General features: G+C 42.3%; 2 long non-coding RNA genes across 3 annotated transcripts; one reads left to right on the top strand and one right to left on the bottom strand.

The window, feature by feature from the left end:
• The first annotated feature begins 19,674 nt into the window (after positions 1 to 19,674).
• LOC309366408 lies at positions 19,675 to 20,667 on the top strand. Its single transcript, XR_014166698.1, has 3 exons — positions 19,675 to 19,807; positions 20,494 to 20,511; positions 20,553 to 20,667. It is a non-coding gene; the product is annotated as an uncharacterized lncRNA (long non-coding RNA).
• Positions 20,668 to 52,073: 31,406 nt separating this feature from the next.
• LOC309366728 lies at positions 52,074 to 71,178 on the bottom strand. 2 transcript variants are annotated; one of them, XR_014166860.1, is made up of 4 exons: positions 71,137 to 71,178; positions 61,245 to 61,344; positions 58,356 to 58,427; positions 52,074 to 52,486 (listed from the first exon to the last, which is right to left on the bottom strand). It is a non-coding gene; the product is annotated as an uncharacterized lncRNA (long non-coding RNA). The 2 variants fall into 2 exon arrangements; XR_014166861.1 differs by lacking the exon at positions 71,137 to 71,178 and adding an exon at positions 68,194 to 69,593.
• Between the last annotated feature and the right edge of the window lie 911 nt (positions 71,179 to 72,089).

Genomic DNA, 72,089 nt, shown 5'->3' with positions numbered 1-72,089 from the left:
TCCACTGGACTTGGTGAGGTTGCTATCATAAAAATCCTCATGACAATTCATCATTATTTTAGTGCACATTCCCCCTAATATACACATCTTTGCAAGCAATTTCCCCATATACAATGCATTTTGATGCCTTTTAAAAGCGAAACTATTCATTTTCTGCATGCAGAGCATTGGATACATCCCATGGTCTTGTAAAATGCAAAATATCGTATCTAAATACAAAGCCAACTAAATTTCTCCCTCATCCCTGCCATTGACACACAAGAAAGCTGTCTGCTATTTTTGTCACAGAGAATTGCAACCTGGATGTGCACAAAGTATTAGCTGAGTATTCAAAACCAGCCCCTGCATGCATGTTCAAAGTTGTGAATGTAATTTCAACAGATACAGAGAGACCAGCTTGAGAATGCTCCTGCAGTGCTCATTGGATCGTACTTGAAAACCTTCCAGAAAGATACAGCATTCTACTGACGTTGTAACTGACTTGGGCTGATGCTTAAGGATGGAGGAAAGATGCATCTGGTCCACATTTTAAAAGGGAACCAATCTAATTTATGGTTCTGGACTTGCATGCAGATCAGAAGGCAATCAGATTATGCTATTCTTCAAATGCTGTGATGCAGTTTCTTTTAAAAAACAAAAATTGAAATATCACGAGTGAAGGCACAAACAAAACCCATATTTCGGGGGAAACGCAATGGGAAGGATCCAATTTTTATTTTTATTTTTGGAGAGAGGGTAGGTTACATATAACATGCATACAAAGTGTACACAAATTAGATACACTTTAAATGTGAAGTTTTCATTCTTATTTTTAAAAACCCACAAAAAATAGGAAGGGACCAACCTATGTTTGTTTGTGTGTGCAAAACTAGGCTAATCCATCAACCTCTATTGATGATTTAACATACTATTGGGGGGTGTTGCTTGGCTTGGACCTCTATCCACCACTGTGCTCCCTTCCTTGTACCTCCACTGATCTCCCTCAGTTTTGCATCTGTCTTAGTGGTGCGCACTTGCTGGTCAAATATGTCTGTGCTCAATAGAGTTTTCCCTAGTGTTTCCTGCTGCAACTACTTACTGATGTTAAAACAATACATTCTTGTGGTTTCAGTTGCATTTTTGCACTTGGTGTATGTTTGTTAGATGTAACATGAAGTCAATCAAAAACAAACGTTGGCAAATGATGAGTCCAAAATACACAAAGAAAAACGGTTATGAAGGGGCAGGATCATCTGATATTCGTTGTTTTCCAAAACACTCAACGATATGGCACTTCAAAAGCAGCTGCTGTAATGGGGCCTCATTCAAACGCTTGCTTACAGAAGAGAGGATTATGGTTGGTCACAGCTCAAATATGCATGCTCAATAAATTGTCCTGCCTATGGAACTCTTCTAGACATTTCACACCGCAAGAATTGTTGCAGATGTATAGAGGCACCAACAATCCTTATTCATCTCTACTTTTCATTCTTGTATAGCTCCCAGGAGAGTCACTGCATAGGAAATGAAGGGCAGGAATTGGGAGGAGGGAGCACTCAAAAGGCTAAACGCTTACATACAACATATTCTACCAGGACATATTCTACATATCATAACAGGCCTTGCCTACCTGAAAGCACCCATCCAATTTTCTGGAAAAAGAAGTCATCTGAAGGTTCTCAGCAATCAGCAACAAACTGCAGTTTATGTCTTTATTGCTTCTTATAGAGTGCAGAGGAGTGGATGAACTGGTGATCTCTGGGCCATGGAAGACTTCGCCATTTTGTCTGGTTCCGAGGAAGCACCATCTTAATTCTATATTGGGAAAGCAAATTCTTCCTTGTACAGCAACAGCTTATATATCCAGCCCAGATCCTTAGCTTCCATGCTACTCCCTCTTCGAGGGATGGGGAAACTATGGTCCTTCCACATGGTTTTGACTCCAGTTCCAATCAGCATAATCCAGCATGGGACCCGTGCCCTAGATTCTTAGATGTATGGTTCCAGGCTTCCTGAGTGTCACAGCAGTAGATTTTTAGGGAAGACTGTGTGCATATACTGGCCTCTGAGTAACTGGTGCTGAAGTTCATCATCCCCTAAAATGAAAAACAAATACAGTGACTGGAACAATTCCATACAATCCAGCAACTCTGCACATGCCAAAGTTATTTCCAGGTGTCCAATAAATTAACTTTTCAGCTGCTTTGCATCACCAAACTGTGAAACTCATCCTGTACATCAATTAATTTTATCAGCGATCCCTGGAAATGTTAAGTAGTGTAGCATACTAAGTGTGCTGAGTGATTGGCAGTCGAGAGCACTATGGGAACATCTGTGTTCACCATTGACATCAGATTACCTGAGAACATGAAGTTTATTTGGAGGTAGATGTGGTGTTGTCAGCATAAGAATATATAACGGAAGTGGCAAAGAAAACAGATGATTTTCATTGTCATCAGCATCATCATAATTTTTCTACTTGGAAGTATCATTAGCTAATTGGGTGTTGATGACCTTGTTATAACTGAAAGTTCAAAAAGAATAACTGACCGCTTTAGACTATGGCTGCAAAAAACAGCAATGCAAAAAATGACACCTTAAAATTATGAGCTCATTTATTATCAGAATGGCCTATAGGGGGTGGGAATCATGCCTTTTGACATGGTCATTGAAAAAATAATATTGTACCTTTATTTTAACCCAACTGAAAGGTTGCCACTGTTATTACAATAGTTATTATTCTCTCTTATGTTTCCTACAGACCTCACCCTTTCCATATTTTTGCTTTGTTCTTCCTCTTTTGTGTTTATTTATTCTACCAGTGGGAGGAAATAGGTGGTAAGAGACTCTCCTACTTTAGGCTAGAAAACTTGCTTCCAAGTTGGCATGATACTATAATTGCCTCTACCTTGATGAACACCACAGCAGTTGGCGCTTCGGGAAATATATCAACATCTACAGTCAAGGGAAACCAACTCAGTCAGGGTGGTAAGATAAGGCTTAGACCTCAGGGACATCGGAGAAAATCAGATGATTCATAGTTATCCAACCAAACAGAACTAAAAGATAAAACTTAGCTGCTCTCTCACTAGTACTTATGATGGAGAATATTAATTTAAAGTAGCTTAGTTTAGCAGCTAGGTAGCTTCTGCAGCTCTGAAAAAGAGTGAGTCTCGTTTTCATGAACAGCAACAAAGGACTGAGTTGGATCTCATAGGTCTCCCCAAAGCCGAGTCCTATGTAACCTTATATCCGATTCCTCTTCCAGAGTGCTTTAACAATCAATTCCTGTCCCCAGGGAACTTTGGGAACTGTTGCTCTGGGAGGGGAATAGAAGTCTTCTAGGAACTTGCAGCACCCTAAACAAACTAGTCCAAAATCTATCTATCCATCTATCCATCATTTATTTTAAATCCCACCCTTCCTCCAAAATGTTCAGCCCTGACTATAAGGAGTATAAAATGACAGCGGTGGAGGAAGCAGCTTGGGCACCTGGGGTGGCACGCATGCGGGGCCTGCCTACTCCCACTCAGCCACCCTACAGTTGGGGGGGAGGCAGGGGGGGAGGCAGCAGGTGGACACTTTGGGCAGTACGGAGCCTGCATGCACCCAAGCCACTGCGTCTCTCCCAGGAGAGGTGCGTGGCTCGGGCGTGCTGCAGGCCCCGTGGTGAGTGCCGCCTGGCATTTTGTCACCCCCTCAGTGGTGACACCCGGGGTGGCCCACACTCACCACACCTCCTTTGGCCAAGGCACAGTCTGACCCCCTCCTTTGGTAATCCTCATAGAACTCTAGCCCAATGGTTGCCATTAATTTGATTCTGAATTGATTTTAGAATGAATTGATTTTAGAATGTATTTCTATTAATTGATTGTGATTTTATGTAAACTGTGTTACTTTTACTGTTGTTTGCCACTCTGAGCCCCAGCTTCAGCTGGGGAGGGTGGGATATAAATAAATAAATTTATTATTATTATTATTATTATTATTATTATTATTATTATTATTATCCCCCTTTTGCTGCCCCTGTAAAATGAGAATACACCGTAAACTCAGTGGGTTAGCACAAGTAGTACTGTATATAGGAGGCACCAAAGTTAGCCTGCCTGGCACTGAGATGCAGTCTGAAGTTGAGGTGGCACTTAAAGTGTCCTCAGCACTTGTATAAAAAGTCCAAAAACTGTAATTAGGTGGGGAAAATACAAATGTGCATGAATACCAAATAATCATAGCAGTGGTTTTCCCCTAAGTGTCCCCAGACTTCAGCAAATCCATCCTCCATCCCCCCATTTCTCTCTCTCTCTCTTACACACAAACTTCCTGAAAGCCTGGTGTGCTTAAAGATAAAGACTTGTGGTTTTCCACAAGCTATTTCCACTCTGCTGTAAGTTCTGTTAACAGTACATCTGTGGTTTTTATATCACAGCAATTACATAGGCCCTTTAGCTGTAGATCAGGGTTCCATCAAAACATTAATTAGTGTAGCAATGAAGAGTCCAGCTCATGTTAACCTACTTGCTGTCTAAGTAGCTGACATCATTCTTTGGTTTACCTATGTTGACCTAACAACCCCCAACTGCCCCCAATTAAATTGGGACATCCTGTTTTTGGGGTGCCATGCTCTCCACATGTGACTCATGTGGGAACATGGCCAGGAAGCCCACACTTCTCTCTCCAGAGTTGGAAGCTGAATTACATACTCTGGGATGCCTCATGTCCCACTTGTTGGTTTCCCATAGGCATCTGGTTGGCCACTATGGGAAATATGATGCTGGACTAACAAGGCCTTTGGGCAGATCCACACCATACATGGAACACTCATTTAAAGCGTGAGATGTCCCTGAAAGAATCCTGGGAGCTGTAGTTTCCCCCTTCACAGAACTCCAATTCCCAGTACCCTCAACAAACTGCAGTTCCAGGATTCTCTGGGGGAAGTCCTATGTTTTAGCTGGAGCAACCCAATAAAATCATCATCGCCATCATCATCTGTGTGTTTGATGTGCTTGAAATGTATGGTGTGGATTTGCCTTGTCTGATCCAGTGTGACTCTGATGTTCCTTCATCACTGCATGAAACATGATCCTCTTGGGAGAACAACAATAGGGCATCCTCTTATTCTCAAAATGTGTGTTTGAAGAGACCTTAGATCTGTGGTGCAGGACATCCACTGCATGGAGAAGCTCCCAGGCTCAATCCCTAGTTAAAAAGATCAAGTAGAAGATAATGAGAGAAACACTCTGTCTGTTGATACCCAGTCAGAACAGGCTGGGATACTTAGACAAATAGTCTAGCCTGGTTCTTAACTGTGCTGAATGCTACTTCACAGGGCTGTTGTGAGAATGTTGAAAGGAATAGAGCTATGCATGCCACTTTGAGCTCCTTAACTACACCTGCACATACGCATATGCCTTGAGTGCCTTGGCAGAAAGGTAGTATAGAAATGCAAGCAATATACCGACAAAAGAAGAATGGTGGATGAAATGGATGGACTATGCAGAATTGGATAAATTAACAGGAAGGATTCGAAACCTGTGGGACCAGAGATTCTTAGAATACCCGAGTAAATATACAAACTATTTGAAAAGTAATTGTAATGAACAGGTTATGCTAGTAGGACTGCAAGAAGTTTTATAAGGAGGACTATTTGAAATATTGCAAGAAAGACTATGAGGAGAGTTATTACAGATAGGTAGCCGTGTTGGTCTGCCATAGTCAAAACAAAACAAAAAATTCCTTCCAGTAGCACCTTAAAGACCAACTAAGTTAGTTCTTTTTTTTTATATATATATAAATTTTTATTAGGTTTTCAGCTTTTTTATACACATAAAAAACAAACACAAACACAAACACAAAACAAAGCATAGCCTTACTTTCATAATCTTCTTTCCGTGACCTCCCCACACTCCCCTACCCACCTTCCACTTTCATTAAATATCTCAGCAAATTATTTGTTCATATCTCTTAAATGTTATTCATATCTTTTCTTAAAACTTATCATTTTTCCATTTTTACTTATCATAATTTTACATGTCCCATTTTACACATTAAATCCTTCCTCTAAGGTCGGCCTAATTTCTCTCCCACAAATTCTTCCCTCATTATATTAAATCAATGATCATAATATTTCAGTTCTAAATCCCAGATTTTTACCACCCTATACTCCCCTCCCCCCCTGTCCCGGTTTTTGCCCCTTCCCAAATCAGTGTCCTCAAAAAAGAAAAAACAAATTTAACCCGGATTTCTTACATCAGAGGCTCTTAGGCCCCAGTTAGTCTCTCTCCACCAGTTTTGTTTGTAGTCCTTTTTGTTGGTCTTCTCTTCTCGAAGGAGTTCTATCACCAGCTCATCATATTTTCCTCCTTCCACATCAAGCAAAAACAGTTTCTGTCCAGGATCCACAAATCTCCCATGCTCCAACTTGAAGAAAGAGTCCCCATCGTACTTGTTCATTCTTTTGTAGCTCAATATTCTAGTTATTCCAGGGACTACCATCTTTCTCTCCTTTTGCAGATTTGTAATCCATTGGTTGTCTTCTTTATTTCTTTTGTGCCCAACAGTTGCAGGCTTTTGATTACTCTTTTCCACCTGAACTTCCTCTTCTCCTTCTTTTTCCCCCAATTCTAAAGTTATCTCTTCTTCTACAGCTGCTGATTTTTTTCCACCTGCTTAATTCCATCAACAGAGTTACTTAGTTTGAGATTGAAGGTCACCAGTTGTTTACTCATGACCTGGCTCTGTTCTTGTAAAGTTCCCACAAGAGAAAACATTTTTTCTATCTCTGCCAGTAATTTTCCTTCAGCAGCCATTGCAATGTCTTTAGTTCCCTCTAGGGGGGTTTCCATCATGGTTCTTTTCCCACAATCTGTTACTTTGTTGTTCAGAATTAGTTTGTTTCCAATCAGTTCAATTTTTAAAGTAGCACTTTTAATCCAGAAAGATGTTTGTAACACAATTCCAAGTTTTGGCTACCCGTTTGACAGCTCTTTTGACAGCTGTCAAACTCCTTGTTCTTTTTCTCGGGCTCACACACAGGGCGCTTCCCAGGTCCGGGGGGGGGGGGGTCAGCCAAGAAAGAAAAACCTCTGAGATTCCTCTCTCTTCCTCTCCAGCACAAATAACTTCTTAATCCAATTTATGAAAGTTATCAATTTAAACACCAGAGTCTTTTCCGACCTAGTGCTCCTCTCTTTGCTTTAAGTCTTTAGGTGGGGGGGGGGGAGTGTGGACTTCCTTTTTAACACATCCCCCGTTCGTACTTAAATTCAGGGATAAAAACTTTTAGTGCCGAAATTTCCTTCTACTCACGGGTTGCTTTTTTCAGTCCAATTTCAGGAAGAAAGACAGCGCTCTCCGGTCATGGCTCGCGGCTTCGCTCCGCCGAGGTAGCGATGGACTCTCAGCACCGCGCCGCTCCCCAGTCCACTCCGCAGCCTTTAAAAAGGCTCTTCGCGGGTCGGGGAGGGCGTTTAAGGTGCCCACCGAGTCACCAGGTCCGCAGGCTTCCGCGCCTGCGGTTCTTAAGGGTCCCCGTGTCGCCGGCACGGCAAGACCCGTCCTCAACGGAGCCGATTCCCTCCGGAGCTCGGAGGGAATCCGCCATTACCCGTTCGCGCTATCCCGGAAGTCTCTCAACTAAGTTAGTTCTTGGTATGAGCTTTCGTGTGCATGCACACTTCTTCAGATACGAGAGGTATTAGTTAATGGTAATTAAGAGTAATAGAGAAATGCAGAAATGCAGAATAAGTGATAAAGAACAAAAAATCATCAGAGGTGTTGATGGAAGTCTAAAACATTGTATAAGATAAGAAGTTATGTTATATGATTGTTGGAAATGATATGTTAAAAAAAACCCAATAAAATGTGTGTGTGTATATATATATATATACAGAGAGAGAGAGATAGAGAGAGAAATTCAAGCAATAAATATATAAATCTGCTGAGGACGATACTCTGTACATCTGAAAAAAAATGGGTTTAGGGTCGTGTACACACTCGTTTGTTCTGCACCCAGTGCACTGCACAGAGAAGTGATATTAGCACTCCATATCTACTCTGTAGTTTCTTATGATAAATGCATCAAAATGCAGTATTTCCCCAAACTAGCATCAATCTGGATTGAGAAAAAGAATGACCTAGCTACACTTTAAGCCAGTATTGCGTATCCAACCCTAGTTCACAAGCTTATGCTGCAATAAATTTATTTGTTTTTAAGATACCATAAGACTCCTTGCTGATCTTGTTAAGAGTGAATTTAAAGGCTAGTTATGGATTTGCAGAAAAAAATATTTCCCCCCATACTCCACCCCCACCCCCCATGCCTTCATAACTATTTGACTGAATGCCTCTATGGGGGAGAATCAATATGAGGAGGAGAAAAAGCAATTTAAAGTTAGTAAATAAAAAAGTATGAAAAGCTTACTTTAAAAGATTGGATTTGAAGTTTAGTGCAGCACATCTACCTCTCCCCAGGATATCCTGAAAAGCAATTTGTGGCAACTGTGCACAGCTGTTTAAGGCTAAAGGGTCTACCCAGAAGAGTTTCAGCTGGTGAGGTATTTGAAGGCTAAAAGGACAAAATGGAGCCGAGTGTATTCTCCCCACAAATATAATACCAGCTATTGCTAGGGTGCTGAACATTTCAAATGTGAGCGATGCTAGAATCTGGTCCTAGAAAACTTTGATACACAATTGTTTGACTTTTCTAGTTACTTAATCTCTTGGAGTTTCTGATATTTCACCCACCAGGAAAACGGAATCCATATTGCATTGACCTTGTGGCTATAAGCCTCTGACACTGATTGGCTGAGCAGGTGGGGTGGCTCAGAAAGTTCTGTTTCTCAAGGAAGGAAGCAATTTGCCATCCAGCTTCTTTGAGGGAGTGTAAGGTTGTTCATTTTGCTGGGATTAAAGCTTCACAGAGTTGGTCCAAAGGGAACTGGAAAGTTGGGGAGTCGTGAGAATTTTAGCAGAGGTGATTTAACACTCGCAAGTAGAATTGAGGACAGTACCGGCTATCATGATTGCCCGCTTGCCTGCTTCAATTTTGCTCAACCCCCCCCCCCCCCAATTATGTCTGCTAACCTACAGTTAGTAAAGAACTAATTCCCTCAGACTGGGTCTCTCCTTCCCATGACTGACTCTTGGAAAATAAGCTGGCAGTTCCATCACTACATTTGGCAGTGTGCTCCGTTTACAATGAGTTTGGGAAAGGAAGCAGGCCCCTTCCATCTTTAATGCCACTTCCTCTACCGCCTGCTTCTTTGCCCCGTCTCCTAGTGAGTCTCCCCACCCCTTGGAGGTGGAGATAGGGATGGGACAGAGGCATCAGATGCTCCTGCCCTGGATTTCTGAGCATTCCGATGGCACACTGAGGGCCTGATTCCTTTTGTGGGTGAGCCCAAAATCAAAAGAGGTGGATAAGCTAAACAACACAAATATCAAAGGCAGGGAGACTGAAGGTACTGTGCAGGGGAGGCAATGGCCAGTGAAAGAACAATAAGAACGACGGTTAATAAAGAATGTGGTTTGATATAAAGGACCTGAGATGGGCCAGGAACTAATCAGAGAGCAGTCTTTGAAGGAATTGTTCAAAACTTGGGGGCTTTGCATGTGATAAGTGGCTCCACATGTTTTGTTTTTGGTGTAGAGCAGGGTTTCCCAAACATGGGTCTCCAACTGGTTAGGGACTACAACTCCCATCATCCCTAGCTAGCAGGTCAGTGGTCAGGGATGATGGGAATTGTAGAAACCCCAGTGAGTCATCAGGTAAAAGATGGGTAAGGTAATATATGTGGGTAGCCCTAAGGCAGCTGTAGGAAGACAGGAGCTGAAGATTCAAATCTTTACAATGCCACAACAATTCATCTGTTTAATGTAAGTGATCCTACAAGGTGGCCTGCTGGATGTTATATTCTTTTGCCATTTTCTTCCTTGGTTCCATAAACCTATCTTAGAGGTGTGAAGAGGGAAACTTCATATTGCAAGCAAGCCTTCGAAATATTTTGCTGGGCTGCATGAGCAGATGCCACAGGCAGCCTGTAAATCATGCTGATTTTGATGCAAGGTCTTATAATGGCAAAATCCTGCTTCACTAAATGCCCACTCTAATGTTGAATCACCACTATGTCAATATTTATCATATTATTTGGCTACAGTTAGGACTTTTCATTTGCCAAGTGTGCTAGCAAGATTGTGACTTCACACACACTGCTTGCAGGCAGGGAGAGCAAGCAGACAGAATCAAGGTGCATGACTGATGTTCAGCTGTAATCCCAGCAGGATCCCACACCCTATTCTCCTATTTCATCAGCCGCCAACTGAGAGCAAGCAGAAAAGTCACTGAACAGGAGACGGGAGATGGAGAATAGCTGTGTTCAAATTTTCTTCAATATTGAAATGTAATCACTGCTCTTTACAGTCTGCTTCTTTCATACCACTTATTGGCTGCAAGGTAGAGATTGGAGTTTTATGGCATTTCTCTGCAGAGGGAGTCACTTTTGCATCAAGAAAGTAAGAGCAAAGGCCCATAAATTCAATGTTCAAACACTGTCTTCAACCCAAGTGATGCTCATAACAGGTACGGCAGTAGGATAAATGGAACAACATAAGACCTGGCTGGATCACAACAAAGGCCTATATTGTCCAGCATTCTCTTCTCACAGTGGCCAACCAGATGCCTGTGGGAAGCCCACAATGAGGACCTAAACACAGCAACACTCATCCATCTACAGTGGAGTACAGTATTCAGAGGTTTGCTGCCTGTGGCAGATAGCCTTCATAGAGAGAACAAATGCCCTCAGATGTAGCTTGGAAGCCCCAGGAAAAGAGAACGAATATTTCCACTGAGAAAGACATACACGAAAATTGCTCCCAAGTGCCTTGAAATGTCTGTGGTGGTGAGGAGGAGGAAATTTCGCCCTCAAATATATTGCGAGGACAAGAGATCAGCAATGGAACACATATTTGCATACATGAAGTGCCTTTCCGTCACCAGAGAAGTCCCATAGCTCAGAGCTGCACCACATTCATTGAATGTGAAAGGTCCTAGACTTGGTTCTTGACTATCTCTAGGTAAGGCTGTGAGAGACTCCTGTCTGAAACACTGAGAATTGCTGCCAGTCCATGTAGGTGTTACTGAACTAGATGGGCCTGGCTTAGTGTAAGGCAGCTTCTTAGGCTCCACCTCTGAGAAGTCACAGCCACCCACCACGTACCAGAAATTAGGGGGCAATCAGACTAGACAGAGGGCAGCATTCTGAGGTGAGCCAGGAACCAGAAGCTGCAGGACAAGCCAGTCGTCAGGACCAAAGGAGGCCCTCTTAGATGTCTTGTGTCCAGGAATATCCGATAGCTAGCCTGGGGTGGTAGAGTACAAGAAGGGCATAAAGATTCAAAGAGACAGGGAAGGGCCATAGCAAAGTGGTATAGCAACTGCATTGCATGTAGACATCCCTCAATCTGTGGTATCTCCAGATAGTGCTTTCAGAAACCTATGTCTGAAAGCCTAGAGAGCCACTGCTAGCAGACAATATAGCCAACACTGAGCTCGATGGACAAATGGACTGACTCCTGTGTTATTAAAACTGGCTCTGTGGAGAGCTGCAACATGATGTGGCTCATGATCACAAGGGGCAGTGGGTCAGGGCTTCTGAGCTTCATGGTTTTCAAGGAACAGTGTTTAATTATCCCACGGTAAAAGGAGGCAAGATCATGAGAAATGGTTTTGGTTTGCGCTGAAACCATTTCCCAGTATAGCAACCAAGAGGGATGTTGTGGCTGTGTGTTAATGCTTACAGCGACTGTGTGTTTCCTTTTAAAAAAGAGGGACGTCTTTTCCGATTATGCAGTTCATCTTCCTGCCAATGCCCCATTGTTCACTTTAATGGAATTTCTGTTGTTCTGTCTGATGTAACTTCAACTGCTCCAAGGAATGAAGCATCCCTTCTTCCCCCTTGAGATATTAGTTTACATTTTAATGGATCTTCCTGTCAGATCATGTTTTCCCTGATATTTAGCCTGAGTTTTCCATTTCATCTTTTCAACACGTTAACTAGGTCCTTTATACATACCACTCTATAGCAACCTAAAATAAGCCTTTGTCTCTCCAGCAACTTGGTAAAAGCCCACCGGATTTTGTTATTTCATTTTTAATGCTGTATTTACTCCTGTCTCAGCTCATAGTACACATTTTATCTGTCTCTGGATAGTTACCAGTTCTGTCAATATCATCATTGTGATGGTTGATGTGCAGCAAGGGACATAGGACTGAACTGCAGTAAGTTGTTTGGAACTTTGATTCAAGACATCTTGCTCTGTCCGTGTCACTGATTAGTAGTCATTTTCTATTTAATGATTTTTCTTGTTAAGAGGCAGGGGTGGGGAACATCAGGCCCAAGGTCCAAATAGAATCAAAGAATCATAGAATCATAGAGTTGGAAGGGATCCTGAAGATCATCTGCTGCGAGATCATATTCATCCAGTACTATACAAGCTGCACTGGCTCCCGGTGGAGTACAGGATCAGGTTCAAGGTGCTGGTTTTAACCTTTAAAGCCCTATACGGCCTAGGACCCTCGTACCTACGGGACCGCCTCTCCTGGTATGTCCCACAGAGAAATTTACGGTCTGCAAATAAAAACATCCTGAAGGTCCCAGGCCACAGAGAGGTTAGGCTGGCCTCAACTAGAACCAGGGCTTTCTCGGCCGCGGCTCCAATCTGGTGGAAGGCTCTGTCACAAGAGACTAGGGCTCTGCGGGACCTGACATCTTTCCGCAGGGCCTGCAAGACAGAGCTGTTCCACCAGGCCTTTGGTCAGGGCGCAGCCTGACCCCCTCCTCTGGCAACCTGCACAGAATTTTGCTTGATGGTTGCCATTAATTTGATTTTAATTTTATAATGAATGTTTTTAGAATGTTGAACTATTTTGACGGTTGTTAGCCGCCCTGAGCCCAGCTTCGGCTGGGGAGGGCGGGATATAAATAGAATTTATTATTATTATTATTATTATTATTATTATTATTATTATTATTATTTAGTCCAACCCCCTGCAATGGCCCTTCACATTGCACCTCCGCCCCAGGCTCTGCCCCATAGCAGCCCTGCTTTGCACCACTCAGGAGTGGTTTTTATTTTTTGACTGGCGGCAATGCGTCTTTGAACTCTGATAATGTCACTTGCTGGTGGGGATGGAGGATAGAGAACAGTGTGGGTAGAAACTAACCTCCTGTACAGAAGCGACCTCTGCATTTGGGGCCCTGCCCACCGCTGACATGTGACCCCTGGAAAGGAATGTGGGTCTTGTGCTGAGAAAGTCTTCCCACCCCCCAATTAAAAGCATTTATAATCCACCCTTCACCCAAACATCCCAGGGCAGAAAATAATGCACATGGAAACAAAAATTAACAGTATAAAACTGAAACAGAATACAACAAAAAATGTATAATTTGCAGTAAAATCCACCCGCCCTGTGGAACGCCCTCCCACCAGATGTCAGAGAGAACAACTACCAGACTTTTAGAAGACATCTGAAGGCAGCCCACCTCACTCCTTTCCGTAAATATCTGGAGAAGGTGGTGTGTTGGGGTGGAGGGAAGCTAAAGCATAGGCGCCGACTCCTAGGGGCCAAGGCACTTTCAGCCCCCCGATATATATATATTAGGGGGCCAGGCCCCTTCAATTTTCAGAGGGTGTTGGGCTCCACCCCCTGACTACTTGTGACATCATGGGATATCAGAAGGTTGTGCGACGTTGCATATGGCCCACTCAATCATCTGGAGAAGTTAGTGCCTCTGAGCTAGAGACTTAGCCCCAATTCTTGCATTTTACATGGTGTGACTGAACAAGAAATGTGTGAAGTGTGGGAAGGGAAGGTGTGGAGTCTGCCTCTTTGGATGTGCACACTGAATCTGAGGGAGTGGACCCCGAGGCCCAAAATCTCTAGGCTTTAGAGCAGAGGCAGTCAATGGGGTGCCCTCCAGATGTTGTGGAGCACAACTCCCATCACTTCTGACTAGTCACCACGCTGGCTGGGCCTGATGGGAGCTGGAATCTAAACAGCTGAAGGGCACCATGTTGGTTGTCCCTGATTTGGATTGTTCAGAAGACGCCGCAGAAGCCCGAGTTTCCCTCACATATCTTCCTGTGCAGAGATCATGAAGGAGAATGACAGGTTCCAGTGACCAAGTTAGGGCATTTCTCTTTGGTAACTCTTGAGGCAATGCAGAAAGAATAAAAGAATACAGGCCGATCCCTTCTCAGACTGAGTTTGGTTGCGTTCCGTTGTAAGGAGAAATAGGTTTCCATGGTCGTTAACCAGAAAATTCATTTTATAATGGCTAGCCCAGGTTTAAAACAAAAGCTCTCTGGATCATTTTCAAATGTCGTTGCTGGGTCATTCATGTGGAAAAGTGCTTATTATCTTCTGAAATTTCAGAGTGGTTGTGGCGGAGAAAATGGATATGCTTCCCCTTTAAAGAACACAAATGGTGCTGCTTCAGGATTACATCTGCCACCAATAATAATAATAATAATAATAATAATAATAATAATAAACCTTTACTGTTATTTCTGCCTCGTTTTTAATCCATTCCCTGGTTTATGGACCTAGTGGCCTTCAGGGAGTGTCACAAATCCACACGATGTTCCTGCATGCTCCGTCTTGCATTTGGAGCTCTGATTTAGATGACAGATGTGTACAATCATGTGTAACAGCCAGACAACTCCCCATTGACTCCCCATTTGAGGAGGCTCAAGAGGGCAAGTTATTCCAGCTAAGGTCAGCATTAACTTAAGCTCAGAAATATTCCAACCACATCCACCTGTTCCAAAAAGAAGTGGGAGAAGGAGGGGTGAAGGGCTTGTTTGTGCCTTTGGCTAATCCCCCTCCCCACTTCTCCCTTTCACATCCCCTTTTGGAGTTCCTCCCATCGCAGATGTAAGTTTCAATTCAGCACAGGATCTGTTTACAGCTATTAAAAGGAAGGCTGCAGCTCTTAACACATGCTAGAAAGTTATTATTAAACACACAAAACAGAGCCTGGGATAAAGGCAGACGTGTCAGTGGCTTTACCATCTATTACAAACGGCATTTGGACCAAGCCAATGCACAGGACAAGAAATAAACAAACAAACAGAGCCCGCGTCCTCTTGTGAAATTTTCTCCAAAGAACTGAAACTCTCGGCTCATAAACCTCGAGTCATGCTTTTCACATCATTCTTTAAAAGGCGACGGGACGGCAACCGCTGTCGATGAATCAGCCTTGTGCTGGAAAGGCTGTAATGCTGTCTTGTCCAAACAGGGTTGCCAACTCTGCTTTTCTGGCACACGTTTTGCTTTTTTAACAGCTGCACGTAAAGCACTCTCTCAGCAGTCACAGCTTTTCTCTCTCCCCCGATACAGAGAGATGCAGCGATGGGAAACAGTTCACGTGCCGAGTGTCTTTCTTCCAGAAAGAAGCTGACAGCCCCTTGTCGAAATGGCCTGCCACCATCTTCATATCTAGTCAGATGTGATTATAGAGTTTATGCATGTGATGCACTTAGAACATTTTGAAAGTATTATTATTGGCTTGGTTGCAAGAAGGACAGTGGTACCTCGGGTTAAGAACTTAATTCGTTCCAGAGGTCCGTTCTTAACCTGAAACTATTCTTAACCTGAAGCACCACTTTAGCTAATGGGGCCTCCTGCTGCTACCGCGGCGCCGGAGCACGATTTCTGTTCTCATCCTGAAGCAAAGTTCTTAACCTGAGGTACTATTTCTGGGTTAGCGGAGTCTGTAACCTGAAGCGTATGTAACCCGAGGTACCACTGTAATTGTGCCTCTTAATTCAGCTTTGGTCGGAGCTCACCTGGAGTACTGGGTCAAGTTATTATTTAGATCATTTCCATCCAAGTGCTCTCTCCAGGGTGGTTCTCCTGCTCCTTGTTTAGTCCCCACAACAACCCTGTGAAGTAGATTAGGATGAGAAGCAGTGATTCACCCAAGGTCACCCAGTGAGCTTATGAATGGGTGGGGACTTGGACCTGCGTCTCTCGAGTCCTAGTCCAACACTATAACTACCACACCACATTGATTCTCTGGGTGCTGCAGTTAAAGAAGAATATCAACAAACTGGAACATGTCAAAAGGACGGTGGCAATGATGGCGAGGGGCCTGGAGACCAAGTCCTAGGAGGAAAGGTTGAAGGAGCTGGGTGTTTTTAGCAAGAGTATGCACAAGCCACAAGATTCAGCTGGTATCTGTGGAATCAGTCCAATCCGTTTCAGAACTGCTTGTTATTCAGGACCAAAATAGATCTGCTAAAAATGAAGTGGCCCCTTTCCCCTTTTACTATAACACTGTGCTGTTAAGTCTTGATGTTTTTAAGTCGAGACGAGAGGGTCACTATAGTTATGAACAGCAAGTTTCTATCTGTAACTACCAAGTTTCCTGTGCACCCAGCTGAGGGCCAGACATTTATTTATTCGTTTAGATTATGCCACCTTTTGCACAAGCCATGGGATGGTTTACAACAGAGTCAAATGAGATAAAAGAAATACATAAAAACTGCAACAGGGTCCATTAACCCATTAATCTGATCAGGGCTCTCCTCCAAATGCCCACTGAAAAAGTTGCTCTAGTCTTAACCAATAGGTTGGGAGTTTCACATGCAGGGCGCCACCACTGAAAAGCCCCTTCTCCAGGCCATGTATTTTGTTCTGCATCAAGGCCACTAAGAGGGCCTCAGCTGATGAGGGACATCATCACACTCAACTCTCCTTCTACCCCCACTTGTCCTGAGTATTTAAATGCAACGAAAGCTAAATCAAGATAAATAACAATAAATAAAACAGTGTTTCCCTCACAGCAGGAAAATACTCCTTGTGATATATGCTCACCATTGTGACAATAAAAGCACGAGCCCAATTAGGAAGCTAGCAAATTAGCCGCACTGGCAGGAAGCCCATGTCAGGATTCTCTGCGTAAACTTCTTTGTGAGTTTTGTAAATGGCAGATCTTTGCACCTACTTGGCGGAACTGTAAATTGACTGCCTGTGGCTTTCAGCTGAACCTGACGCACCATAGATGCTGCCTGGCTTCCTGACAGTGATGTGATGATACCAAGTGCCCTAGGAAATGGCAATTTAAAACAAAAAGAGGAAGACACAAACATATGAGTGAGATCAGGTAGACAAGCACAAAGGTTAACCTGGAGAGACGCATATGGTGAATCCCTGCCACAGTGGTAGCCAGCCCTTGAGGAACAGGAGCCTCTGTTTTTGACATTTTAATTCTAAGGCTCACGACTACCACTTCGTACAATCGGCTATGATAGTTTTCAAGAGACAGAGAGGCCAGGCATTGCCATGCACTACATCTCATACGTGTATGAGAGCTGCTTCTATGGGTGGACCTGTGGGAGCAGTTTCATACCCCCCAAACCATCATGTGATGCTTGCAGCTACCACATGCTAACCCTGAGCATAGGAGTTGTCCCTCAGTTCACATTTTTACAGGCAGCTTATCAAATCCCAGCTTAGACAACCATGTTCCAGCAGGTGCAAAGGTTGACATGCCAAGTAATGATCACTGATGTAAATGTGACAATGGATCATGTGGAAAGTTTCAAGGAGAAGTTACAAGGTCATAGCTCAGCGGCAGAGCACATGCTTTGCCCGCTGAAGGTCCCAGGTTCAATACCTGCTACCTCCAGTTGGGGGAAAATTGTTGTGGGAGATGGTGGGATGGCTTTGGGAAATGTGGGTGCACAGTGAAGATGGGCGAGCCACAAATTCTCCACCCACTTGGATTTTGATCTGTTTACAGTGGTTTGATACTGCTTTAAATGCACAGTGCAGAGGAGGCCGTAGTCTCTATAACCCTTTGGCTATACATTACAGTTCCTTGCAACAAATGTTGGAGGCCTATTTCTCTTGATATGATTTTTCATTTCTGGAGCACAATTTGTCCTTGGTTCACAAGTGTTTGGAACTATTACATACACATGAATCCCTAGTTCATACAGAGCAGCTAGAAACTTTGGCTGGTTGTGGCCTGAGTGGCAAGTTGGACATGCACCAAAGCAGCAACCAACTTGGGAGGTACCCCAAGGGATGTACCCCAAGTCTTCTCTGCCAGTATTTTTAACTCATCTGGTCACATGACTGGAGCCTGTATAGAAATCCCCATGTATGTGTCAAAAGCATAGTAAAGCAACCTCTTGGCCATGAATGGGGAACCCATGAACCTCCAGGGGTTGCTTGACTATGATTCCCATTATCCTGACTGTTGGCCAATTTTGGCTGAGGCAGATGCCATTGCCCAGAACAAGTTTCCAGATGTGACTATGGTGACACAGCACATATAGCTAGGCTGGGCTGGGCTGAATAACATCTATATCATGGTTGGTGTCTCCAGAAGGAGAGTGCCCCCAGATAATTAGGGGTAAAACCACCCAGAAAAATGGCAGGGGGAGATGCTATTAAGTTAAAAACAAAAGGTTCAAAGAGTGCTAAATTGTGCCAAGCCTGGAAGATGTAGCAGAGAGCTTGCACTTGAGGTTGCTAGGCAAAGGTGTGAAATTAGTAAAAAAAGGAAAAAGCATCCCCCACAGGACCCAAGCAATAAAACCACAACAGTGGGAAGTAGATTTGATACCTGTTATATATAATTATGTCAGAGTCTCTTGTGGTGATACCATTACATTTGTGCCATCAGTGCTAAACACATATGCTCACACAATACGATTTCTAGACAGGGCGTGTGTGTATGTGCGCACACAGACAGGGCATAAAAGGCTTAATAGAAACCTGCTTTTCCTCTTTGGATTTTTACTAAAGACCTTAGATTGTGGGGGAAACCTCCCATGGGTTTTGAGTGGAGTGCTATATTCTGCACCTGCAATAAGATAATCAGTCCCACACCATATGTGTGTGTGGAGGGGGCATGTAATCTCATGGGTATAGCTGTGTTTGCCATTATTCTTGAATGTTTCCTGAAAGTTTCCCCCATCTAGTCCATTTCAACAAATTATTTAAATACCAAGGCTTGTCAGTAGAGGCACCGAGTAAACTGACTGCTAGTGTCTGGGTGCTTCCACATGGAGTGTGCACATCTATGGGGTATATTTTTAAGTGTAAAAGATCCACATTAAAAAAATCCACATACCCATACAAATTGGTTCAAACATGGAAAGGGATAGGAGACAGATTAAAGCTTATCATCTGGAATGGTCAACTTCAACGCAACATTTGCAAATGGAACAGTTGTGCTTGAAGGGGAGTGGGAGCAGTTGTGTGTTCCCAGAGACTCAAAATTGCATTGGGACTGTTATGAAAATGCAACATTCATGGCTCCATTGCATAACCTGCTATAGTGTCATCGGGATTCTTTCCAGCAACTCTGCTAACCACTCTACTCCTTGTTGCCTGGATTGCAGAAAGGTCTGCTGGGCTGGGTCTTGCCCTGCTTTTATTTTCTGTTGAATCTTGCTTAAGATTATGTGTACAATTTATTTTCAAAAATCAAGGCAAAAGAGAATCTGAGTTAGAAAAACAGCTTCCCATTCCTACCAGTCTTTTTGTGTATTTTATCTGGACTTTGCCAATAGTGCACTTGTTGTGGAAGAAAAGAGGAAGTGTCTTTGTATATTGTCCTTGGCATTTCCTACTGGTACATAAATAATAGTCTCCGGTTTCACATAATGTACTGACCCAGAGGAAGTTGGGAGTCTCTTCTTTCCATCTTGGCAGAATAAAAGTTGAAATGACTGCAGCACAAAACTCAGCTTTCAATATGCTATGCTGGAGTTTAACTTTTCTACTGGTGGTGAAAGAGACTTCTCAGCAAGAGTGGGTGAATCTGTCAATTTCAGTTTTCCAGATTTTATTTCATTTTTGTACATTTCTGCATTGCTTTCTAATTTTTTTTTTAAAGCAAGAAACCCACACACATTTTCCCCAATATATTACAGAATATTAGATTTAGTTAGCTGTTAGGGGGGTTGTATCCCATTCTGCAATTTAAGACTTGTATTTTTAAAGTTTTAAGTTTGATTCATGTTTGCCTTAGTTGCTCAAGTTAAGTACATATTTTTAAATTGTGATTGATTAATTTGGATGGGTTTTCATTATATTGTACTCTGCCTTGAGATTGGATATGGGTTAGAAATATTCTCAATATTAAAAAAGCATTGCTGTAAGCAATTTTGCCTAACAGACATGTTTTTGCCAGCAATGTCCCCATATAGTGTGCATTTTGTGCATACTTTCCAATACTATGCATTTTGTGCATGGGTTGCGGGGGCAGGGGTTGGGTTGGAAAATTGTGTTGTTAAATTCAAATAAGTGTGAACTGCATATGTTGGTCCATATATATGCAGTTATTGGTCCAGGAAGTGCAAACTAAGTAGGTACACATTTAAATGTAAACCAAATTGTTTCTTCCCCGTTCCTATTTTGCAAGAATGGATCACAATGATCCTTGCAACATTATTAACAAATGTATTGTTGCCTATGGATTTGTGTGATTAATTTAGCTTCATCAGATACATGACGTGGTCATATAAATGGGTAGATATACAAACCATAATAACAGATGGGAGTCCCAGAGGCCAAACAATGCAAGGGATACCAGTAAGTGTTCCATATTATTATGCAGAACAGAAGTTAATACAATATCCAATTAAGTGAAAATAATTAAATCAGGATTTATTGACCTTCGTCGTTCTTACATGTTCATCAGTCAGGATCAACATTTCACTTTTTATTGGATTTTTGAAACCTGGGAAGCTCCAGCAGCTTACTCTTCTGAAATTAGCATCTTTTACCTAGTCTTTGTTGACATAGGTTAAGTGGAAACTATAGGAAAAGGTGAAAATGCCCCATGACATATTTTGCATAAGGCAATGGGGCTGATTCCACTGATGAAAGAAAATCTACTACAGAACAATAGGCCTTTTGACAAAGAAGCCCAAAGATTCATGCACCAAGATTAATTCATGGTGAACAGCCGTAAGAATTTCCGCATTTTTCGCTCCATAAGATGCTCTTTTTTCCTCCTAAAAAGTAAGAGGTAGTTTGCACATGGCTGTCCTTAGTAAGATACCCTGAGATAATGAGTTGGCTCTTGTCTTTATCATTTTGGCTCTGAAATCCCAATGACATCACTGCGGCGAGTAGATAGTAGATAGATCTATCCCAACAGTTAAAGCTCATTTGTTACTATGTTGCTTTTGGCTTTTCATGGAAGGTGAATACGGTGCAGCAAGTTAATAACTATGCATATGACAAGTTGTTACTAAGTGATACATCATAGGATGGCTATTGTATCACCAGATAACAAGGCAGTATCAATCACAATTCTGAGCTTTCAGAGAGCAGAAGAGAAATATTCCTCTCCTTCTCTGTCAATGCCCCTCTCCAATCTCACAGTAATGATTGTCTGGAACAGGAATAGGCAAACTCGGCCCTCCAGATGTTTTGGGACTACAACTCCCATCATCCCTGACCACTGGTCCTGTCAGCTAGGGATGATGGGAGTTGTAGTCCCAAAACATCTGGATGGCTGAGTTTGCCTATGCCTGGTGTGGAACTTACATGTTTATATGTATACTTATCTATGCACATGCTATCATATACTCACGTTGAAGAGCAGGTGCTCTTTAAGTCCATTTTACCTGGACCTTTTTGTTTCTATTGCTGTCTATAATTATATGTCACTGAGCAGCAAAGGAGGGGGGGAAAAAAGAAACATATTGGAGGGGGAGAGTCAACTTTTAAATTTGTTTTACATTTGTATTACTTGGTTGTTAGTCATTTTTTTTTTGAAAATCAATAAAAATTAATAAGCAACCCCTCCCCCCAAAAAACTATATTGCTAGTTGATCTCTTACACAGCTGGATTTGTGTGGAAGTGAGGAATAAGTTAGTGCAGCCTTTTCCTCCTATGTCTTAGAGGTATATAATCATTTTATTGTATTTTGCCTGTATTTTATTGTAATGTTTTAATTTTAAAATATATTACTGATGTACACCACCCTGGAGCCTTAGAAGTGAAGGGCAGTATATGGCATCTTCTCTCTTCCCCCACTCTCTTCCCCCCACTGATACTCACTCACACATGTATTCACAGAAAGATAGAGAAAAACCCTATCAGACATCCTCTCATGTGTAAACGTTACATGAAAGCAGGGGCAAGTACACTAAGCTTGCCTTTGCTGTGCCTGCCATGACTTGCGGGGGGGGGGGCAATTCTCAAGCAGGGAGCCTCCTCTGCTTATAGAGGCTTCTTGCATGATTTAGGACCCCAAGTCTAAAACATGCAGGAAGCCTCCATGAGTACAGAAAGCTCACCACTTCAAAATCTACTGGGCACTAAATCATGCAAGAAGCCTCCAGGAGTATAAGAGGCTTTCTGCTTCAAACTTCACAGTGAATGGAGGGCAATGGGGATGCTGTTATAAGGGAGGAGTTCAGCAAACCTATCCTTGCTTGCCCTGCCTATGTATAGCAATCAGACATGAGCAGCAGACAGAACAGGGATATATATAATTTTTTTTTTTTTACTATTGATGGTGTACAAAAATGCCCCAAAATTCAGGGATTATTGAGAACATTAAGGTGAAATGGGAAGCTGCAGGCAGAAGTTCCTCCTACAAAAATAACTCCTTTGTTCTTAATGGGATTGTGGACTTTTAACTTTCACCACATTTCTCTTATGAAGATGTCCTGGACCTGGATTTTAAAAGCTGTGCACAGCTGTTCCAGATTCATTTACAGTATTTGGAGCTGCTGGCTGAAACCTTGGAAGCAGATTTTTCATTTAGAAAGTTGGCCCCACTCTAGCCTATTTGAAGACTAAGAAGAAGAAGAAGTAGTTGTTATGGGGCCTCATTCACATCTTGTTACCCTGAAGACATTCAAGAGTTAAGCAAACTTCCACATAAATCTAAAAGACAGGAGAATCCTTTAAAACAACAACTAGAACCCTACATGCATTGGAGGAATTTTGGAATTGCAGACATCCCACCAAGGGCCTAATTTACCCACTGTTGTTTTATCACTTGAAGAGCCGAATGCTACAATTTTATATTCATACATATGATTGTATGTGTAAAAGAAGGCAAATATCTCTGATTCCTTTATAAATGTGCACTTTAAGAGAGAACAAACTATATTCTGGTACTCTGTTGAGACTAACATTAGCATAGCTGTCAACATTTCCCATTTTTAAGGGGAAATTCCCCTATTCTGAATAGGATTCCTCGCAAGAAAAGGGAAAAGTTGACAGCTATGAATGTTAGTGGACTGGTGAATCTGCCTGAGCTGTGCTGTGATGCCACACTGAAATGAATACCAACTTGAGAGTGTTCATATGGAGATTTTTATACTTTGCTCACTTAACATGTTCAGCTTCCATATATCTGTTGTACGTTGCATAGCCAATATACTACTCCCCAAATGTGGAATACATGCATTGGCTGACTAATGTACACACTACCTTATTTACAGAGTTTACACATTTCTCCAACATCATTTTGAGACTAGGCATGTCAATTGGGCAATGTGCAAATTCTCCTGTTCATGTTTTCATTTGCGCATATTTTATTTATTTACTTATTCAATTCATATCTCACCCTTCCTCCTGAAGCATCCCAGGATTGCAATATTTGCATAAAGGTGTGTTGAATGCACAATCACTGTTGTTTATGTGCAATGAACACATCTCTCTCTCTCTCTCTCTCTCTCTCTTTCTCTCTCTCCCCCCCCCACACCAGCTTTCCAGAACATGTTACTTTAAAAAACGAAATAAAAATTTGATAATATTCTGAGAGACTCATCTTCCCCACAACTTTCTAAATGCACTTGCCTCCTGTCACCATCCTATGGGCTGGAATATATTGATTGCTTAGGCCTCGTTGTGGTCTTGCATCTGTTTTAATCTCGTAATGAGTAAGAACCAGAGATGCCAATATGCACATGCCCAAGCGTATAAATTATTATGACATTTGACCAGATAGGAAACTGGGATAACAGGTTTTCTTATGGAAGCCTGAACTGAAATACGTAGCAGAATTAGTATTGAAGTTCAGCAACTGAATGAAAAACAAATGAATACAATGTTGTGTTTTTATAAAGATGGAGGGCACAAGGAGAAGGGGACGACAGAGGATAAGATGGTTGGACAGTGTTCTCAAAGCTACCAACATGAGTTTGACCAAACTGCGGGAGGCAGTGGAAGACAGGAGTGCCCAGCGTGCTCTGGTCCATGGGGGTCACGAAGAGTCGGACACGACTAAATGACTAAACAACAACCAGTTATTAATTGAAACTTTGTTTCCTTAAGATTTTTGTATTGACCAAAAACTGTCAGGAGGACAATGAGAATCATAGACTTGTCGAGTTGGAAGGGACTGTAAGGGTCATCTAGTCCAACCCCCTGCAATACAGGAATCATTTGCTCAATATGGGGCTTGAATCCATGACCCTGAATTAAAGGTCTTCTGAAAAGGTGCCTGGTAACTTTAATAACAGGCAGAAAATCAGATTATTTCCTTGTTTAGAGATGCTGCGATTGGCAAAGCTGAACCTATTGCATTCTGGCTTGCCGGCCAGGTTTTCAAAGCCTCTATATGTAGCCTCTGTCAGAAAACCAAATCAAATATCCCCATTATTGCTCATTAAGCTTTCTTTCAACATGCACTGTGGTCTAGCATTTGCCAAGGATCTCATAAATTCCTTTTAAGGAATATTGTTAGGTACAGCTGGGCAGCGCACAGCATGAACAAGTCTTGCATAAAAAAATAAAACCAGAACTATGCTGTATTAGTAGCTATGAAAAGCAGTGAGCATAATGGTAAGGCTCATTGATCCAATTATTCACATTCTACTCAATGTCTTCTGGCTTTATATTGATCATCTTTGCATATAATAGCCAACAGTCCACATTTCCAGCTCTGAAGGCAGTAACATGAGTAAGGAAAGATCAAGGAGGAAAGAAGAGTTACTCATGTCCCAAATTAGGAGAATGAAAAGGGACACAAACAGCAAGAACAAAAATAATATGGAGAGCACACTGCTAAAAACCATTAGTATATTTAGCTATGTATTTTATTAATGTGCTCTCCCCTTCTGAAGGTCTCAAGCAGAGGCTGGTTAGCCATCTGCTAGGATGCTCTAGCTCTGGGTTTCTGGCATCAAGCAGTAGGTTGGATGAGGTGGCCTACAAAGCACATGCAGGCCCAAGAAGCGGCTAATGGAACTGGCTGTGCAACCCCTTCTGTGGAAGGAGTGGAAGAGGGAAGCAGCTCTCTTGCTTGGTTTTGTTTATACTTCTGTTTAATATATTTTATGTACCCCTTTCTGCCAGTATCCCCAAGGTGGTTGCCAACATAAATTAAAATAATGGCATTAAAATCTACTAGGCACAGTGAAAGAGTTGACACAGTATTTACTGATGGCTCTGTTTAAATTAAATGAAATAGCCAGTATTCCAGCTTCATAAATCTTTGGAGCCACCACATTTGGAATACTGTGAGCCGTTCTGGTGGCCTTATCTTCAAGGGAATAGCATGGAAAAGAGCATTCATTCTATCTGGACAGGGTGGTAAGTAGCAAGGCAGGAATATGAGGCAAGGTGGTTGCATACATTCTGGCTGGGAGTGGTAAAAAAACAGATCATGGTACGTAATTTTAGGAATCCTTGCCATTTCCCACAGTGTCAGACTAACAACAACCCTCAAACTAAGTGTGATGCTAAATGCATTATTAGGAACTTCATCAGATTTCTTAAAAGAAAAAGCATGGTATGCCATGATTTGCATTGGGACCACAAAGTATGAGGAGGGGAGATTTAACCCTTCCATCCCCAGATGATATGCCAGTGAAAATAACACATGCACACATCTGTAAGGCTTGGTGTGTAGGGTGGGGGAAGAGTTTCTATTGGTGCCTAAGCTACAGGGGAAATTTTCATCAAGATCACAGAGAGGAGTTAAGCCTCCCTAATCTCACACTTTGCAGTCCCATACCTGTCATTAAATAACCCAAAACTCCTAATTCCTTAGTGTTGTGTATAGTTTGACCCTCAATTTTGCAAAGGGCTTAACCATTAGGTTCAGGATAAGTCATGCAAACTATATAGCTCTTACTTGGCTACAAGTGATCGCCAAGAAGAGCAGCAGTAGCAGCTTTGTGCAACAAAATCATTAATGCTTATTTATTTATCTGGAATCGCAAGGTCTTGGAACAAAATTGATATTTTATAGCAAAGAATTTGACATGAGGTATAAGCATCATTGCCTATAGCAAAGAAGAGTAGGGTTGTTTGCAATGGTAATATTCCCGATAGCCAGAATTCTAGGTTGCTTATGGGTGTAGATGTTTCAGTGATTCGAGATGAGGAGACATTGCCCAACCATAATGAGATTGATTGCCAGAAATGTTCCCTCAGCTTTGTAACATCTTGCTGCTGCTGAAAGATTAATTTCCTATGTCAGATTTCTATTTACTGAGCACAGAACAGATGTGTCTCTAGTCAAAACTGTGTCCAAGTCTGGGAACAGTTTACAGGTGTTGTTGTGCTTGTGTTCCACAGGATGATTAGAAAGCTGCTGATTACTCCAAAAACATGGGCAGTGGATGAAGCAACAGTGGATTTCCCCATCTTTGATGGAGCCAGATGTAAATGATTCATCCCTGAAATAATTGAGTGGGATGGAAAAATTGATATCAGTGGTGACCCGTTCATCAGGTCAACAGACTTAAAGGTCTGGTGTCATTTTTAAGGAGTGGTGTGAGTCAGGAGTGGAGATATGAAGAGACCAGAGCCAAAAGGTTGAGCCAAAAGGGAGACATTTATATGGGGTAGGCAGTCCCCCTTCCATCATTTAGAAGTAAAACTCCTCCTTTTCTCAGTCTACTGCTAGACCCATAATGTCTAACCTATAGTAACTAAGTATTCAGTTTTTGAAATCAGATTTCTAATTACATTTGGTTTCTTGTCATTTACAGTAACCAGTAAAGCTACCCAAGGTGACTTCAACAGCCTTTTAAAAAAATCTAGTTCACATTCTGAAATTAATCTTTAGCTTTGCTAGTATAAAACTGCTTAGTTTTTCTTTATTTTCTGCCTACCAAGGAACCTGTGTGTTTCACCTAAGGATGAAGAGCCTTTGGTGGACCTGCATAGTATCTAGCAGGGGGCTCATTTGAGTGTCGACCTCCTCCTCCCACATTTCATGTTAGGACTGTGACTAAATGCAGACTCCAGCTTTCCGCCCCCTGCTTTGTTTACAGTCTATTATTATTTATTACATTTATTATTAGGTCACATGGGAGAGCCAGATTGAGGCACATAGGGCTTTAAAGGTCAAAACCAGCACTATGAATGGAACCTGGAAGCCAACCAGTAACCAGTGCAGTTGGGTCATAATCAACGTCGTATGTTCAGGCTTCCTGGTCCCAGTCAATAATCTGTCTTCTGAATTCTGTACTAGCTGAACCGTCTTCAAAGGCAGCCCCACATATAATTCATTGCAGTATATTCTAGTTGGATTAAGAGTTCAGGAGAACTCAAAAGCTTGTAAAGTATTCTGTGACATTTTTGGGTAGCAAAATAAAGGTTTTTCTTAATTTTGACAGTTTCCAGTTTGTGCTTTACCTTTTCCATATCTCTCCTCTCGAAAACTGATTATTAAAATATTTTCTTTGCTGAAGCCTGCATGACCCCCGCTGTTGGTTTTTGTTTTTTCATCTGTTGGGTTTTACAGGGTCCTGTGCAGCAAGCTTTTAATAGTTGCTTGCTTTGCAGAGATTTGCTGATAATGTTTCTCTCCATGCAGCAACAAGATTAATCTTCTGACTCCTGAAAATCTATCCTCTGATAAAGGCCCAAGTGCAGGTTGAGCTATTTTTGGTGGTCATCTGGCAATTGTATATGCCTATGAAGTTGCAGTAAATGAACAGTGTGACCTTCAACCCCCAAACCTGTGTGTTTGGTTATAAGCTAATGGACTCTCATTGAAGTAGATGGCACTAAATTAGCTTAAATGCAAGCATCCTTACTTAATGGGAAGGGGAGGTCTGAAATTACATGACCAAGCTGTGAATCAAGTTGAGACTGTTGTTGCTTTATTCATTTAAAAACATCATTGTTCCCATCTGCACTTTGTGGGCTATAAATTCCTAGACATCTCTCCTAACCACTTCTGATCCATCCCTAGAATGAGGTTTAAGCACCATGACATTGGCATGTGGATGCCATTGCAGAGCTCTGTCCCTAACAACTGTGAGTCATTACTGCCTTGTTGGAAGCTTTTAAAGCCATCACAGTACACCCAGAAGCACAGCTCTCCTTTACTTTGAACTCTGTTTTTCAACACCAGCCTGAAGAAACTTGCAAATGCAGGTCTTTACGAGCAATTATTTCTGAATGTTGCTCATATGTGTGCATTCCAACATGAAAGACTAGGGAAACATTAGAACTCTCCCTTTCTTGGCTGAGGATTCTCAAAGCTGGTCACAACCACTGAGCTACCACCGCTACATACAACCTGCTCTAAATGGTTACCTCTGACTTGCTGGAATGCAAAATCCCCCACAGAGCCACACAATCCCACAAAATCCCCTACAGAGCCTCGGTACCTGAAGGAGCGTCTCCACCTCCATTGTTCTGCCCGGACACTGAGGTCCAGCGCCAAGGGCCTTCTGGGGTTCCCTCACTGCGAGAAGCAAAATTACAGGGAACCAGGCAGAGGACCTTCTGGTGCTTCCCTCGCTGTGAGAAGCCAAGTTACAGGGAACCAGGCTCCCCCTTCAAATTTTCTAAGGCAATTTCTTTCCTCATTAATTGATGAAGGGCAGAATAAATTTTTGGCCTAGCTTTCAGTTTAAGCTAGTGAGTTTCCACACTGGGTTCACTGTACAGCTCTTGCCTCGTTCCATTTTCTCTTCCCTCAGCTGTGTCACTTGTTCTGCTATCTTCCAAGTGTGCTTTTTCACATCTCCCCTAACCTTCTTCCTTCCAAGTTAAAACTGGCCAATCTCTCATCTCATGTTCGGCCTGGCAAGGAATGAAGGCATGTTCAGTGACTGCTAATAACGAGATGTGAAGGAATCATGTACTGCCCTAGAATCATTTGTTTCACAAGAGGTTTCACAGTACTATGCAGAAAGAAATAAGGCTGCATAATGAAAACAGAGAACTGACCCCAGAGAGAGAATGACTGAGTTTGTGATAAGCAGAACCCATTTTGTCTCTCCCAAAGAGCAGAAGTTGTTTCCCATAGACGTGGCTTTCCAAATTCTCACCAAAATAGTCTTACACAAGGGTGAAGTCTGATCACTTTCTTTAAATTAATGTTTCTCTTAACCTAGAGCATCTCTCCTGACAAAATCTTCCCATTTCTATCCATGTTGAACATTTAGAAAGGTTAGTATGAAGAAGCTGGATTGTACAAAATGCTAGGCCAGTAAGATGATGTTTAGATACCTTCCAGACATGTAGATACCTTCCAGCATTGATAAGCAATGCTCAGTGCTTATCAGTCAATTAATAATTTGGTGCCATCTTAATCTGAAAGTTTCCTGGACATACTTCTGAATAGACATGTATGGGACTGTTCTATTAATTTCCTCCCTGAATATAAACCACGGAGGCATAAGATTTGCTTTCATGCTTCCTCCAAATAGAAAACAGTTAGTTTTAATAAATATTGTTAATAGAATTAATTAGCCACTTCCTAATCTGCAGTAAAGAGTCAAGGTACTAGGCTACTGACATGTCCGAAGTGACAGCAGGGTACAGCTCCTCAGTAGGTCAGAACAAAATGCCTGTCTTAAGTGGTTGATGCTTCTCTCCCAGAGGGGCATATACAGTACTGTTAAGACTGGAAGAGGCAATGGCGCAGGCTTTCATCTAAGAGCTATTAGTTTCCTCCACTCCTGAGCAGGTGGGTCAGTCCCAAGGGTATCTGAGGCTCCATGAGGTAACTCAATTCAGCCATGTGTTTTTGAACCAGGCATAGCCTTGGTTCAATTTGCAACTAAGGAACAGGCATGCAAGAAACCAAAGAAGCCACTACTCATGCAAAAGTCTATTTGAGTAGAAGAACTGGTAGCCAACACCCCACCCCCAGTGCTGAAATATGCATTAAAGCATTCCACTGAGACCAGTTGCTCACTATATTTGATAGCAGATACTTGCAAACACTGAACATGGTAACAAACACAAATGAACGCATGTATAGAGCTAATTTCAGGAGAAATCAGGATCACCGGCCATCCTTAACAAGAAGACAAATGTGATTCGACTTTTGACTTCTTCCACATTAAAAATGCATTGTACAGAGATGCATGTGAAGTGCTTGCCTTCCAGTTTAACTGGGCATGAAAGCCAACATGCACTATGTGAATGAACAGAGAGACAAGCAAAGTCATTCTTACAGCAAGATGAAGAGTGTTCCAAAAAACCGAATTGGGTGGCCATATTCAGAAGAGGGCAGGGGGCTTCTATGCTTCCATCAGTAGCGCAAGTGGAAGTGGAGCAGTAGCGATCTGCCTACTTCAGTTTCTCATTTTTCCAGTCTTTGGTTCAGCTCTCCATGCTTCTGCATCAGTTTACATTAAAAATAAAAAAAAGACCTCATGAAAAATTCACCAGCATTTTAGTGCAAATTTCTCCCACTTTTTTTGCAAAGAAAATTTCCCCTTACATAGTGCACTTTTATATGTCATTTTAACCAACGTGTGCATCTTTATGTACATTTTCCTCTGATGCACACTTTTAATATCATGTGGTTGTAAAACTGCATCACAAAATTTGTGTGAATTTTGAAAGATAATTGTGTTTCCGTTCACATTCTGTTTTGGAAAGTGCATTAAAATGGGAATGTCTTCCCCATCCCTATTGAGCAGATACTATTATTTTTACCCCTTAATGGACCAGCCCCATTTCTGCAAAGTGGTTACATTTTGGGATGCCCTTTCCTTGCATCTGACTGTCCTAAGACCTTGTTCTAATCATGAGCAAATATACCATAAGATCTAGTAGAAAAGCTATCAGCTCTAGATCCATTGCTGTGTTTAGGTAAAAGGAAATACACTCTCATTCCAAGTTAGAAAATCAATATTTTAGTGTTTTCTAAGTATATTCTTTTGAATAGTCATTGGATTCCAAGGACTGAAGCTTTTTAATGGTTCATGGAGTGAAAGATAAGGGATCACTGGTGTTTATGCATGTGAAATAATCTATGTAAGCCAACCAGAAGAATGCTCCCCCAACCAATTCTGCTGAAGAAAAGGATGTTTTTGCTTCCAGCTCCAATCTGGTGCCAGCTGGGAGAGGAGTGTGAGGCCTGGTCATTATTAGAATTTGTCAGTAGCTTGAACCCAGTCCCGAAGGGACACTAATTACGCCAACCCAACAGGTTTTAGAAAAAGAAACCAGAAAGAAACTCTTTTGGAACAACACCACTTTTTTTTTTAATTACCTATGCTCTTCAAAGAGCTGTTTGATCAATTCTGTATTCACAATGGTCTAGCTAAAGTTCAGATGGTATTAACTGAACTATTTCTAGAAATTGATTGTGGCTGTTTGGGTGAAAGGGTCCCCCCCCCCTTTTCTTTTAATCAAGCCTTTTAAAAAAGTTTCTCTTGGGCAAGGTTTTTTGTGCAACCTTCTGACCTGAATGTGCCGCAAAGATGTGACTGGGATAAACTTATAGTACATCGCTCTGGCATAATTATGAGGAAGTGCAGCTCTCAGTTTAAGAAGAACATGACAGCATGTTTACTTTCATTTCTATTCCACCTTTCCTCCGTCATGGAACCTGAGGTGGTAAAACATGTGATTTCCAAGAACTCTTCCCTCCAGGCACTGACCAGATCAGTGGCAGCTGGTGACATTTTGACTTTGAAGGGAGAGGACCCTCACTGCTCTAACTTCCTGAGTTGACAGAGAAACAGCAACCATTCATCATTTGCTCACATGGCACTGTTGCATGTATTAATCACATTAATTCGAACTGCATGTCAATAGGTTTTGAAACTCTTTTTACATACGCAAGTGTTTTCACAGTGAAACCATTTCAACATATTTTATGGGAAGCAATTCACAAGTAGAATCAAATAATTAAATGAAGAAAATGTAATGCCACTCAGGATATTTCACAGTATGAGCTTTCTTTCTCTCCCATCCCCATTCAGACGTTATATTATCTGTGTTGAAATTAAGATGTGTAGGACAGCGTGGAGTTGCGCACGGACCCTGCCCAATGTCCCTGCCCCCGATGGCTCCTGCTTTCATGAGAAGGCCTGAAAGTAGCCATTTAACAAGACTGCAACCTTTTAAGGTTCCATACAGCAAATGTATAGGATATCTACCCAAGACTCCTCCCTGTTTTTTCCATATGCATTCTCTATGGTGCAAGTGGTTAACTTAAGTCACTTTTGACTTTGCTGCAAGAGTCATGGAATTATTGAATTGTAGAGTTGGAAAGGATCCTAAAGGTCATCTAATCTAGTCTAACTCCTTGCAGTGCAGGAATGTCAGCTAGATCATCCATGGCAGATGGCTGTTCAACCTCTGCTTAAAAAGCTCCAAGGGAGGAGAGTGTTATGTACTAAGCTTGGATCCTAGAACAATAGGCAAATAGGATCCTAGAATGCAACAACTGACTGGCTTGCAGGAAAAGACCAATCAGGCTCCAGGAGGGAAGCAGAATCAGCCAATCAGACGGGACTCATTGTGTAAATAATGTATATAAAAGCCTGAGGTTTGGGGGGCAATTCAATCACTTTTTTACAAGCTGCAATAAAGAGCATGAAATCACTACAGGACTCTGAGTATATTTAAGAGAGTCTACCACCTCTCGTGGGAGTCTATTCCACTTTTGTACAGTTCTTACTGTCAGAAAGTTCTTCCTAGTCAGAATCTCCTTTCATGTAACTTGAAGCCATTGGTTCGTGTCCTATGCTCCCAAACAGGAGAAAACAAGCTTGCTTCATCCTCCATGTGACAGCCCTTCCCATAGAAGCCAACTCTAGGGGACCCACAAAGTCAATGAGCAAATCCGAAGGGCAGCAGTGGTGCGGCCTCAGAGAGAAGCAGTTCAGCTTCATCCTCTACAGCCAGCGCGTGTGGCACCCTTTCCCCCTCCTCCGCGGAAAAGGGGCCCTTGCTGACTGGAGAGGAGGAGGAGGAAGAAGAGCTACCACCGCAACATGGCCTTCCAACAGCACAAGCACATGCCTGCACATGTGCGTGTGATGTCGCATATCCTCATTACAACTGCAGGCACCCACAGTCCTGAGGGAGAGATGGCACACCTGGACCTTTTGATGTTTGAAGATTGCTATCTTATTTCCTCTCAGTCTTCTCTTTACTAGATTAAACATACACAATTCCCTGCACTGCTCCTCATAAGGCTAGGTCCTCAGACCCTCTTGGTCACCCTCCCTCTTCACACATTCCAGCTTGTCAATATGCTTCTTAAATTGTGGTGCCCCTGGAAACAGTATACCAGGAGTGGTCTGACCAAGGTAGAATAAAGCAGTATAATCACTTCCCATAATCAGGACACTACAATTTTTTTTTTGATGCAGCCTAGAATAGCATTAACTTTTTTTGCTGCTGCATCACATTGTTGACTCATGTTAAGCTTGTTGTCCACCAAGATCCTTTTCTTATATACTGGAGGCAATCCTGATGTCCCCCATCTATGCTAGAAAAAGAGCTATGAATAATTGACTACAAGATTTGGATGGGGTTGTATTAATAAGCTACAGTGACACATCAGTGTACGCCACACAAAATACTTAAAAAAAATGTTCACATAGCTCAAAAATGGATGAATGACTTTTATTTCAGTCAAATTTCCAAGAGAAGTGTTAACTTTGCATGAAAACTAGGCATGGAAGACTCCACTCTGTGGGAATTGTTTTTTCAAGTTGTGACTGATGAGAAACAGAAGTTTTTAGTGGAAGTTCCTCCATAAGCTCAGCTGGAAGGTGCAGCGCCAAAAAGAGTGCTGTGAGAAAGGAAAGCTTGGTTCTCATATGATCAACAGCTGTATTAAAATCCATGTTTATGCATTTCCTCTCTCCATTAAAAAGACCTTGTGGACTTTAAAGGTGGAAAAGAGGAACAAAGGAATAAGTGCTATAGGTCTCATAAAAGAATGGTTTTTAAATGAACTCTGGCTCATTCAAATGGGCTAACACATGCGGTCTAAAAAGAGTCTAAAAAAGGGTGACTACATTAAGGACAGGGGACAGGTGGTGCTGTGGTCTAAACAACTGAGCCTAGGGCTTGCCGATCAGAAGGTTCGATTCGAATCCCTGCGATGGGGTGAGCTCCTGTTGCTCGGTCCCAGCTCCTGCCCACCTAGCAGTTCGAATGCACGTCAAAGTGCAAGTAGATAAATAGGTACCACTCCGGCAGGAAGGTAAACGGCATTTCTGTGCGCTGCTCTGGTTCGTCAGAAGAGGCTTAGTCATGCTGGCCACATGACCCAGATCCGCTGTCTGCGGATAAACGCCGGCTCCCTCGGCCTATAGAGAAAGATGAGCACCGCAACCCCAGAGTCGTCCGCAACTGGACCTAATGGTCAGGGGTACCTTTACCTTTTTACATTAGGACAAATTTCTATCAATACCAGACCAAGTGATTTAAAACAAATGGTCTCCAAAATAACAAATGGTGAATAAAACTGATATAAACAACTGAGAAAACAAATGCAAGTTAGGTCTTTTGAAGAGAGCTTCTTTACTGGTTTAAAATAATTAGACAAGGTATTGACAGGAAGCATCCATGATTTGTTTGATGAATGTGAAAAAAAAATCAAATAAATTATAGCAGAAAATGAGTAATGTAAGAACCAGAAACAATCTCTCTGCCCCACTCCCCCTAAACTGGAGCTGATGTTTGACTCCTGCTATGGGTGATTGGGTGTAAAATTTTAGATTTACAAAAAACAAACAACAACAACTAATGGGCATGATCCATTATAGAAAAGACAGCACAAATTTTCCATCCTGACCTAGCCTGTCTGGCTCATCCAGTACTGCTTGGCTATGAATGAACTGGGGTCTGATGGGCTGGGAAGCAAGAAGATGTTTGATTGATCATCAAGGATGTTTCAAAGTAAAATGTGTTGCTAAGCTTTGTTCCTATATGTTTTCCCATTGCCCTTTCTCATTACACCTCCTATTTCCAACACATGCCCCATCATTGTCAATACAACCAGTGAGCAAATGTTTTCTTTTTTCTCTTTTAAATTTTCTTTCTTTTTTCTCTTTCTAATTTTATTAATCTAGATTTTCAAGATAGCCTACAACCATAAAACAAATATAAAACAGATCAAAAACACCAGAAACAAAAGCAATTATTGTAGCAGCAGTAAAAATTCAAAAAATAAAGACATAAAATCAGTTTAAATCCTTGGAAAGCCTTTTTTTTAAAAAAATGTCTAAAATGTGGCTCCCTGGGCAACCCAGTCATATGGTGGCTTATCAATAAAAGTATTTTTTTTTAAAGCCTACCAAGTGGCAGGGATATTTAGAGAAGGACCTCTGGTGCCAGACTTAACAGGTAGGTTCCTTTTTTAAAAAAAACCCACAACACCAACATTTTCAGTGAATATATCCCCTCCACGGACACCTCTGTGATGATGATGATGGCATTTAAATATCTGTAATGAGGTGTTTTCAACCTCATCTTTTGGCTTCCCTCCATCCTTTTTTTTTTTTTAAATAATTTTTATTAAGTTTATAATATACAAAATTCAAATTCCAAAATACATATTTCCATAAATCTAGTGGACTCCCCCCATCTTCCGGACACTGCATTCTCTGTAAAACCAAAACCTCAGCAATTTGTTAACTTATTTTAAACATAATAATATATCTTCCATTTTATCGTGATATCTGGTCTCTAAACATTTCAATCCAAATCCATTAATTTTTAGTTTCAACACAATAAAATTATTTCATTACACCACTTCTGTCTTGTTGTACCTTATTTACCAATTCAAAGATTTACCAATACTGAAGCTATAATTTCCTAGAGAGAAGCATTTTTTAACATTCATACAACTTATAATGCTTTTTCAAATAGTCCTTAAATTTTTCCCAAACTTCCTCCGTTTCTTCTTCTCCCGAGTCTCGAATTCTGCCAGTCATTTCAGCCAGTTCCATATAATCCATCAGCTGCGTCTGCCATTCTTCCAGTGTGGGTAGATTTTGTGTCTTCCAGTGCTTTGCCATCAAGATCCTTGCTGCTGTAGTAGCGTACATAAAGAAAATTCTATCTTTCTTAGCCACCCTCTGGTCTACCATGCCCAGGAGGAAGGCCTCCGGTTTCTTGGGTAAGGTGAGTCTAAGCACCTTTTTTAGTTCATTATGTATCATCTCCCAGAAGGCCTTCACCTTCGGGCAGGTCCACCAGAGGTGTAGAAATGTCCCTTCCTCCTCTTTACATTTCCAACATTTATTATCAGACAGGTGATATATCTTTGCAAGCTTGACTGGGGTCATGTACCACCGGTATGTCATTTTCATGATATTTTCCTTCAAGGCACTACATGCCGTGAATTTCATTCCGGTGTTCCATAACCTTTCCCAGTCTTCAAACATAATGTTGTGCCCCAAGTCCTGCGCCCACTTTATCATGGAGGATTTAACAATCTCATCCTGTGTATTCCATTTAAGCAGCAAGTTGTACATTCTCGAAATTAACTTAGATTTTGGCTCAAGCAACTCTGTCTCTAGTTTCGATTTTTCCTCCTGGAAACCCACTTTTTTGTCCGCTTTAAAAACTTCCTGGATTTGAGCATAATGCAACCAATCTCGCACCTTGTTTTTTAACTTTTCCATACTCTGCAACCTCCATTTATCTCCAATTTTTTCAATTATTTCCCAATATTTAGGCCAATGGGCCTCCATATTGAGTCTTTTACGTGCTTTGGCCTCCATCGGTGAGAGCCACCTCGGAGTTTTACTCTCCAATAAGTCTTTATATTTTGACCAGACCATAAAAATTGCCCTTCTGACAATATGGTTTTTGAACGATTTATGAACTTTAACCTTGTCGTACCACAAATATGCATGCCACCCAAAAGCATTATCAAATCCCTCCAGGTCGAGGACATCAGTGTTCTCCAACAAAATCCAATCCTTCAACCAGCAGAGGGCTGCAGATTCATAATATAACTTCAAGTCCGGCAGGGCAAATCCCCCTCTTTCTTTCGCATCTGTTAGTATTTTAAACTTTATTCGGGGCTTTTTGCCCTGCCAGACAAATTTAGACATATCCCTCTGCCATTTTCCAAAACATTCCACCTTATCCACGATCTGGAGGGCCTGAAACAAAAATAGCATTTTCGGCAAAACATTCATCTTTATAGCAGCTATTCTGCCCAACAAGGAAAGTTTCAGTCTTGACCATGTTTCCAAATCTCTTTTGATCTCTGACCAACATTTCTCATAATTATCCTTAAACAAATTCAAATTTTTGGAGGTCAAGTGCACCCCTAAGTACTTTACTTTTTTAACCACATTTAGTTCTGTTTCTTTTCTGAACTCCTCTATTTCGGTAGTTGTCAAGTTTTTTGCTAAAACTTTAGTTTTTTGTTTATTCAGCTTGAATCCCGCCACCCGACCAAAGTCAGAAATTAATTCTAACGCTCTTTTAGTACTAGAGGCTGGCTCCTGTAATGTTAATACCAAGTCATCTGCAAAAGCTTTCAGTTTATATTGTTTCTCTCCGACCACAATTCCCTGTGTCAACCGGTCATTTCTAATCATGTTCAATAGCACCTCCAGGACTGAAATAAACAACAGAGGAGATAAAGGGCACCCCTGTCGTGTCCCTTTTTCAATTTTGAACTCCTCTGTCACCACGTTGTTTACTATCAATTTAGCTTTTTGTTCTGAATAGATTGCTTCTATTCCATTTTCAAACCCCCGCCCTACTCCCATCCTTTCCAAGTTTTTCTTCATAAACATCCAAGAAATGTTGTCAAAGGCTTTCTCCGCATCAATAAAAATCAACACCGCTCTTGTATTTGAGTTAGTCTGTAAAAATTCCAAAATGTCAATGATGTTTCTTGTGTTATCAAATAAATGTCTGCTAGGGAGAAAGCCTGCTTGGTCCTTATGAATCACTTCATTTAATACTTTCTTAAACCTGCTTGCCAAAATGTCTGCAAAGATTTTGTAATCCACATTTAGGAGTGAGATAGGACGGTAGTTTTTAAGTTGAGTTTTTTCAGTTTCTGATTTTGGTATCAACGTGATGAAAGCTTCTTTCCACGTTTCCGGTGCCTTCCTCCCCTCCATAATCTGGTTACAAACTTCCAACAATGGTTGTATCAATGAATCCTTCAGTGCCTTATAATATTTGGAAGTAAGCCCATCAGGTCCCGGAGACTTGCCCAGTTGGAGGTTCTGAATGGCGCATTCAATTTCTTGGATTGTAATATTACAGTTCAGGGTTGCTCTCATTTCCTGGGGTATTTTTTGTAATCCATTAGTTGTGACAAATTGGTCCACCTCCGAGCCTTTTTGTGGCCTTTGTGAATAAAGTTCTTTGAAATATCTCTGGAAACACTTTCTAATTTCCTCGGGTTTCTGAACCATTCTCCCTTCAATCTCTAGATTTGTAACTGTATTAAGTTTTTGTCTCTTTTTCAACTGCCATGCCAACAACTTCCTGCACTTATTAGCAGATTCAAAGGATCTTTGTTTCATTTGTTTAATTTTCCATTCCACCTCTTGATTTATCAGTTTCGAATATTGTGCCTGGAAAAACTTCACTTCTCTCAATACTTCCTTTGATTTAGGCCTGGATCTCAGTTTTTTCTCTCCTTCTCTTATTTTCTCCAAAATCTTCTCCTTCTTCTCATTCCAGAGCCTTTTTTTAATCGTATTCTGCTGTATTAGAAACCCTCTCATAACTGCTTTACTTGCGTCCCAGATTGTTCTTTTTTCCACGTTTGTCTTTAAGTTTATTTCAAAATAATCCTTTAAAACTTTTTGGGCCTTCTTAACAATCTCCTGATCTCTTAACAAAGCGTCATTCATTCTCCATCTGAAAGATCCGGTTGTATTTAATCTCAATTCCATTCTCAAAGCGTTGTGGTCGGAGCAGGTTTTTGGGCAGATTTCCGCTTTTCTAGTCTTAGGTGCCAGCCCTCTAGTTATCCATATTTGGTCGATTCGCGTCCATGTCATGTGGGCCTCAGAAAAGAAAGTTCCTTCTTTCCCTAGAGGGTTCTTGATCCTCCATATGTCAATCAAATCCAAATTGTCAGTCATTTCGAAAAAGGTTTTTGGTAGTCTGCCGTCTTTCGTTATATTAGCGCTTTGCGACTTATCCATATTCACTGAGGCGACGCCGTTCATATCTCCCAACATGATAATGTTGTTGTAATCCAAATAGTCCAGCATAGTCTCATGCAGCTTCTTGAAAAATTCCGATTTTCCATCATTTGGGGCGTATATTCCTAGAATTAAAAACTTTTCTCCTTGTGTCTGAATTTCAATTGCCAAAATTCTACCCTGTTCATCTTTAAATACGAATTTTGGTGACAAGTTCTCCTTTGCATATATCACCACTCCTCTTTTCTTAACTTTGTCCGATGAGATAAATTCTTGGCCTAGCCTTTTGTTAATTAACACTTTTCTGTGGAGTCTTGTCACATGTGTTTCTTGCAGGCAAATAATGTCCAATTGTTCTTTTTTCAAAATATGAAATACTTTTCTCCGTTTTTCTGGAGAATTCCCGCCATTTATGTTCCAACTAAGAAGCTGTAGAGACATCCTGGTCTACTTCTTAAATATCACAGTTGGGTATCTAATTTGTCCTCCGTTCCCGAAGGCTGTGGTGCCGGTCCGCCTCCAGATGGTACGGGTCTTGGTGGTGATCCCGGTGGTGGAGGCCAAGAATCTACAGCTCTCTTTTGGAGGTCCTCCTCGTTGTCGTGTAGGAACTTCTGGTGGTCCTCTGGTGTTTTAATTCTTACCTTCTTTCCTTTATAGGTGAATGATAAACCTTGAGGGAATTCCCCTCCATCCTTTTTTTGTCTGTACCTTTACCTACCCCCCCATACCTGTCAGCCATCTGCCTTGCTCTTATTAGGCTACTTCTGAACTGTGTCTAACAGCCCTTGCTTCCAGCTTGGACTACCCAACTCTTCTGGTGAGACACATTTGCCTCCTACTCATAAAAGAGGCAGACTTCTTTGGAAGTTGGAATTTGCTACAGTGAACAGTATATTCCTCTGCCACTGCTTCTCTCCCACATATTGAATGTGGGAGGCTGTAGCCCTTTGAAATTTATGAGGGTGGGGGAGCAAGGAATGAATGAATATGGGGCTTGTAGGGAAAACAAAACACTGAGAAAGAGAATTGTGGCTTATTAGCTATTCCCTCCTCCATGGGGAAATTGTGTTTATGAATACAAAAGGCATGACTCGTAGTTAATCCATAAATTAAACACTACAGCAGAAAAAGGTATTATTTGTACCAAACAGCTTTCTAGACTTTAAGGAGGTATCTTCCCCCCCAGTGAATACTGAAATGATTTTCTGACAGCATAAAAAGTCATAAATAATCCAATGTCGCTGTATACAAGGAGAAACAAATACCAAGCATGTATCTGGAGAGGTAGGAAGTGACGTCTTTTACCAATGCAAAGAACTTCTGAAATACAACCCAAATTTGAAATAAAACTGAAATCCCTGACCTCATCCGCTGCCAGTTTTCATCATGAATATTCTCCAGATATATTTGCAAGTACTTCCTATTCAACATTTGACATCGAACATCAAATGTTGAATGAGGTCAAGACTGCTCATGTGAAGAGTAATAAGTTATGTGTGAATGAAGGGGAAAGCCCGATTTTGTATTAATCCCAGAAACTTAAAGTCATGGAGAAATGGCCTGTCTTCCTTCAATACGGCACCATTAGCAAGTTCTGGTGGCATTATCAGCACCAATGCCTTTAGTGCAGACCTTTCGACAAGCCTAAAATGTACATCGGGATCTGCCACAGGTGGCAGCCTCCTCACCTTGCCTCATAGGTGGGCCAGCTGTGCCTAGAGAGGACTGCAAATGTCAGAGGGGCTTGTGGGAATCATTCTGAAATCCCATCAAAGATCTCATTGGAATTCAGAGCAATCCTCATGATAAAAACAGATCAATCTGTTGCAAGTAAACACTATTTCAAACATAATGAGATAAGATTGACGCCTGCATGTTGATAGAACAACACTGGGTGACTTGGGATGAGTTTGTGCATCTCAGGGGTTTGATCTCCAAGGACTGTTTCACACATGCAAATTATTACACTGTCCTGTAGATCCTGAGTGATAGACTTGTCTTGTGTGAACTCACTCAGATCCGTCTTTGAAAGTATACATGACTGGTGCATCCTGTTCTTTGGCTTTTCTGATATCAGCTTGACACAAGAGTGCAATTATATAACAGAGTTAGATACTGCAGGCTATTTCCTTGTCCAAAGACATAAAGGAGCTTTCCAGCTGCTTTGGGATCTTGCAGAGCACTTAGCTGGAGACAGTGATTAAAAACCTTACTATTCATCACAGAGTCATTTTTCAAATTGTGTCTGCTTGAGATGTAAGAGTATGATGTTTGCCATTTAATGTCATGAAACGCACGGGGTGGGGGTGGGGGGGCCAACGATAATACTAAATCTGCTTCTCCTGTCAGCTTGGAACATTTTCTTCCTTTTACTGCTTCAGAAGTTACCATTGCTTGGGAACATTTTGTTGGCCACAAAAGAAAAACATGTACCCAAGGGGGGTCAAGACTGCTCGTGTGTAGAAAAATATGTCATGTGTGAATGAAGGAACAAACTGGATTCCTTATTAATTCCAGAAACTTTTAAGTCACGGGTGAAATTATGAATGCACACAATGAAGAGGAGCATTTGTGTCCCTAGGCTACCTACCAGTATACCACAGAGCTCCTTAATTGTTAAGTTCTACAAATGAGGAAAGGGAAAATAAGCCCAGTGCCTAACTGTTTTCAATTATTTTGGAAAGCAACAAGAATATGTGGGGGTTTCAAAGTGAATGAGCATCATTTCTCAGGAAAAAGAAAACAACATTTTTCCCCCCAAAAAAGCTAGTTCTTCCCCCTCCCAGACTGATTTTGTATTTGCATTTGTACTTGCAGCTCAACATGCAAACATAAATCTTAAAGCAATACAGTGGTACCTCAGGTTAAGTACATAATTCGTTCTGGAGGTCCGTACTTAACCTGAAACTGTTCTTAACCTGAAGCACCACTTTAGCTAATGGGCCTCCTGCCGCCGCTGCACGATTTCTGTTCTCATCCTGAAGCAAAGTTCATAACCTGAAGCACTATTTTTGGGTTAGCGGAGTCTGTAACCTGAAGCGTATGTAACCCGAGGTACCACTGTACTTTAAAACCTTCACCCTAAATTAATTCATGTATTTGTTTTAAATTTCAGTGTTACCTCTGCCAAGTACATCTCAATGACTGCTTCCAAGCAGCTCAGTGATACAGCAGAGTCTGTAACCTGAAGCGTATGTAACCTGAGGTACCACTGTAGCAGCATTTAATTGTAGACTCTTGAAGAAGAGGCTTGAAGCATAATCAGTTCCTTTGGCAGATTCACATCCATGAACCCCACCTCCCTTTATACCTAAGTGCACCAGACATTGTCAGATACCAAAGTAAAATTTGCACAACTTACAACAGCCAGGAGTGGTGCTTCAAAGCCTTCCACATGTGCTACGTCAGGAAGATTTTGGGTATCCCATGGCAGGACACAGTTTCAAACAAAGATGTGCTCTCTGAAGCCCATATTCTCGACATGTTTGCATTCCTGTCTCAGTAGGGTTGATGTTGCAAGCCTTCATGTCCACAGAATGGAATATGGCAGGATCCCCAAGGATGTGATCTGCGGGGAGCTGGCTTCAGGCACCAGGCCCATTGGCAAACCAACTATTTCAAGGATGTCTGCAAATGTCACATGAAGGCTGGAAACATCAACCCTGCCCTGTGGGAATCCCTTGCAGACAAGCACAGTGCCTGGAGACAGCCAGGTCAGTATCCACAGCAGTGACCAGAGGAGGAATGACCACTGGGAGGAGCGCAGAGAGAAGAAATGCCACAGTGCATCTGCAGCAGCACAACCGGACGCCTTAATCTGCCCCAGCTGCAACAAAACATGTCTCTCCCATATCTGTCTCTACACCCACAGCAGGTACAACCTTCCAACAGTTTGACTTCATCCCTAAAGGCACACTCATTGCCTTCTGAGACGGATGTCAAGAATTATTATAGAGAAATCATGAAAAGTGATTTTATTAAGTTATTTTAGTATTTGGTTAACATGTTGTTGGTGTGTGTAAGGGTGGAAATGGAAGCAACCCGGAATAATATATAGGTGCTCTCTTTTCTTGTGAGTTTCCCGCCTGGGTCTCCTTTGGTATTTCACATCTTATTCAGTACAGTGGATAAGGTGCTGATCGGGTTATATAAACCAATATTGTCATTTCCAAGTATGCAATAAAACATTGAACAATAAGGTGGCCCCCTCTAAAATGTGTGCTTGGATTCCCCCCCCCCCAAGTATATTCTGCGACCAATCAGTGACACAATTACAGTGCATTAGTGGTCGGTTTACACTGAACGGGTCCACACAATATTCTGCTTTTCCCAGGAGTCAGGGCCACTGAGCTAAGTGATACTTAGCACTCCCAAGCATGGGATTGCATGTATAGGATTGAGGTGCAGATCTCCTAATGAAAGCACCAGAACAAAACAAAAACAAAGCAATTAAGAGCTTGTTTCTTTTGTTGCTTAGGGACGCTTTCCTCCCTAACCACCCTCTGCTCCGAGTTCTCTGGAGGCTCAGCATTTCTGCTTCCTCTTTTTGCTACATGGAAAGTTCTTAGTAAATAGAAAACAAGTCTAAGAAAATAGAAGAGCATTATTAGTCATAAAGTCATCAGGGCACCCCAGAGATCGATTCATTTTGCCTAGGTATACCAGGGCATCTTTGTAGAACTTTTCAGCACTACCACATCTATTTGTTTTCTAAGTCTGAGGCAAGGAGAGGTTCAGTCCAATAAAGGAATCTCTGTAGCCAGAGTTAACAACATCTATTGATCAATGCTAGTACTGGCAACAGACCAATAGCTAGCTTTAATATTCAGAGAACAGTCCTCTTCAGACAGAAAATTATTAAATAGGGAAATTAAGGACACCCATATCCATTGTGTTATAATTACATCTGAAAGCATTTGTCAATAAATTGGTTGGATCAAAATAAAAGCTGGATCAAAACAATAATATAAAAGATCTGCATTTTAATCAGTGATGCTTTGTATTAAAAAGACAGTGCTGGCAGCCCACAAACAATCTATTATTGAAATCCCTTGTTTCATGGAATTCCTCACAGGCAATTTTGAAAACAGCAAAGTATGCTTAGCTTTCAATAATTGGATAATTAGCATGGTCAACCCACAGGTGTTGAGGAAGGGCTGTAGATCAGTGGGTGAGCAATTGCTTTTCATGCAGAAGGTCCCAGTTAAATATCCAGCAGTCCATATAGGACTGGGAATGTCCTCTGTCTGAAATCTTTGAGAGCCCTGCCAGTCAGTGTTGACATTACAGAGCTAAATGGTGTGACGGGGGTAAGGCAGCTTCCTATGAAATGCACAGCAATGTGGCAAAAAATACATCTTATATCCAGAAGTTGTGAAATGTTAGTTACTACCCAACTTAGTGGCCTACATTCACTCAGTCATTTTCCTCACCTTTACTATTACTTTTCTACTAATTCAAGGCTAAACTATTTTGGATTAGTTGCTTGCTTCACTAATCTAGAGACATGAGCCTCTGAGGCCGTATCTACCCTGCTTTGTCAGTTTGGGACCCACAAGGGAAGAGGAGACTCAAGCAGAAATAAGTTGAGACCAGTCAGGTAGGCCTATTAGGTATTACTGTAAATTACAACAAGGCAGGTCAGTTTAAGGCAGATCTAGTCAAGTATGTCAAGTCAAAGTCAGTCAGGTTGAGTTAAACCTAGGTAAGACAAGTCAAATCTGTTCACAGCTAAACCCAAGTGGGGATTCAAACCCTGGTTTCCCAGGTTCTAGCCCAACACTCTAACCACTATACCACACTGGCTCTCTCTGTAATAATTACTTAGCCCTTCTGTGTAATCTGACTGAAATGACTACAGCAGTGATGATTGCCCAGATGAAAAGCTAGCTGTGGAGTGAAATATATTTGTAACAAAGCTTTGCATCCTTTCATTTTAGTCATCTGAAGAAAGCCCAAAACTTTTAATGGTGTTCGCAACAGTTAATTGTCTTTCTCCCCTAGCCATTCGTTTTCAATTTCACCTTAATAATAAAGGATCAGTTACAATAAATGAATTTCTATTGCGTCCACTGGCCAGCAGTTATCCCCAAATTCACTGAACCAAATCCTCGACACTCTGCCTTTAGATAAATAATTTTAAAATACTTGCATTTCCTTACAGGCTGCCTGATGTACCATGCATGGAAAATGGTATTTCCATGCTATTTTTGATAATAAAATATGAAAACTGGCTTCTTCATCGTATCATTTAAACCATTTCACATGCTGAAAAAATCAGTTCTTCTGGTATGTGCCCCCCCCCACCCAATATTGGATACACTTAAATATGTGGGTGACATTGGAGTGTGTAATTGCTTAGGCTGTATAGTGAGGAATAGGATGTGTTTATTACTGATATCAGAGCACTAGAATATCCAATTTCACTCCTTCAGTTCCACAGCAAATGCAGCTTTCATGCCTCTCTCATAATATATACATTGCCCAGGAAGACTGAATTCCTGCATACCTCTACCTGTGTGTAACTTCAGAGGCAATAAATTGGAATTAACATGCAACCAATGTGTCAAGGAAGGCAGCCTCTATTTTCCAAATACGTATCGAGCAAACTGATTGGCAGAGTCTGATTTTCCTTTACTAATGATTGTAAATGGAGGTCATTTGGAAGGTTAACTACAAAACCAAGAGAACTGCAAAGGGTATAACCCTGAATATATTGACTTTGTCTGAACTAGTTATTTTTAAATCAATGGAGTGACCTGAGGTAGAGTAGCAAATGATGCCCCTTCTTAATGACCAAGACCAGTCAAGTTTTCTTGGTGCTTGAGTCACAAAACCCCACAAGATCTCACCCCACCCTCTCTGGAGGTAAAAAAAATCACAAGAATAAGTTAAATAAGTAACAATTAGATCCATTTTCATGACAACCCAAATCAGCCAATTTGCCTGACCATTTCACTCTCTCTGATGGGTGTCCTGAACCCCTGGCCTACCTTGCGGCAAGTCTGTACCTCAAGTCCAAAGACCAGTCGTCAATCCAAAGGTCAGGAAATACAGTGCAAGGTCAGTTCAAGTAGGCCAGGTCAGCAGCCAGGAAACAGTCCAGAATCAAACCCAGCACACAGTCCCATAGAAGTCCAGAAACATCCAAGCACAGGTCCACAAACATGGGCAGTTGAGCCCATCAGCTTTGCCTCCCTTTTGTCCTTTGCATGCTAATTTCAGCAGCTGGGCTTGATGAGACCCTCACCTGTTCCAAGCCTACTCCAGCTGAGAAATCACACCCCTCCTCTCAGAGCTAGCGAGTCCCACCTGGCCAGCCAGTGAAGTGAGCTGTGGGGCCTTACCCTGCTCCACAGCTTCCCCATCCCAGCAAGTTGCAGCAAGACTGCTATCTGGAGTTCAGAGGCCTGACACCAACCCACCATGCGAGTGTGCATTAGGCCCTCTGGGAAGACCTGGTCCTTTGGGGCAATTTGGACCCATATCACAATGCCACTGGTTTCCACTGGATGGTCCCAAAGCCCCAGATTAATCAAATCCTGCAAATAAATAAAGCTATTGAACTCCCTAGTTAGCATATGCCAATATTTTATGTTGTTTGGCACATTCACAGATTTTTGAAAACAAAGGCAACTGTGTGTGTGTGTGAGGGGGGTGAGATACAGTAAGTCTCCCAAAATTACCTGAGTGAATGTCTAGGTGCATATGAGATACGGCCCATAAAATACATCGTAGTCCTAGTCTGCTTTGGGCTTTAAAGGTCGTTCATGTGTTCCATGTTAAGCGAATCATGTCCGGTACTCATCTTTACAAACCTCATTTAATTCTCCTCCTTTTAACAGGGCGTGAAGGCACTGGTAAGAAACGAAAGCTGTGTAGCCTTGCACATCGCTGAAGCACTCCTGTGCATTTCCAGCCTCAGGAGAAACTACGATGGTGGGCCAAGAGAAAAGCAGAAGAGAAGCTGACACCGTGCCAGATTTTTCTGGCCATTTGTTTAGTTCAAAGAATCACTTGGGAGAGGCTGGGATTTATTTCTGGAGCTTGGGGGAGGCTGGGACTTACTACAGCCGTGTGGTGTAGTTTAAAGTCAGAGGCATCTGTTGTGTCCCATTATTGTTACATTTTGTTTAGAACGGCTCTCTGCATGTGCTTGAAGTTCTGAGCACATAAGGAAGGCTTCATCTCACAGTATATTATGAATCAATAACCTGCTAAGCATTTCAGCTGCAAAAAGTAATAATTTATTTTGCAGGCTGAGGAGAGGAATGCACAGTCCCGCTGTGACAACTGTATAATAGTCAAATGTCTCCCTTCTTTCGACCTGGTGACACAGATTCACACACAAAAGGGTGTTTATAAAAGCGAATAAGGTTGAGCAACACAACCATATGTTGTGCACTGGCCGTGGAGCAAGGCGTGCCTGAATTTGCACCCGGACTTGGCATGTAATATAGCACTCGAGCAATTCAAAAACAAACAGAGGAGCGTCAAGTTCCTTGCCTGACAGATTGTGATTATGAGAATGGATGTGACATGTGAGGAATAGCACCTGCCTGACCTGCTTATTGATTCATCTGCAGATGGGTTGTATCAAAACTAGAAGTCAATTTGCACATGCCAAATCTGCTTATTGCCTGCCTCCCCACCCCCAGGTTAATTCACACCAGGCATTTTCGGTGCACTTCTGGATGCCTTGTCACCTGAGGCTGCGTGCGGCTAACACCTCAGCACCAAGCAGCCTCCTCCGTGCTTTGTGATGGAATGTTATCTGTGCCTGGCACCATCTGGTGAACATGCCAAAGTGCTCAAGGATGCTGGGTGTCAGGTAACACGGAGACCAGAAAAGAAGGAGTGCTAGTGAACAGAAGGTATATGCGAATGCTCTCCTGGGTTATATTTCTACCTGATTATTTCCATAACCTGGAGTCTGTTGTTTCTCCAAGAATGTACGATGACGGATGCAATTTCTCTGCACCTGCTTTTCCAGAAACCTTAGTATACTTTCCCAGAAACCTTAGCAGCAAGGCAACTGTTATAAGAAGAAGGGTGACCTGGGGAGAGCAAGCTGCACACTGTGTAAAATCGGCGCAAAACTGTAGAGCCATGGATGCAAGCCCTCTTAGATATCTAGCATAGTGAGGCTTTGAAGCACCCAGAAACTGACGTACTTACTTACTTACTTACTTACTTACTTGTCTGTCTGTTTGTTTGTTTGTTTGTTTATTTTAGCAAAATGTATTTACTGCTTAAAAATCTCTAAGCTGCTTACAAGAAGTATTAAGATTACCAACAGAAATAGTTAAAGACAAATAATTGAAAACATCTAAAAGATAATTAAAATCACAGCAGGCTGAAAAGAGATTAAAACACATCAACTTCTATGTTTCTAGAGAGGCTTGCCCAAACAAAACGTTTTTGGGTTTGTTTGTTTTTAAGGGAGGTGCTGATAAGGAGAGTGAACCTGCCTGATGTCAGGAAGTATTATGCGGCACCTGTAAAACTGCCAATTCTGCAGAACGAAGTGGTAAAATGGGTATATATGTAGGATAAGGTGATCCTTCAAGCAATCTGGTCAATAATGCAGGATTGGCTATGACGCTAGGCAAGGGCATGGACACACACACACACACACACACACACTCACACACACAGGGTGATCCCATTATCTCCTGTATTGTATACATAAAGGTAAAGGTACCCCTGCCCATACGGGACAGTTGTGACTGACTCTAGGGTTGCGCGCTCATCTCGCTCAAGAGGCTGGGATCCGGCACCGTCCGAAGACACTTCCAGGTCACGTGGCCAGCGTGACAAAGCTGCATCTGGTGAGCCAGCACCAGCGCTGCACACGGAAACGCCGTTTACCTTCCCACTATAAAGTGGTACCTATTTATCTACTTGCACTTAAGGGTGCTTTCGAACTGCTAGGTGGGCAGGAGCTGGGACCGAACGACGGGAGCTCACTCCGCCATGGGGATTCGAACCGCCGACCTTACGATCAGCAAGTCCTAGGCACTGAGGTTTTACCCACAGCGCCACCCGCGTCCCTTGTTGTATACATACTGTGTGGTAAATTAGGCTGTCAGAGGTTTACCGTGGAACAAGGATTTGAACCTACATCTCTTCATTCCAAGTGCATTCACCGGCTCATGATGACTCTGAGGAGCAGCAACAGAAATCATTTTTCCGGTGAAGGGTGTTGTTTCTGTGTCAATGTTCCTGGTAAACTTTTGTGTTTCCAGTGCTTTTTTTCTAAAAAAAAAAATCTTTAGGGGTCCTCTCATTTTCCTACTCATATTGAAATACTGCCCCTCAATGAGGCCAAGCTTGTTGTTGTTGTTTAGTTGTTTAGTCATGTCCGACTCTTCATGACCCCATGGACCAGAGCACGTCAGGCACTCCTGTCTTCCACTGCCTCCCGCAGTTTGGTCAGACTCATGCTGGTAGCATCAAGAACACTATCCAACTATCTCGTCCTCTGTCGTCCCCTTCTCCTTGTGCCCTCCATCTTTCCCAACATCAGGGTCTTTTCCAGGGAGTCTTCTCTTCTCATGAGGTGGCCAAAGTATTGGAGCCTCAGCTTCATGATCTGTCCTTCCAGTGAGCACTCAGGGCTGAGTTCCTTAAGAATGGAAAGGTTTGATCTTCTTGCAGTCCATGGGACTCTCAAGAGTCTCCTCCAGCACCATAATTCAAAAGCATCAATTCTTCGGCGATCAGCCTTCTTTATGGTCCAGCTCTCACTTCCATACATCACTACTGGGAAAACCATAGCTTTAACTCTATGGACCTTTGTTGGCAAAGCTTAGATTCACAAAATGCTTAGGGGTATGTGTACCCCTGCGTACCCCCAGAAAAAAGCACTGTGTGTATCTAAATAATAAACCAACAGTGGAAGTTTTCACTCTGGGATGGTACCAATAACTAGTAGTTATAAATACTGATGGATTCATGCAAAATAAACAAATAGAGAACCTACACAAGTGACACTGGCATTACCCCCCACAAACATACTAAATATTACCACCACAATCCCCTCTCCCCCTTCTCTCTCTCCTCCTTCCCTCCCCCACCTTACTCTGTATAATGTCTCACATCAAATGTAAAAAAGACTTTATGATTTTTTGGTGGGTGGGTCGGAGAGAATGTACTTTTTTTGTGAACCAAGAAGATCTTGAATGAATGAATGAATGCAGTAGGAACCTGGTCCGATTATTGCTGCATGGTGCCCAAATGACAGGAAAAGGCATTAATAAAATCTCCCATGCATATTGACCAAGCTCCTGTGGCAGCTGACAGTGGTGGTGTTGATGACTCAGAGTGCAGGTATAAACATGCTCCTTGGGCAAAGGGGATCTGCACCCTATGCAAACATGTTTTGCCTGTCTTAGCGCGTGACTAACTGTGGCTCCTCTGCTTTTGCCGTCTGTCACCAACTCAACATTTACAGTCCATGGGAACAGCACTGATGAGTGACTGCACCAATGAGTGGCAAAAGTTGCACACTGTAGAACTTTGCATGCCTTGATAGCTGGGTGGCTCCACTTTGTCTGTCATTGTGCAAGGCCTCTTCCTCATTGGTTTCCAGTTCACCTTGATGTTTTGTCTTCAGCTGACTCGTGGCACCCTTCCAGCCTGTTTTGAGACAGTTTATAGCGTGTTGGGAGGAAGGTGGAGCAAACTCACAACAGAAGCTGCTAATGGAAATGTAACAGCAGCAAAAATGGAGCAATAATGGATAACTGGAACATGGGGATAGCTTTCCACAGAGAGCAGAGAGGATGCTGTGCTCCACAAAAGGCTATTGGACCTGCCACTACTGAGAAGGCCTTCTGCCTGGTTCCCTATAACCTCACTTCTCACAGTGAGGAAACCAGCAGAAGATCCTCAGAAGAGGACCTCAGTGACCGGGCTGAACGATGGGGCTGGAGATGCTCTTTCAAGTATACTGGGCTGAGGCCATTTTAAACACTTAAAAATTTATCTATGCAGGGCTGACTTCAGATGTCTTCTAAAGGCTGTACAGTTGCTTACCCCTCCAATATTTCTCCAATCAAAATAGGGACATTCTAAGGAAAAGCAGATAAAATAAAAAACCAAGATGAATTCTGTAAATCTGGGACTGTCCCTGGAAATAAGGACTTGGAGAATCTTCTAGAATGAATTGACCCATCTTGTTGGCAGCCCTGGTCACTTGGAGATGTTACCTATCAGAGGGCTCTTGGGTTTGACTTCAGTTTGTGTGTCCTATGATGCTGGTTAAGGGGACATTTCCAGTCCTACTTGGAGCTGTTGGGGACTGAAACTGGGATCTTCTGCATGTAAAACTCTAGCACTGCACTAGCCAATCTATTTTCTATTTTTGACTTCTTGTTATTGTGTCCTTCTCCCTGGCTCCTCAAAGCCTACTCTGGGCCTATGTTGCTTCTCCTCTCTTTTTCCCATTCCTGCCCCCTTCCCAGCCTTTAAAGCAAGAGTGAACATTATCAGACCAGCTGCTTTGGTGAAGCACAAATCAGTCTCAAGGAGGCTCAGAATTCCTTTCTTAAACTGGGGAGGTTCACTAGTACAAAACATGAACTCCTTAAACTCCTAGTTTATGGTATTTAGCCAATACAATTTCGTCTCTCTTTCTTTAATTTGATGTTCTCACTTTTATATTTAAAGATCTATCAGTTTTAATTTTGTTTTTTTCCTCCCCCTTTTGTGCTGTGCCATTTTCTTCTTCTTCTTCTTTCTTTATAAATTTCCAATAAAAAATAAGTATAGTATGAAGAAAAACAGCCAGCTTTATCTATCTAAGGTTACTCCCTCAGGCATATTTTCACCTCCAGCCATTGCTTTTCTAAACTCCTTCATTTTCAGCAAAGAATTTAAGCCTTTTCAATGGACATAAAAGTTCAGCAGGGACTTTTAATTCAGAAATCTTTTATTTGCTTACGCGTGGATACTCAATTACCATATGGATAACAATGTTGTAGTAAGAAAATCTTTTTTCCCAGTGTTCAGCATATAATCTCTCCTTTTTCTGTCAATTTTCACAGCTTGATGCACCTCAAATAATGGAAACGTGACTTAATTTTCAGTCTGTCCTTGAACAGCATTCAGTAAGTCCTTTTGATTGACTTGTACTAGCTTGAGCTCCTACTGGAACAGAGGCTGTATTCAGCAGCAATTTTTTTGGTCACATTATAAAATTAAATCTTTAGTATTCTTTTTTAAAACAAGCAAATATGCACTTTTACCAAGAAAATCAGCTGGTACGCCACTGAGGTTTGGATAGGAGGGATTAAGCTAGGCATTCATTGTATTAAGGATTTTGGCCTTAATAAAATCATGCAAATCCCAAGCTTATGAACAGTTCAGCGTAAGTCTATAGGTTTATCAAATTTGCCAAATCCTGGGCTGAATTTCTGATGATCAAGGATCAACCCATTCCTGTCATTGGGGAACATATGGATCTACTCCATGTTGTGACTGCAAATGTATATATGTACAAAATAATCTAATTGTGGCAGAAACTGTTATGATAACTCACTGGCCAAAGGGGTAGAAAATTGTTTTTGTAGGATGTAGTAGCATTCTAAGTGACTTCTTATTCCTTCTCCTCCTTCTGATCCATGCACTGCTTTTAGGTTTAAATTTTGTAGCTTAGTGGTAGAGATGGGGGAGAAACATGATCCACTTCAAATTCAAAGTTACCTAGCTCACACTTTCTGAAACAATATGTGAACCAAAGCAGGGTTAATTCAAAGTTCCTGAAATTTTGCAATGTAATGTGTACAGAAATGCATATACCGTACTAGGGTAAGGTGTGCAGGAAAGCATGTATATTAGAGAAAATAATACGCACAAATGCATTATATCAGGAAACATTGCTTTGAAAAAATGTGTACATTAAGCAGAAGTGTATACTAGGAGCAATTTGTATGAAAATGTTGATAATTTTCACGAGGACCTTTTTAAAAAATAATGCAGAAGCTGGAGATCTATTCCAGCCTTTTTGTTCTGCCTGCATCTCTCTCTGTCTGTTTCCCTAGATTCCCCATTTTTTAAAACATGCGGGAGGGGGCGGATCTGGGCGCACGTGGTGGCACACTCCCTGTCCATGTTTATGACAGGATGACTGTCAATGCATGCAGATTGAAATCACTGGCTGTAGCAATTCAGCACAAACTCTTCCGCATTATATGCAGATGCGCTAAATGTAACACCAGCCCCATTACTGCTGGCACCAAAATTTCTGTTGTGTGCCAAGGTATGGATGAAATTGTGTCTGCTTCCTATTGCATTGATGACTGGGGTTGATCATGTGGTAGCATGGGGAGGATGCAACAGCAGCAAAGGAACAGTAGTAAACCTTCTGAGTAGTAAACAGTATAAACCTTCTGAGTTAGGAGGAGGCTTTTTGGCATGCTTGAGAAAATGAGAGCGGACGTGGGGATCAAAGATACTAACAGCTCTTGAATTCCTCTTTAACATGATGTTCTCCTACACATCACCCCCTCCCTGCCAGAATTGGTCGCTGTGTGAGTCTCATATAGTCATAATGCAAGATCCTATTGCACAAAGTAGCTGACTTTCCACCCCACTGGGTGTCTATTCAGTCAGTTACTCAATCCAAAGGAAACATCCCTGATTAAGCAACCAGACACTGTGCCATGTTACGCTATTCCTGCAGCCAGTGAACAAGTGCATTGTGTGACAGACGGGGGGAAGGGTGTGCTGTCATCCACAGAAAACTGCTATTAAGCTAAGGTGTCATTTTATACACATCACAGCAGTTTAAAGACTCACAGAATGATAAAGGTTACAACAAGGTCATTCAGTCTTGGGCCAGGCATATCATAACCTCTAAATCACCTCTCGACTGATATTCTTCCCTTTTTTTTTTACGTAAACTACCAGTCACAAAACTTCCAGCCTACAGCCATTAAACAGAAGGAACTGCCTCACACAGAGTTAAAACGGTATTCTTCCAATCACCTTGGTAACACACTTATTTTTAATGAGCAAAATTCGCATAAAGCATTTAGATATTGAGCTGTATCCTTCTATGTTTTTACATAAAACATCATTTTAATATACAGCATTGTTTCTGACTGTTTGTATATACTGAATGACTTCTACATATGGAATTGTGTTTACATATGGAATTGTTTTTAATTGTTGATGTGTGTTTTTTGTTTTACTGTGAAACACCTCTTTGAGATTATCTTATTGGAAGTGCTTCATAAATGGAATCAAATAAGTGCATATGTGTGTTCCAAAATATATATTTCTTTTTCACAGTTTTTAATCATTGTTTGTCCAGAGCCTAGAGTGCCTTCTCCTACCCGAGATGAAATGTTAGTCAAGGTGATGTACCCTATCACCCATGACAATTCAACATTCTATGGCTTTTAAAATGTGTTTGGGGGAGGGGGTTATTAGATTGTATTTGGTTTAGTTTTAGCATGTATTTTGTGTTCCCATTTTGTGTTTCAATGTTGTGAACTACCCTGTGATCTTCCGGTGAAGGGTGTGTAGAAATTTAATAAATAAATGCTGACTTGGACTGTTGCAAATTGAAACCCAGCAACATCTAGATACCACGTTCTTTCACAGAAGGTAAAAATGCCAGCTGCTTTTACACTAGATTACAACCACAGAGCCTAGGACTTGCCGATCAGAAGGTCGGTGGTTCGAATCCCCGCGACAGGGTGAGCTTCTGTTGCTCGGTCCCTGCTCCTGCCAACCTAGAAGTTCAAAAGCACGTCAAAGTGCAAGTAGATAAATAGGTACCGCTCTGGCGGGAAGGTAAACAGCATTTCCGTGCACTGCTCTGGTTCGCCAGAAGCAGCTTAGTCATGCTGGCCACATGACCTGGAAGCTATACGCCAGCTCCTTTGGCCAATAAAGCGAGATGAGCGTCGTAACCCGAGTCGGCCATGACTGGACCTAATGGTCAGGGGTCCCTTTACCTTTTACGCTACATTTTGGACTATCTGCCTTATTGCTTAATAAAATCTTGGATAGTAGAGTCAGGTTGCCCAGCATGTCCATCATGATACCTGAAATTGATAGCCGACGTGAACCATGGGAACCATGGGAAGTGATGGAGGTAGGAAATATTTGTTATTTGTATCATAGCTTTGTTTTAACCTGCATGCCGTGTATACCCTGCTAAAAGGACCCCAAATAAGAGCTAGAGGAAAAACATCTGCCTGAGACTCCAAAGACCACTGCCAGTCCCAGCAGATAAGCCCTGGACTTGATGGACCAACGTTATGACACAGCGTAAGAGAGCATCATATATTCCTTAATCTCCTGTGCTATTAAAACTGCTTAAAATATCCAGGGAAGCTGCTGCCAATTACAGCCTTTTTCTTCTGTGGTTCCACTTAAGTCCTTTCACCCTCACTGTAAGGGAACAGCGTCATGAGTTACGAAAGCAACTGATCAGGGACCAAGGCAGGTTCGGTGATATCAGCAATGGGAAGTTGCACAATATTTTCCTGGAACAAGGGGCTTTCTACTTACTAGGAATGCCTGAGCAGTGCTCTTAGTTTCATGGGAAACACAAAGTCCTTTCAGATCCTTTAAGTGTTCAGTCAGGCCTGATTTTTTTATATACACCCCAATAAACTTAATGATTCTAACCAGTGTGTTTTTTTCTGGAGAGACGCAGGGGTACGCATACCCCTAAACTTTTTGTGAATCTATTGGGAGAAGAAACTAAATTTTTACAAAATGTTTAGTTTCTTCTCTAGCATGGTGAATCGTCAGTTCTGTTGCTACCCCCGATGGTGGCCTTATTTACTGTCATGGTGTCCCCTAAGTCTAAGATGGAAGCGAGCGTTTAATGTGTGAAGGAGTGTGGAATGTGGATGTGTGGTATTTTACTGATGAAAGTTTAGCCTCATTGAGGGGCAGTATTTATTTTTCCCGATTTGAACTATAAAATGGTGATTTTCTTGAGTCAAAATGGAAGTACCCCTAAATATTTTTTTAAAGCATTGATTCTAACCATTTTTTAAAAACCAGAAGAAAGCCCTACAGATTGTAGAGGAGATTGCAGCTTTGCAGGGGTCTTGAAGGTAAAGGGACCCCTGACCATTAGGTCCAGTCGTGGCCGACTCTGGGGTTGCGGCGTTCATTGTATTGGCCAAGGGAGCCGGCGTACAGCTTCCAGGTCACGTGGCAAGCATAACTGGTGAACCAGAGCAGCACACAGAAACGCCATTTACATTCCTGCCGGAGCGGCACATATTTATCTACTTGCACTTTGACGTGCTTTCAAATTGCTAGGTTGGCAGGAGCAGGGACCAAGCAATGGGAGCTCACCCCGTCGTGGGGATTCAAGCCACGACCTTCTGATTGGCAAGTCCTAGGCTCTGTGGTTTAACCCACAGCGCCACCCGTGTCCCTTGGGGGGGTCTTATCTTATCTTATGAATAATAAATAGTAAGTATAGTGGCAGTTAGCCTTAGGTGTGTTTTGCACATCTACAGCGTTAAAGTAAAACACTAATCATTTTTATCTTTCTAGGTTGGTTCAAGGCTATCTACTCATAAAATCAAGTGATTCTTTGTCCTACTTACAGTGGAAGTATAGTTGACTGAGATAAGAGATAGGACCTTTTTAGTGGCAGCACCAATACTATAGAAACATTAAACTTAGGTGGCCCCCACACTGGTTGCCTACTGAACACTTTAAACTTAATTCCACCATGCTTTTGCCTTGCTAGAATGATAATAACTTATCTGAAGGCTACATTTCATTTGCTACACCTGCCTCTGCTATGTTCAATTCAATATTGCTGTTTTATTTTGATATTGCAGTTTTAAGTATTGTAAGATACCTTGAATAATATACATGAATTAAAAGTAAAAATTTCTATAGAATTTAATCATTTTTAATAAATAGGACCCCTGGTTTTGACCACAATGAGCCAATGAAGGAGATCTCTGCCCCCCCCCCATCCGATCCCCAAATACAGTGAAAAGTATTAAAGGGGAGCAAGGTGCATATTATGCCCCGGAGTCATGATTCTGAACAATATGGAGACATTGATGGCTTCACTGGTAGGACCAGCAGCAACAGACTCTCCCGATCCCTCCAGACACAGCTGCGCTGGATCCCACAACAGCAGTCGGGTAATAGAAATGCTGTGATGAATTGATGGGTTCATTAGTGTACAATTTAAGAATCAATGGACAAGGCTTCATAATAGAGCGGAGCTCGCAGGAGCCAAGTTCCAGCACTTTAATTGCAGCAGGAGCTCAATGTCGACATTTATTTTCTTAAATGCTTCCCCCGAACAAAGAAAACAATCAAACAGATTGAGAGGCTGAGGGATAATTTGGTGCTTGTGCATGTGTGTATGTTTGTTACTGGGGAAGGGAAGGGAGTAACTTAACTGGAAAATCACTTAGAACAGCTTGGCAGTGTTTACGACAGTATTAGGCACAGTTCAGAAGAAGCATTTTCACATTATTCGGCTGGGCTGTCCTAATGAACATGCAGAGCTCAAATAGGCTCTGGTCCTAACAAGAAGGTGCCCAAAATGAACAATTAGAGGGTGTGCAACTGTAGAACTGTGAGTGGATCACACACATTTTCATCTAGATAATCTGCAGCCTCGCTTGTCAGGTTAAGAGGCAGCCAAAGGTGGACTGGGTCACTGTAGCCCATATCTGTGCTCTATTTAGTTTTCAATTCAACTTTGTTTTAAACCAGTATGCTACTTTTGCCTGCCTCCCCAGGCACTTCTATAGATGCTTTAAGGGCCTCGGAGTGGTAACATTCCCAGTTAAATGGGCAGCAGAACACCTCTTGGTATGCATAGGAAGTTCCTGGGGAACAGTTGGGGTTCATCCAGTGGCAGGTAGCTGGAGTCTAGGATCTGTGCATGCAGATGTAGATGGCAACCAGACTCTGGGCATGTTGACTTCTGGATACCTGGCTGATTGATTTGTAACTAGGGATGGGAGAGGCAGTCAATCCAGTTTGCATTTAAAGGTGAATTTACCTAATATGCGATCTGAAACACAGCCATCCTTTGAAATCTGAATTTTGCAATGGAGTTTTCTAGCCAAGGAATCTGTAAAAAAATATGCATCGACTAGGGTAAAGTGTGCCTGTGAATGCATAGATTAGTCAAAGTAACATTTAAAAGATGCATTATGTCAGGTGAAATTGCTTTTCAAAAATGAGTACGCTAGGAAAAAATGTATACAAAAATGTGTATATAAGGAGAAATTTGCACTGAACTTCAATAAATAAATAAATCACAAACCAGTATGAATATATGGAGATCCAAATTTAAGACCGGGAAAATGAGGAATTGAAAGAAATTGGAATTGACACATTTGCCTAGCTGTCCTTGTAAACAACATGGCTGCAGTCTAAGATTTGTGTGTACAGGTATGCACAGCAATCCAGTCTTGGCCTTCAGACCCCCTAACCCACTGGATGATTGAATTGTAGCTTATATATCTAGCTCATCTCTGCCTGAAGCAGGAACCACACATTCCCCCCTCCCAATATGACGTGGATCATCCTCCATGAACTAAGAAAGAAAAACTCCATCCTGTATAATGAACTAAAATAACCACAGCTACCACAACAATCTATCTCCAAATACAGTGAATTAGCAAGGGCTCTAAAAATGTAGACATGTGAGAGGCTGGTACACCATGCTCTTCTTGAGTTGCCACTTTCTATGGAAGGCAAGCTGCAAAAGATTGATGTTATGACTGAAATACAGATAATAGAAGCCCTTTGCAATTAGTAGCTCAATGACAGCTAAGGGTAATCTGTAGCGGAAGAGTGCTGGGGTTGGGGGAAGCAGGGCACGCGGAGGAGAAAAAAAGTTGTAGTCAGCCGTACTTTCTGTAACATCCATCCCATTTCATCTGTTCCCCGGTAATGATGGCCAGAGGCAAGGTCTAATGATACACTTTTTACCAGTAAGGTGTGTGCGTGCGCGCATTGAAGACAGACATTATAAGAGATAAAAATAGGGCCAGTATTAGAAATGCTTTTTCTGCTATAAATCTGCTGGAGAATAATAGCTTTTCTTCTGAGGAAGGTGATGCAGCCAAATTAAATATGCATACCACATAAGCAGATATGGCTGGCCATGGAAGATAACTTCCTCCTCTTCTTCCAAAAGGAATAAAACCCTGAACTTCAACTATTCATGTCGAACTCAGTGGTACCTAAGGGACTAGGAGAGAACCCGCAAGGGGTGTGTGTGTGTGTGTGTGTGTGTGTACACATGGTTATGGGCCAGGCAAATTCACAGGTAGGCATGGCACTAAATGAAAAGGGTGTTATATTCTAGATGCCAGCAGAATTATTTGAAAATACAAAATGAAAGCAAAAAAAATAGTTTTCAGCCCTACATTGTAAGCTCTTTCTTTTTCTTCTTCTTTCTGGAAAAACAAATTATATGGCACCAGCGGGATAGCTTTAATGCGCTCCAAGAGGATATTAAGAAAAGGGGGGGGGAAACACCCCCAAGAGGCAAAAGAAAATGTTCTCTATAGGAAATTAAGCCAGACCTCGACAAACAACAACAATAACCTACAATGCAGGTAAAACTTCAGACACGAATCAATGAATAGAGAATGAACATTAGCAGAGCCTGAAGCAAAGGCAGCTAGGAACACAAAAGAGGAGAGAGGGGCTTTGGAGCACCCACTGAAACAAATTCCAAACAATATGCATACTAATGAACTCGCAATGCCACTTAGTTTTGCATCCATTATTCATTGTTTGGCTTTACAGAAAATGCAACTTCACAATGAAGTGATTACAGGGAGCATCAATGGCAGCAGGATGATAACAAGGAAGGAGCTGGCCGCTGCACCTGTTCCTTCAACCTTTGGTCCCGGTGCAAGGAAATTAACATCGAATTGGCAACTAGAAGGTAGGTTTGGACAATGACATCGCTCCCAAAGAAGTGCAGGGCAGTGGTACTGCCAGATCCATTATTTCTGTCATTCCTTCTCAAAAAGAGTTGCAAGAGGTCTTCAAAGAGAACATTTTGGAAGGCCCTCCACACAACAAGGGTTTGGTGGCCAAAGAGAAGAGGGGCATGTCTTCTCTTGCACCTCCCTTGGGTCCTAGGAAAGGAGAGTGCTTTGCACAAAGAGATTCCAATTCAAGATGTCCTTTTATTGAAGGACAATGTAACTGAGTTTGTCAATGTAACTGAGCTTTATTAAATATGTTAATACTTTTAATAGCCTAGGCCTGACATACATAGATGATAGGTAGATAGATGATAGATAGATAGATAGATATAGATAGATAGATAGATAGACAGATAGATAGATAGACAGATAGATAGATATAGATGATGTTGTTGTTTAGTCGTTTAGTCGTGTCCGACTCTTCATGACCCCATGGACCAGAGCATGCCAGGCACTTCTGTCTTCCACTGCCTCCCGCAGTTTGGTCAAACTCATGCTGGTAGCTTCGAGAACACTGTCCAACCATCTTGTCCTCTGTCGTCCCCTTCTTCTTGTGCCCTCCATCTTTCCCAACATCAGGTTCTTTTCCAGGTAGTCTTTTCCTTAAGAATGGAGAGGTTTGATCTTCTTGCAGTCCATGGGACTCTCAAGAGTCTCCTCCAGCACCATAATTCAAAAGCATCAATTCTTCGGCGTCAGCTTTCTTTATGGTCCAGCTCTCACTTCCATACATCACTACTGGGAAAACCATAGTTTTTTACTATTTGGACCTTTGTTGGCAAGGTGATGTCTCTACTTTTTAAGATGCTGATGATACACAAACACTATTTTAAATTTCTTTTGGTTGCTGGGTTTCTTAGTGATTTTAATGGGAAGCTCTTAAAACTGTTCTTTGTTGAGAATAGGAAGTGTATTTGAAGCAATGTTGGGTTCTGTACCTCCATTTGCTGCTTCATCCTGTTAGTCCAGGCCATGCTGCATTATAATTTTGTTATCTTTCAACCGCACCTTAAGCTGGAGCTAAATGTATGAAATTTCCTGAAACAGAAATAAGACAGGGGGTGGGGGGAAATAAGGGATTATATTTAAAATTACATCTTTGCACACAGGTCTGTGTGTCATAAGTACCCAGTGAGGCTTACACTCCATTTCACATTCATTCCATTGACTTCCTTACTTTAAGACTACACCCCTCCATCAGATCTCTGCAGCTGATCTTAGATAAGCAGTAGAAATGACAGTTTAGCTTGGCAGCTTGGCTGGCCTGCTGAATGTGTCAAGCCTCCAAATACAATCTGACTTTTGCCTGTTATAACACCCTTGGCCATGGTAGCAAGCTGGTTGGTTCACTAAAAAAAAGGTGTTTTTCCTTTGACATTTCACACTCCATGCATTCAGACGTTGTTGTCTTGTCCTGACTTTTGCCTTGACTTGGGGCTTGCTTCTAACTTACAGTTAGAAGCAAGCCCCAGGGAAGGGAGAAAACATTCAATCAGTTCATTTTTTCTATATGCAAACTGAAATGTCATGATCCTTAGAAATGTGCACTTCTCTGAATTTTGCATTTAAATTCAAGAAAAAAAGTATGCAAAAAATGTGTAGGCAGGATACAGTGGTACCATGGGTTAAGTACTTAATTCGTTCCGGAGGTCCATTCTTAACCTGAAACTGCTCTTAACCTGAGGCACCACTTTAGCTAATGGGGCCTCCTACTGCTGCGCAGTCGGAGCACAATTTCTGTTCTCATCCTGAAGCAAAGTTCTTAACCTGAGGTACTATTTCTGGGTTAGCGGAGTCTGTAACCCGAAGCGTATGTAACCTGAAGTGTATGCAACCCGAGGTACCACTGTACAACGAATGAGCCCACAATCAGTAAACTAGTTCGGTAAAATTGCTGGTAGTTCTTAGGAGACCCCTATTCAGGGTGGTTCCTCTTCCCAGGCAACTCTAAGAAATGTAACTCCCTGAGGGAAAGCAAGGGTCTTCTAGCCACTCTCAGCACCCTTTACAAACTACACTTCCCAGGATTCTTTGGGGGAAGCCATGACTGTGATAGGAAACTGCTTTAAATGTATAGTGCAGATCAGGCCCTCTTCTGTGTGATGGCCTTTCAGGTATTTGAAGAGCATTTCCATGTCTCCCCACCCCAAGCCTTCCCATCTCCAGGCTAAATGTACCCGATTCCCTCACCCTTTCCTCATAGGACTTTCCATACCCATTAAAAGCAGCTGGCAAACAGCAATAAAAGTAGTCTGGCTACTGCTTCTACTACTAATTAGATTTCTTACATGCCCCTTCCCCATGAGGTCGCAAGGCAGGTTGCAACATTTTCAAAATACGTTATTCTATTTAAAAACACATGTATTAAAAATAGATATAGTAAAAAAAAACCAGCTAAAAAAACTTACGCCAAGAGACTTTACCTAAAAGTGAAATCAGTAATCGAGCCCCAAAGGGGGCAGGAGCTGTGAGGCAAGAGGGCTAAACACACCGAACAAGAGAATAGAGGATTCTGGCTTTCTACTGCAACAAAAATATTTAAGAAGAATGGAATATGAATGGGGTGATCGTCCCCCCTTCTCCTGCACTTCCCAGAGAAGAGGGAGACAGTATAGATTTAGATCAGTGGTTTGCAGAAGGTCATAGTTCAGAGGCTGCAGGAGGGAGGAGCTGGGAAATATTGGGAGAGGAGCAGGAGAAAGAAGAAGCACCAGGAGAGAAACAGCTCACAGACTAGGTGTCTTTAGAAAGCATTCCAGACCCCCCTTCCCAGGACCCTGTGGGCATTGAGAGTAGGAGAACAGAAAGCTCAGAGGCAGAAAGCACAGATCAGCCAATGCAGGGATGATGTATAACAAGAGAGACGGAGGGGGTGGGGACTTTACTCGGAGCAACGCCATTATCTAAGAGGTGACACCCTACATCTCTCTCTGAATATTGGAGGTGACCGGTGCGTGGATCACAGTGGCTAGGTCAGGGTGAGAGAGGTAAGGAGCCAACTGCTTAGCTTGGTGGAGATGAAAAAATACCGCCTTTGTTATAGCTGCAATCTGCGCCTCCATGGAGAGGGAGGTATCGAAGATTGCACCCAAACTCTTAACGGATGGTGCTGGCACTAATTGCACCCCCGCAAGAGATGGGAGTTGCCCCCTCAGTCCCATATCGTCCCATCCCAGCCAGAGGACCTCTGTCTTCGAAGGATTTAACTTCAGCCAGCTCCCACGTAACCATCCAGCCACAGCTTCCAAGCATCTGATCAGTGTGTCTGGGGCCGAGTCAGGATGGCCATCCATCAACAGATAGAGTTGGGTGTCATCAGCATACTGATGGCAGCCCAGCCAAAAACTCCGGACAAGCTGGGCGAGGGGGCGCATAAAGATGTTAAAAAGCATCGGGGGGAGTATCGCACCCTGGGGCACTCCACACACCAAGGAGTGGCGGGATGACAATTCCCCCCCAAGCGCCACCCTCTGTCCCCGACCAGAAAGAAACGAGCGCAGCCATTGAAGGACTGTGCCCTGGATCCCCACGTCGGCAAGGCGGTGGTCCAGGGGTTTGTGATCGACCATGTCAAAGGCTGCTGACAGGTCTAGAAGAATCAGCAGCCCCGACCCGCCTCGATCCAGCTGCCTGCGGAGATCATCTGTTAGGGCGACCAGAGCCGTCTCGGTCCCATGACCAGCGCGGAAGCCAGACTGGAATGGATCGAGAGCCGATGTTTCATCCAGAAACCTACCAAGCTGTTCCTCTCTTGGAGGAGAAACCCCCTAATCCACAGCGGGAGAACATGGCCAAGGCCCTGGTGTTTCATTTTGGTTATAAAGGGTGTGCTGAGGGCCTTTTTAATGTTGTTTACCCCCGTGCTTTTTTTCTTAAAAAAAAAAATGTTTAGGAGTACTCTTATTTTCCTGCTCATATTGAAATACTGCCCCTCAATGAAGCCAAACTTAGCTTCACAAAATGTTTAGGGGTGTGCATACCCCTGCATCCCCCCAGAAAAAAAAGCACTGGGTATCCCCCACCAAAGACAAATGGCACAGCCTTCTCTGTGAATATCCTTTCTCGGGATGACTTTTGCAAGCATTTTGTAAAGTTGTATAGTATTTTGAATTCCTGGTAGTGATTTCTAGCACGAGAGGAGCCACGCTGGTAACAGCGTTTCCACTCAGCCTCGTTTATCACTGTCACTGGCTATTTTTAGTCAGGCTTCTTGGGAAAACGGTGAGAGCAATTTGTGAAACAGCACAATGATGCTGACAGCAGTTTATCTTAGCAAGATTATTACTCTGTGTACATGACTGACTAATGGTAACTGAATGTTTTAAAACAACCACAGTTTCAGAACATTTCTTGCCTTAACCCCCCCCCCAAGCCGTCCCCCCACTTTCCAAGGGCTTCAGACATAAGGGATTTATTTGAGTTGACAAGAGATGGAAAGGTAAAATGGAGAACAGCCTGAAGAAACAATAAAGCTGAAAGTTTCCAGGCAAACTCAAGTCTGCTCTGTTTCTTTTTTAGCTGCCCCCGGTATGCTTCCATATGGTGCGCAGATGGGCACGGAAGGGGCCTCGGTGGTACGGGAGTGTGGGCTTCAGGGATGAGAGACACAAGGCGATCCCCGAGGAAAGGCACTTTTGGGGGCCGACTGCTTTGACTGAAAGGGCTGCTGCCACGATATTTTTTTTTGTAATTATTTGTATAACTTCACTTTTATATATGTACAGTGGTACCTCGGGTTATATACGCTTCAGGTTACATATGCTTCAGGTTACAGACTCCGCTAAGCCAGAAAGAATACCTTGGGTTAAGAACTTTGCTTCAGGATGAGAACAGAAATCGTGCTCCCGTGGCGTGGCGGCAGCGGAAGGCCCTATTAGCTAAAGTGGTGCTTCAGGTTAAGAACAGTTTCAGGTTAAGAACAGACCTCCAGAATGAATTAAGTACTTAACCTGATGTACTACTGTATAGATTATTACTTCTAACAACATTTAATTGCTTTATAATGATTGTTTTCAGTGCTTCTCATTTTCATATGTACGCTTGCTTGAGTCCCGTCAGGGCAAAAGGCAGGGTGATAAATAAATATACAATAATAACTTAAACAAACAAACATACAAGCATACTCAGAGCCTTGCCACAGTAATTCATGCACTGGTTACTTCAAGACGGAATTAGGGCAGTGTCCTCTGTGTGGGGCTTCTTCCGTGCTTGATCCAAAAGCTGCAGTTAGCACAGAATGTTGTGACATTATTGCCAGCAGGACTAGACACTGTCAGCATATAACACCTCTGCTCAGAGATCTGCGCTGGTTGCTGATTTGCTACCAGGCCAAATTCAAGGTGTTACTTACTATTAGTATATAATGCCCTCAATAACTTGGGGACCTGTGAGATTGCCTTAACCCACTTGACCGCTTCAATCCACTCTTAGAGGTGCCACAAAAAAACCTTGTTCTGCATTTGAAAGAAATGGATCTTTTAATGCGTCAGCACCCAAACTTTGGAACTCCCTGCCTATTGACATCAGGCAGGTGCTCTAAAAAGCATTTTCATTTAAGTTAGCCTCTCCAGATAGGTGAAATGTTGACATGCGTTTTCATCTGTTTTTAGCTTCTCATTAATTGTCGTTCTTTTTTGGTATGTTTTAAACAGCTGTTCTGAACTGTTTTTACTGATGATGTTATCAATTCTTTTTGTAAACCACTTTTCTTTTTCCTTTCTTTCAGTCAAGTAGTGCACAAATTTGATGAAATAAAGACCGCAGGTGGGACACGCATTCTCAGGGAGCCATGGTAGCAGCAAGCAGAGCTTTATTCCACAAAATGAGGACATTGCTTGGAGGCTGCCCTCAGAAAAAAAATACTCCTGCATTTCCCAGAAGGAAAGTCCGAAAGCATTCGCGTTGCTGCAGAATCCTGCACATTGATTCCAGGGTTCAAAGCCATGTGCAAATGCATAATGAGACCATTTGTAGTCATCCTCAAGTGGTTATTGTCATTGCATCCTGAAACGCCATCTAGTTCAATAGCTCTCAGGATACCCATTACAGCCACTTGTTGTCGACGGGCAGCAGTGCCACTCGGCTGTAGAAATAAACACTCCAAAGAAAGAGGGAGTCGAAACAGGGCCTGCTATTAAACGGCAGTGCTGATTTCTCGAGGGAAGCTGTTTGAAGCTGTGTTGCCTGAGGAGGTTCAAACAGGGCTGGCTGTAACACAGGGGGATTCCAAGGGAAAAACCTGATGGGGCTGTGCCCTGCGGGTATCACTGCTTTTCAAGTGCTGTTGTACAAAACAGCAACAATTGATGGAAGAGCAGAGCCTGCCTGGTAACCGCGGAAGGAAGTCAGGCAGGGGAAGGACCTACGGCAATATAATACCTATATGGGCTGATTTTCTACAGATGGCAGTAAGCCCCCAAGCCTTTAAAACACAGCAACTTGGCTCAAAGCTCAGGCATCCCTGTCGATCAGTATTATCACTGATCCATTGATACGGGGAGCAGCACAACCTCCACGCCGGCCAGGCAGCTCTGGCAGCTCCAGTGGAGTTGATCAGGTTTCGCCACAAGTGATTTGCAGGCTGCTTCGACTCCAGGTTTGATGTGCCGTCCTGAAGAAAACAACAACAAATGTACTGGATGAAAGTGTGGTTTGGAGCAGTGGGAATTCAAGTGAATGTGCAGAAAGCACCACAAAGAGTAAATGTGAGGATCTGTCTGGTGGTCAGGAAGAAGATAATAATTTCTTTGTGAAATATATTGTTACAAAAGTTGGGTGCCTCCCCCTCTCTCTGCTGAGCTGTTGCAAGAGTCCATGAGGTTCCAGGAACATACCTAGGGTCTGTGGTCCTTTGGAGAACTGAGACATGGCGGAGACTTTAAGAAATATGGTTTATTCACCTATTTACACCTTCAGTCTGTGTGGAGCAAGTCCAGATCTTACAGCATGGTCATTTCAAGAGGGGCTTGTCCCCTATAGCAGTGCAGCCATGGAGTTCAAAGCATCTTTCCCAGCCAGTCTGCTCAAGATGGATCACAGTCTTCCTTCTTCCCATTCCTCCCAGAAACCCTTGCTCAAGATTTTCCTTTCCTATCACTTCAAACACACCCACCCCACCCAACACCTTGGCAACATCGTTCTCCCCAGGCCGCAGGATTCCTTAGATGGCCCATCAACTCCTTTTGTCACTTTAACAGATTTGCTCTTCACTAGGCCAGCCAGTGCATGAGCCACAACTGAAAAGACCCTGACATTGGCCAACACCAACTAGGACCAACACCAATCCTATTGTTTTAGAAAGTGCAAATTTAATACAATTGCCTTTAAAGGCAAACTGAATCGAATTTCTCCCCAACTCCTACTCAGGACTAAGCACCACTGCATCCCATGAGGCTCAGTTCATTAAGACTTATTCCCAGGTAAATGGGCAGAGGATTGCCATCTAAGCGTCTTTGCTCTTTTTAAATGCTCCACTAGTTTGAGCTTTACAGATCTAAGCTTCTGTGTTTAAAGGAGCTATATTGTGGTCATAGCTCCTGCAGTTTAGGCTATAGGGTGGTGAGCGGGAGACACGTATGCACACAATTCATTCTCATTGACACTTTGGTTTGATTTCTATGTAAACTTCCAAATTATCACAATGCCTCCACAACATAGCTCTTGAACAGATGTGTTAGAGACAAATGTAATTAGCATCCACAAGCACTACTAAATTTGGGTTCTGCAGGATTCTCTGTTTTGTCAGCTCCAGTGTGTTTGTGTTCATTCCCACACTTTCTTTATTTTCTATTCTAAGTTGCCCCCCCCCGCTTCTTAAATACCACACATCCAGTAGGAAATCACCATCCCACTATCTGAAAATTTTTATTTATTGCATGTATACCCCACCTTTCCTTCAAGAAGCTCAAGGTGGTGTACACAGTGTACACAAGAAGAGACTTCAGCAGTGAGCTCTGCCTGGACCAGGATAGCTGCCTAAGGATGCCAAGTTCTGACGCCATCTCTGCCCAGATGAGCGCTAGAAGAGAGTCTGAACTGCTACCTCCAAACAAAACTAATGCACAAACATTCAGCTTATTATTCCATGGCACATTTCCCAGGTGACAAGCATTTATTCATAGCCTGTCATTTATGGCGGTGCATTTTTAATAAAGCTATATTTGCAGCACTGGTCTCCTGGTGCTCTAGCCTGTAGCTAGTAATGAATGGCAGGCTGCCGAAAGCAGCAAACAGCCATCCTGTAACATCCAGAGGATGTACCCAGGCTTCTCTTACAACCTCTTCTACTTTTCCTTTCCCGCTTAGAAACCTGTCAAGGACTGGAGGATATGTCAGCTTGCCCTTGAATCTACTGCACCTCGATCAATCCATTGAATATCAGAGCTGGCCTGCCTCTGACATCACAGCCATTTCTCCAAATCCCATCTGTAGACAAGCTAATAGTTCTGTCCTTTGCAGATGTCTGTGAGGGGAAGTCAGGTTGGGAAGTGAACTGCATTTCAGAAACTTATTAGCAAAGGCAGAACTCTCTGACTGTGACCTTTGTCGTCTGTAGGGAGGAAGAGAAATAAAGTGGCAAGCAAAGTGGGTGGAGGGAAGGGGGGGGAGAAGTTCTTTTGAAGCAGCTTCCCTGCTGCTCGTAACAATACCAAATGTGTGACATATGAAGAGAATGCGACTTACTGTAATGCAGGCATCTGAACCTCCGGCTGTTAAGCGCACCTGCCATTGCCCTCGTCTTCCTTTTCATCTACTCACTGCCTGATGCTCCCGTCACACTCCCCTGTCCTTCTGCCAGCTGCTCACTTACTCCCTCTGACCCTTTATTTGCTTTCACTTTCTCCCCCTAAAAAAGAGGACATCTTAAAAATTATTTCCTAATGAGAGGAAGCAGCTATTCTCTCCCGGCACACATCTGCAGCTTTTGCCAACCCAGTGCCCTCCAGATATTTTAGACTCCCTCATTCCCAACAAGCGAAACACCTTGGAAACATCAGGCTGACAAATGCTGCCAACAGGAGACTTTCAATCCAAGTTCCAGCTTCTAGCATTGCTGTAGGTTTGCAACGGTTTCTGTGCTGCATCAGCATCAATCCCACACAGGCTTCAATGTGATGGACTTGGATGTAGGGAAACTGGGCTTAAATGACACTTCCTTGCTGGATTGTTTTGGCCAAGTTGCTTGGTTCCCATTTTTATGTTGGGCAAATTAGAGTAAGAGGGCTTCATTCCAGTGACATCAACACTTCTGACATTAAAGCAGAAGTGAGGAGTTAGATGCGTAAAAGATGTTGTTGTTGTTTAGTCGTTTACTTGTGTCTGACTCTTTGTGACCCCGTGGACCAGAGCACACCAGGCACTTCTGTCTTCCACTGCCTCCCACAGTTTGGTCAAACTCATGCTGGTAGCTTCGAGAACATTGTCCAACCATCTCATCCTCTGTTGTCCCCTTCTCCTTGTGCCCTCCATCTTTCCCAACATCAGGGTCTTTTCCAGGGAGTCTTCTCTTCTCATGAGGTGGCCTAAGTATTGGAGCCTCAGCTTCAGGATCTGTCCTTCCAGTGAGCGCTCAGCAAAGCATCAATTCTTCGGCGATCTGCCTTCTTTATGGTCCAGCTCTCACTTCCATACATCACTACTGGGAAAACCATAGCTTTAACTATATGGACCTTTGTTGGCAAGGTGATATCTCTGCTTTTTAAGATGCTGTCTAGGTTTGTCATTGCTTTTCTCCCAAGAAGCAGGCGTCTTCTAATTTCGTGGCTGCTGTCACTATCTGCAGTGATCATGGAGCCCAAGAAAGTAAAACCTCTCACTGCCTCCATTTCTTCCCCTTCTATTTGCCAGGAGGTGATGGGACCAGTGGCCATGATCTTAGTTTTTTTGATGTTGAGCTTCAGACCATATTTTGCCCTCTCCTCTTTCACCCTCAATAAAAGGTTCTTTAATTCCTACTGGTTGTGAATGTTTCAATGGGCTGTTAGGATCAGAATAGATTTCACTTTAACCATGTATTTGAAACTATGATTCCTAAGTTTTTCTTATTCTCCCCACCCCATTGGCTCTTTCCTACATGGCTCCTCATTTTGAACAGGATCATGATGTAGAGGGAGGAGGAGGAGTTATGCTTCCCCCCAATCATCTCATCCACCTGTTTGTCTCCAAAGTTGCAAATGGGGGTGGTTTCCAGTAGGAAAATATCACAACATAAAGGGTTAACTTCTCCCATGCTGCGGCCTCAGTCCAGATCAGCACCCCTTCCCCATTACTGCTGCTCACTTAAAAATGAGAAAACAGTGTTAATCTCAGGTTTCAAAGATGCAGCTAAAGTCTGACCTTTCATTTCTTAAGTAGAAATGATACAGATTTGTTGTAAAGGGGTTTGAATGAAATGAGGCGCTCTGTAGAATTTGGCAGCTGTGGGTTGAGGAGCGGAGGCAGGAGCAGTGTTTTCTGAAGCTGCACATTACAGTTTAAATGTGGCAACTCAGTTTTCAGCTTACCACAGCAAATTGCCAATAGCGAGATTTTCTTCCACGCTGCGCTGTTGTAACATAATTAGGAATGAAACTAACAGGATTTTGAATTCCCTTGTTAAACCCTGAGATGGGGCATCCAGGAAGAGTTTTCAAGCGCTTTCCTCCAGAGATCTGCTGAGGCTGCAGGGGGAACCTCTGCTTGAGATTTTCTTCATCAAATTCCTTTCCACAGAACGCAGTCTTTTCCCATTCCTGGACAGTGTTTTCTTCCAGACTTATGCTAAAGTTATTAAACAACTACAAAGACAAATAATGGCCCCCTCCTGCCCCCCCACTCAACAATTAAGCACACCTGCTCATCTTTCTAGCAGAACAACTTCTCAGACTTCTTCCATGAATGAGCAAGGCTTTGTTCATCCAGTTTTAGCCGTGTTAGCTTCATGACGTTGTGATTCTTCTCCCTTTTCCTTGTCCAGTTTCTCTCCTCTCTCCCCGCAACACATCTTGGAAGATCTGACTTTTTAAAAACACAAAACAAAACAGTGGAACAGCTATTCATTTTCCGCAGGTAAAGATGGCATAGGAAAGTTTTTAACGTTTGATGTTTTATTGTATTTTTAATGTTTTGTTGGAAGCCACCCAGAGTGATGGGGGAAACCCAGCCAGATGGGCGGGGTATCAAATTAATAATAATAATAATAATAATAATAATAATAATAATAATAATAATAATGTTGTTCAGCAGCTTTGGTAGTTGGTTACAGCCTGCATACCTTGATCTAGATATTTTTGTCTCTGTGGTCTGACTCACAGAATCGCAGAATTGTAGAGCTGGAAGGGATCCCAAGGGTCATCTAGTCCAACCCCCTGCAATGCAGGAAACATAGCTAAAGACTTCCTGACAGATGGCCATCCAACATATGCTTAGAAACTTCCAATGAAGGAGAATCACCACCTTCCAAGGTTGTCTGTGTTGCGGAGGGTGGGGGTGATTTTAAAAAATATTTTTTAAAAAAACATTCAAATTAAAATTTTACAATCAAATATTAAACAAACAAAATAAAAGCAAGATTCCAAGGAATCTCTTGGACTTGCCTCCTCCCCTTTGTGGGTCCTATTGTTAACCATTTCCTCCTGCATCTTTTATGATAATCCAAATCTTTTACATCTCCGTTGTGTCCAAAATTCACCATTACGCTACAGATGATCTTCCAATCCTATTAATGATTTGAACTGTTTACAACGGTTTTTATGATAGGTTATAAATTTTCACCATTCTTTATTAAAATATTGGTTTTCCTGATT

Source organism: Podarcis melisellensis (genome assembly GCF_964234715.1).
Source record: "Podarcis melisellensis genome assembly, chromosome: 3".
Taxonomy (NCBI): Eukaryota; Metazoa; Chordata; class Lepidosauria; order Squamata; family Lacertidae; genus Podarcis; species Podarcis melisellensis.
The sequence above is the reverse complement of the archived record's forward strand: the minus strand, read 5'-3'. Positions and strand labels throughout refer to the sequence as shown.